This window comes from Volvox carteri (genome assembly GCF_000143455.1).
Source record: "Volvox carteri f. nagariensis unplaced genomic scaffold VOLCAscaffold_8, whole genome shotgun sequence".
Classification (NCBI taxonomy): domain Eukaryota; kingdom Viridiplantae; phylum Chlorophyta; class Chlorophyceae; order Chlamydomonadales; family Volvocaceae; genus Volvox; species Volvox carteri.
The window spans coordinates 1041493-1095699 of NW_003307551.1; the positions used below are offsets into that span (position 1 = coordinate 1041493).

At 57.6% G+C, this 54207-nt stretch overlaps 8 protein-coding genes across 8 annotated transcripts in view; 4 read left to right on the forward strand and 4 right to left on the reverse strand.

Annotated features, from left to right (window-relative positions):
* Window positions 1-1452, forward strand: part of VOLCADRAFT_79909 (uncharacterized protein) — a 1770-nt gene extending 318 nt beyond the window's left edge. Inside the window, exons 2-3 of the mRNA XM_002947841.1 lie at window positions 123-299; window positions 918-1452. Of these exons, the coding sequence (XP_002947887.1) occupies window positions 123-299; window positions 918-1082 (342 nt within the window). The 3' untranslated portion in view covers window positions 1083-1452. The remainder of the gene's footprint in view (window positions 1-122; window positions 300-917) is intronic.
* A 217-nt stretch (window positions 1453-1669) lies between these two features.
* VOLCADRAFT_103668 (uncharacterized protein) lies at window positions 1670-5169 on the forward strand (the record flags this gene model as incomplete). Its single annotated transcript, XM_002947842.1, has 9 exons — window positions 1670-2170; window positions 2245-2309; window positions 2635-2755; window positions 3162-3261; window positions 3507-3738; window positions 4117-4239; window positions 4569-4748; window positions 5073-5103; window positions 5138-5169. Exons 1-9 carry the CDS (start codon window positions 1711-1713, stop codon window positions 5167-5169), a joined length of 1344 nt encoding a protein of 447 aa, XP_002947888.1. The 5' UTR covers window positions 1670-1710.
* A 513-nt stretch (window positions 5170-5682) lies between these two features.
* Window positions 5683-13913, reverse strand: VOLCADRAFT_116593 (uncharacterized protein; the record flags this gene model as incomplete). The annotated part of the gene is made up of 11 exons (XM_002947994.1): window positions 5683-6143; window positions 6614-6916; window positions 7388-7844; window positions 7961-8245; window positions 8864-9072; window positions 10427-11243; window positions 11376-11526; window positions 11971-12130; window positions 12607-12752; window positions 13258-13417; window positions 13886-13913. 11 exons carry the CDS (start codon window positions 13911-13913, stop codon window positions 5683-5685), a joined length of 3177 nt encoding a protein of 1058 aa, XP_002948040.1.
* A 261-nt stretch (window positions 13914-14174) lies between these two features.
* On the forward strand, window positions 14175-18170 carry sac3 (Snf1-like protein kinase; the record flags this gene model as incomplete). Its single annotated transcript, XM_002947843.1, has 10 exons — window positions 14175-14396; window positions 14496-14597; window positions 14671-14745; window positions 14836-14991; window positions 15073-15165; window positions 15758-15859; window positions 16753-16866; window positions 17158-17364; window positions 17709-17824; window positions 18137-18170. Exons 1-10 carry the CDS (start codon window positions 14337-14339, stop codon window positions 18168-18170), a joined length of 1059 nt encoding a protein of 352 aa, XP_002947889.1. The 5' UTR covers window positions 14175-14336.
* Window positions 18171-25035: 6865 nt separating this feature from the next.
* On the reverse strand, window positions 25036-27045 carry VOLCADRAFT_88255 (uncharacterized protein; the record flags this gene model as incomplete). The annotated part of the gene is made up of 4 exons (XM_002947995.1): window positions 25036-25679; window positions 25873-25990; window positions 26329-26702; window positions 26994-27045. The coding sequence occupies 4 exons, from the start codon at window positions 27043-27045 to the stop codon at window positions 25036-25038; spliced, it is 1188 nt and encodes a 395-aa protein (XP_002948041.1).
* A 459-nt stretch (window positions 27046-27504) lies between these two features.
* On the reverse strand, window positions 27505-35431 carry VOLCADRAFT_103670 (uncharacterized protein; the record flags this gene model as incomplete). The annotated part of the gene is made up of 15 exons (XM_002947996.1): window positions 27505-27665; window positions 28002-28100; window positions 28256-28569; window positions 28859-29115; window positions 29373-29507; window positions 29805-29957; window positions 30260-30431; window positions 30751-30935; window positions 31238-31363; window positions 31648-31801; window positions 32663-32817; window positions 33064-33204; window positions 33507-33698; window positions 34722-34973; window positions 35345-35431. The coding sequence occupies 15 exons, from the start codon at window positions 35429-35431 to the stop codon at window positions 27505-27507; spliced, it is 2583 nt and encodes an 860-aa protein (XP_002948042.1).
* Window positions 35432-36057: 626 nt separating this feature from the next.
* Window positions 36058-40877, forward strand: tubH (Eta tubulin; the record flags this gene model as incomplete). Its single annotated transcript, XM_002947844.1, has 9 exons — window positions 36058-36078; window positions 36244-36471; window positions 36952-37059; window positions 37135-37425; window positions 37836-38024; window positions 38651-38819; window positions 39432-39602; window positions 40330-40444; window positions 40769-40877. The coding sequence occupies 9 exons, from the start codon at window positions 36058-36060 to the stop codon at window positions 40875-40877; spliced, it is 1401 nt and encodes a 466-aa protein (XP_002947890.1).
* Window positions 40878-42787: 1910 nt separating this feature from the next.
* Window positions 42788-52448, reverse strand: VOLCADRAFT_88258 (uncharacterized protein; the record flags this gene model as incomplete). Its single annotated transcript, XM_002947997.1, has 13 exons — window positions 42788-43324; window positions 43441-44342; window positions 44646-44865; window positions 45124-45486; window positions 45917-45974; window positions 46614-47782; window positions 48207-48707; window positions 49080-49365; window positions 50229-50340; window positions 50679-50916; window positions 51113-51415; window positions 51686-51754; window positions 52164-52448. The coding sequence occupies 13 exons, from the start codon at window positions 52446-52448 to the stop codon at window positions 42788-42790; spliced, it is 5043 nt and encodes a 1680-aa protein (XP_002948043.1).
* Between the last annotated feature and the right edge of the window lie 1759 nt (window positions 52449-54207).

The window sequence follows — 54207 nt, forward strand, 5'->3', positions numbered from 1 at the left end:
CTTCATTTGCTGGGCGTTACCTAGAGCTTTACCTGAGCGTTACCATCCTCATATTTGCTAAGCAAGGGTGGCTAATGAACGACATGGGGAAACTCGTACCCGAACCCCGGTGGCCTGGACAGTTTCATCGCATCATCCGGGATTTCATGTGCCAAGGTGGAGATCCAACTGGGACAGGGCGAGGTGGCGAGTCTATATATGGCGGGAAGTTTGATGACGAGATAACGCGCGAGTTGAAGCACACGGGAGCCGGCATCTTGTCGATGGCGAACGCAGGCCCAAACACAAATGGGAGTCAGGTATGTCTGTTGTCGAATCGAGTGCGAATAGGGTGCCGGGCATAACCATGGTGTCAACTGCACGGATGCCTATACATCCTCGTGTCCTTGTCACCATGGTATCCAACGCGCGCCCACGCACGGCAAGGCATGGGACGATCAGACATTCCCGCGGGACAGCCATCACGGACCGTTAATGTTCTGACTCGAGATGCTCACCTTGAGAGTTCCTTTGGATCAGCCAGTGGGCGCTGCCACGTCCTTTTCCCTTGTGCATTCCTCGGCCTGTTCCCTTATCCTGCCTGGCGACCTTGGCTGCTGAATGCAGTACCGGTACTCGAGATGCTTGCTTGGTGTAGCCTTTTATATACCCATGATAGACAGGCTAATCTCTGGAATTAGGCACAATGTACGCTTGAGCATTAGCGCTGGGCTGGCCTTGTTATAAGCAGGCTGTTGGCTTGCGCCAGTGTTAACCGTAGTGGTTTGTCGGCTAGGGTGCTAGGATTTCTGTAGCGTCGCACTCGTGAATTCTTGTTGCAAGCCTTTGTACAGCTGCAGGCAATGGCCTTGGCCACCAACAACGCTCGTAACCCCGGCATCGGTCAGGCATTGAAACCCCTGCACGCCGAACTGCAGTTCTTCATCACGTTGGCCCCAACGCCTTGGCTGGACGGGAAGCACACTATCTTCGGCCGCGTCGCGACGGGCATGGGCATTATCAAACGCCTGGGGAACTTACAAACGGACAATATGGACCGCCCTATAACCGAGGTCAAGATTGTTCGCGCCCGGCCAGTCTGATGGCCACGCAGGTTGATGATGATGTCCTCAAGGTGACTCCCTCGTTGACTGCCAGCTCAGGTGGTCGGGGCATTATTATAAGACCATGTTGAGACCCGGTTTCTGATTCCTTGACCGTGTGGCCTAGGCCAGGATTCCTGAGTTCGGCCGTAGATGCATGGGAATTGTGAGGCTATCGCCTGTGGGGCTGTCTTTGGATGGTCACTCTTGGACGAAAACTTCTTTACCTTTGATTTCTTTGGGTGCACGGTGGGAATATTGGGCCACTGCGACCGTTTTCGCAGGGCTGAAGTAGGAAACGGCTTGGAGGTGCTTCAGATGGTTCATTTTGCAGGAGCGAGCACGTCGAACCTTAAAAATTATTTTGCGGCCGCCCCTTGGCATCGTTGCATGGTGGCGTAATTGCTCCCCTTCCAGCGTGCGATTGGTCTGCTGACCATGAGGTTCTAAGAAGTCATCGTCTATCCAGAATTTCAGACAGATCGTTGTACAACCCGCTGCATAACTTCCTCGCTTCCTATTAGTAAGCTATGTGTTTTTAACGCACATGTTTACAGTGATTGCTTTCAGCATTAATCGAGACAGTGTGAAGGCTTTAGGAAAGCCCTGACCGAATTACTGTCACACAATGCAGACAGCATTAGCGCTGCCCTTGCCCCAACTCAGGGGAGTAATTCGAGCTTTGTCTAGCGCTTCACATGTTACACAGATACTGACGAGCTCTGCGACGGAGCGACAGCTATCCTCGCGAGCAGCCTCGACTTCAGGTTATAGCTCTGCAAGGAATTGGGGTTTACTTGCTGTCCCGCTGCTGGGTGTCCTGGCGGCTGGCAGTGCGTGGACTTTATCAAAAGACAATTTCAGGAAAGATGAGTTCTACTTGCTACCTTTGGATGTGCGCCAGCGGATTTTTTTCAAGTATGAAAAGCGTATACGAGACCAAAGTTCTTTAGGAAAAATTTTCGAATACTTCAGCTCTCAGGAGAAAGACGGGCAGGAGTTCCTGACGCCCGTTGACATGCTGTGCGCTGTGGTGCCCACGTATCCCCCCAGCGCGTCGACTCTGGATCGTTTGGGAAATCTAGATGGTGAGTAACCGCGAAATATCTTGTGCATTCTCAGGACGCGTTGCCACGCTTCTTTGGTTTCTCCTGCTGGACAGGGGAGCGGCGAAATGGGACAGCCCGTTCCAGTTGGAGCAAAAGTCAAGCGAGCTTTCTGCAGGAGGTGAGCCTACATTCATGGTATCTTGCTGCAAGGGTTCCTTCCTTCGACTCCGGAAGATGGCGGAGGGAGGGGTAGGCTGCCTGCCTTACACATGGCCTGGCACAGACCGCTATTGAAGCAACGGGTTACAGCCTTCCGAACTGAAAGCAACGGGACCGGCTTGCCAAGTCCACCTTTACGACATTTCTGTCTGCAAATAGCCTTTCAGCTTCAAGGGTCAACGTGCCGCGCCCCATGGGTCCCCACCCTGCCCAGTTGGCACCTCGTCGTTTGATCTTCACAAGCATACCCACCACCTACCACCATTCCCCATTCACGAATCCAGTTCGATGTCGATGGCGATGGCCTCATCTCCTATCCGGAGTTCCTGCTGCTGCTAATCCTGCTCTCGATACCCGGAAAGGACGTCAAAACCATTTTCGACGTGGTTGACTTGGACGGCAACGGTGCGTGGTCGGGGAGGCGGGGTGTTGCTGCGACAGGATTGTCGCGAACAAACATCGTCTACTTGCTGCGCCGTCCATATCCGCGGAGACCACACAACAGCGCAGGCTTCTGCTTGGGTAAACAGTCTTGAGCCATTACTTGTATGGCCGCAGCAGGCTCTTGGCCCGGTGGCCTGGGGGAAAAAACGCACAGTAATAGCTGTCCGCTCCTACGCAAACCAGGTGCCGGGCACAGACAGACAACATGTTACATGCTGCCGTTCCTGGGCCAACGCTCCAGCACCCGAATGCATTGGACCCGCGGATAGCAACGTATGCGTATGGTTGTGTGTGTTGTACGCTCTGAAGGCGCACCTAAGGTTCACACACCCACCGGCGCTCTACTGTATGATTGCACCACATCCAGGGCAAATTGACCGGGACGAGTTCAAGTCGGTAATGGAGCTGCTGGGAAGCATGGCCAATGTGCATACATCCCCGGTGGGCCGCTCCAAGAAGCTATCGCTGTGAGTGCTGAGTCGTCGCGCTGCTCATCCTTGCCGGCTGCCTACATACAGCACGTGCCTCACTGGCAGAGACGGCGTTCCATTCCTCCCTTGGACACGTCCAGAGAAAGCCCCATGTAAACCATGAAAACTATTATAAAGACCGATTCGAGCTCAACCCGAAGGATTCTCACGCGGCGTTCCCCTGGGTTCTGGTGTTCCCTCCCGCTGCTGCTCTACTTCCATTATCCCCCGACGCTGCGCAGTAGTGACAGTGCGAACTCGGGCCTCTTCATGAAGTTCTTCGGCAAGGACGGCGGCAAGAAGCTCCTGCTGCCGGAGTTTCGTGACTTCCTGGACAAGCTGCACGCAGAGTTAGTCACCCTGGAGTTCAAGCACTACGACTACAGCGGCAGTGGGTCCATTCCGGCAGTGGATTTTGGGCGGAGCCTCGTCGCAACGGCCGACATCCGTCGCGTCGACCAGCTGCTTGATAAGGTCAACAGTTGCGCGCAGCAGAGGGGCAGGATGGGGCCTAGGGGTGCCGGTTCGTCCTGCCGACACTGCTGCCCTTCGTTCTGTAGCACACGGCACGGGATCTTCGAGTCCCGCAGGGCACGTGCTTTTGTTGGCCTCCAACCAACTAGCCTTCCCTGCAGAACCATTTTGTAGGATCTGATGGGGTCTGCTGTGGACCATAGCGTTGTGAGCTTGTGACGAATGCGGCTTTGGGGACACGTGCCGTCTGCAGCGCCTTTGGCTTTGACTTTGCAAATGCTGGCATTGTCTTGCAACACTATTGCATTTGGAGATCCGTTGTTGGTTGTAAACGCCCTCCCTGAACGCGCGGCCGCCCAACTCCCGCCCGTTGGCCAGGTTGACGCTATGGGCCCCGAGCTGACCCGGCAGCGCATCAGTCTGGAGGAGTTCCAGACCGTGCACTTCGACATGCGGCGCAATTTACACACTCTGGTGGTGGCGCTGGACTTCTATCGGCAGGTGCGGGCTCGAGGATACGGTGATGGTGGTGGTGGTACTGGTGGTGATAATGTCAAGGGGCTGATGGTATACGCACGCTCAGCATGAATCCAGCCAAGCGTCCGTCTTAACGTCGGCATCTGGGTTGGTCGCGGCAGTTCAGTCTTCCTGCATGGCGGGACTTAGGTGTTCACACGGCGGTGCACGTGTTTCCGGCAAGACTGTTGCTCGCGACGCATGTGATGCGTGATGCATGCGGCCGATAACTTTGCTTGGATGCGGTGGTATGTCCTGCTGTCGGACACCTTCACCCCATGAGGGTTCTGCTGCCGCGTAATTGTACCGCGCAGTTGGGGCGGCCTCTCCTCAAGGACGATTTTACGAAGCTGCTGACCAAGCTGATGGGCGTGTCGTTGAGCAGCCGCGTCATGGAAATCATCTTTGCCGTGTTCGATGATGGGCAAGGCGGGCTGGATGTGCAGGCATTTCTGGAGACCATGCAGCGCCGGGAGGTCATGTATGCACGGCGAGTAAGTAATTGAGGAACGCAAGCTGACACTTATGTGACCAAACGTCCTGGCTGTTGTGTCCATCTTCACTCCGTTTGCTCGCGCCTCCAGTGAAGCCTAGATTAAGCCAATCATACAGATGTGGGGAGCTCTCCACATCTAAGCCTATTACTAATTTTTACAGATATGGCGAGGTCTCCACATCTAACCACGTGCGCGGGGCATCGCTCTAACCCGAGCCCATGGGTCCTGCACAGTTTGCAGCTTGCTGGCGGGGCATGCCAACATCTGCCCAGCGAATGCTTTATCTGCCCTCCTGCCCCTATCACTTTCTCTGTTCTGCAGAGAAATATTGAGCCTGACGGACCAACCCCCGGTGCGCTTTCCAAGCCGCTTTCCGCCGTCTGGAGCTGGGTTTCGCAGGGAGCCCGCTTCGTCGTAAGCAACTTATAGCAGACGACGATGTGTGCGGCATCCTTGCTTACTACTACTGTGCATATGAACCACGCCATCACCATCATGATTTCGTATATATCCCATATGCATATCTACGCGAGGATCATCAGCGGCCTGCAACATCCTCGACATACATTGTTTGGCGGACTGTTTCAAGCAATCTACCACATGCTCCTAAAACTACGTTTCTGGGATGCGCCCATGACGGAGCGCTGTAGCCTGTTTTTTGTACTATTTCTGTAGAAAAAAATTGAAGACGCAATTCTTAGAGCACCACATGGAAAAAGGAGCGACCAATCAACCGTGCAATCCCGCATGCAACAAATGCACGACCTCGGCGTGTCTAGCCGCAACCGATGTAAGCGGTTTTATTCTGACGACTTGGTGACTCATCCAGATACGTCCTTTGAGGACTGTGTGCAATCTGTAAATCTACGCAGCCTTGCAAAAACACGCCTCCTCCACGGCTGCCACGCCGTACGACTCCCGCACACTAATTTCATCGCCTGTTCAGAGCGGCGCCGCCGGGGCCCTCGCCGCCGCCCATCGCGTCCCGCAGCACCGCATTCAGCAGCTGCTGCACCAGCCCCATGCCCCGCATCTCCAGCTCGTCATCACCCGGCCCGCCGACCTGAAGCAGACCAGGTAGGTCCATGGGAGGAGGTGCCAGGCCCATCCCGCCTCCAGCACCTCCAACGCCCAGAGTGATACCGCCCAGCATCATGCCGCGTGCGGGCATCAGTGGCGGCATGGTCGTGCCTGTAGACCCCAGCACCAAGTCGTGGCCATCCGGGCCACGCGTCACAGCCATAGCGGGAGTAGTCGCCCCGACGCCATGGGGCGCGCCGCCGTACAGCGTAAAGGGGCCCTCGAAGGCGGCCATGGCCGCCATGGGGTCATCCGGCCCCAAGCCACCGGCGCCGCGCAGCGGCATTTGGAGGACAGTGGCAAGGCTACCACCTGTCATCAGCAAGGGGCCAACAAGCGATCTTTTTATGGATCTTTTTCTAGGATCAATGAGAACGCCACCGCGCGCAGCCGACGGCCCACAAAGGTCCAAGGTGCTTTCCAACTGACTACACGACGAAAAAACTTGTGGTAGTTTGCTCTATCGGCAATCCCCGCACCACAAAGTTCCCAACCCAGTGTAGGCCTGAACATTGGTTCCAGACAGCTGTGTGTCGGCCCCCCTTTTACCTCCGCCTTGTCCCATCGCCAGCTGCTCAATCATGCTAGGTCGGTTATCCCCTGTTAATTTAGGAGGGAAAGGCGATATGCCCCAATTATGTCAAGATGAGAAGCCCTTTGCGGGATGCTTGAGCGATTCAACCAATGCCATGTTAGGAGCAGTCAGTACCCCAGAACCTGGGGAAGCGCATCCAAAGCCCTTGCAGCGCACCGTGCATTGTGGCACCCGCACGAGAGCTCACCAGTGAAATCGTCGTCGTCGTCGTCGTCCTCGTCATCGTCGTCGTCATCGTCATGATGGCGATGATTATCGCCATCATCATCGCCATCATCGTCATCATCGTCGTCCTCATCCATATCGTCGTCCTCTTCGGCGTCGCCACGCTGCTCGTCGTCTGCGCCATCTACGGCCATGTCCTGCGCATAGGCCATCGTGTCGCCGCCGCGATGCTGTCCGCTTCCTCCAGCCTGGCCGCGCTCCGCAGCGCCTTCATCAGCCCGCTGAGCCTCCCCTGCTTCCGCAATATTCCGTCCGCTGCGGCCGCCTGCCAGGAAGTTCCACGGAGGCTCAGTTCTTGACATCCATTCGTTTTGTAGTTCTCACACTTACAATTCATGTGGTCATTCCTTGCAAGAAAACTACATGACAGGCTGCAGCTCGCCGCAAGGAACGCCCAAAGGAAGCTGCTGTAGGCGCATGCACAACCGCAGGAGCTGGAGAACCCGAAGCTGTAAGTTCTGCTGCCCCGTCGCGACTGTCGCGCGACTAGCATGGAAGCCCCAGTAACTACCAAATTGCACAGCGTAAAGTAAAGAACGGGGGCTGCACTGTGCTTACTGAAACGTGAACAATGAACACAGTGGCGCCCTCATTGCGATACTCAGGGGAGATACCGCTGAGTGCTTAGGACGCATACGGCCTCGAACTCACACCAACGCAAATAAAATGTATGGCCGAATCAGAATGTGAGAAATGCCGATGTATCACGCGTGCGCCCGCCCTCCCCATCTCTCACTTAGCAGCATGTCCACATTGTTGTCGTCGCCTTCTGACATGGCCATCTCCGGGATGTCAACTGACTCGCCCCCCTCTGAGCCGCGGACTCCCCCGACCTGGCCACCACGCGTCTGTATAGTTTCACCGCTTCCCTCCTCCGTTGCCATGACTGCTGTTGCAGCCACCGCAGGTTGTGCGCCCTGATCATCACCCAGCGATACGCCACCCGTTTCAGGGCCAGCCGACTGCTGCGCGCTCGCCACTGCTGCTGCGCCCACGCCTCCCTCTGCCGCGGCCCCAGGCTGCTGCTGGTCGCCGCCCTCGTCTGCTGCACGAAGCAGGTACGCCAGTGCCATGTCCATGTTCCGAAAGCGGCGTAGCGCTGCCGTGGACTGATTGCGGTCAAAGCCCATAGCCACCAACTGCTCCACTAGCTCAGGCTCCGAAGGTGGCCCACGGGGCCCACGGCTGTAAATCTGTAGCGGAGGACAGCGCAGCCGTCATGCGCACTCTGGTTTCGTCCCTACCTTCCGCCATATCATGCCTCGCACCCACACATTCCTGCCTCATTGCTTTGACTCCCCAAACCTACCTGGCGCAGCTGCTCCTCTGTCAGAGGTTCCGCTGCCGCCGGGTCCTCTCCGTGCTGCAGCAGCCAGTTGAGCGCTGCCTCCATCTCATTGCGGTGAAGCAGCAGGGCCTTGCGCACCACGGCCTCGCCAAAGCCCATCTCGCCTAGCTGTGAAGCTGCCTGGGCGTCAGGCTCAGGGATGGCAGAAGGCGGCGGCGCTGCAGGGGGCGGGGCGGGAGCCGCAGCCGCTTGGGCTGCCGGTGGCGTCCCGCCGAAGAGCATCATGCCAGGTGCGAGCATACCCATCTGCACGCCACCGTGAAGGGGGCCCGCCGGCTGCACATTGACGGGAAAACAGCCAAACATCATCACTTAAGTATTGCAACCTACCAGCATAATGTGGAAGGAGTGCAGAGCGCACCCATAGGTGTAATGGGTTAGCTAATTGTGTATCCACCGAGTTTCTGGTCCATGTCGCCCTAAGCTGTCCCTATTCCCCACCTTCGGGATACCGTGGACCCAAATTGCACTGCATCGCTCAAAACCCATCACACTGGAAAGCGTATAGTAAGATGCACCAGCAGGCGTGCAGGTCTCCTGCCTTCCCGGCTATCTAGCAACACGGCCCGGAGGCACCAAATCGCGTAGCTCCTGCTTGCAGGTCAAGCGCCGCCAACGCTCGCCCGAGCGAGATAGCATCGTTATGTTATGCATCCGCAACCGGAGTCCTCGAATCGTACCAATCTGACCTCCATGTAAAGGGTCAGAGTACATTGTACGAATCTGACCTCCATGTAAAGGGTAAAAGTACAAGTCTTTTGAGACCGTCTAGTGTCCAGCAGCTGGATGGACGTGAGCGACGGCTGGACATGGCCAAAAAGACTGGATGCGTTCTTGGAGAGAAAGACGAGCTCGAACTCCTACCTGCATGTACCGCCGGCCTCCGCCGACGGGAGCCTCTGCAGGCTGCTGTTGCGGCTGCCCGGCAGCCGCTGCTCCTCCGTCCCCCGCGCCATCGGCCTGTCGCGGCTGACCAGCGCGGACCTCCATGGCCGCTGGCCTTCCCCGCAACGTCTGAATGAGCTGGAGCAGCTGCTGGTCGACATCCATGGGCACGCCACCGTAGTGACGGACTGTGGGATTCAAGGCGGAGCAGCATGCGAGCGCGGTAAACATTTCGATGGCGTACCTATGACGTTATTAGTACCCTGAGCCTGTGCTGAGGAGGATAAGGGAATAGCAATATGAATGCACAAAACTCATGTGCACAGATGTGCATCTTGGGGGCCCTGCGTTGGCCGTAGAACGATGAAGGCGATGGTGATTGTGAGAAGCCTCCAGCAACCAGGTGGTTTCGCAGGTTTCAAGCTGCGCCCGATCCAGCGCGAGAATACTCCTCAACACTAACTGACCCGTTATATTTCACAATTTCAGGCGTTGGCCCTAATTCTTGCAGTCCAAACAGGACTGCACCAAGCAGGCTGCCTTACACGGCCGTGACGGTTCCTCCGTAATGGTGTTTTCAATACCACGGCGTCTCGCTTCTGCTATGATGGCACTTCGAATTGTAGATGCCGTGGGTACCGGCGTTGTGTCCACAGGTCTTGCAGATGTGCTTGCTTGAGGCCGATGTAGCAGCAGCACCAAGTGGTCCCCTGAGCACAGTCCAGCATTCTTCAGACTGCCCGATGTAAGGATATTGCCCTTGAATACCTGGCGTTATAGAAGAAAAAATTTCGTTCTCTTCGCTGAAGGTGCCTTGGAGAAAACCAACCCCTCAAAAACTCTATCGCGACAGGCATAAGGAACGCACCAAGCGTTGCTTAGATGCAGTTGGAACAGGGATGTGCTCTCGCAAACCCCGCTCATGAAGCAGATTCTTTAGTTCCGAGATTTCACAGTTGCCATCTACGCCGTTGAAGATAAGCGTTTTGTAAAGGGTTCGAACAACAAGGTCCATTGGGGGCTTTGGAGGCTACTCTGCCGCGGACAACCCTTATGTTAAAATTCAACTTTGGATATGACAGGGTTACCAAAGAGCTTTGATCAAATTTACAATTATGACGCTGTCAAGTAGAAAACCGAAGACAAGCTTTCTTATGCATCACAAGAATGATCCAGGAGTACGGTAACGTACGGCATTGTCCTCAACAGTTTGTCCCATGCATATGCGCATTGGTTAGTCCGCATCCTCATCATCGCTGCCATATGCTGCGCCGAGGAGGGATAGACCATCAGTATTAGGATTTCCATCGCCATCTGCCCCTGGCTGTATCCCATTGACTCCTCTGCTTGTCCCTTTCGCCGTCTCATCAACCTCCGCCGCTCCTTCCTCTTCCGCGTTGCCTTGTCCATATACTTGTTCCACCGAGCTCCCCGCCTGCCCATGTTCCTCTGTCGTTCCGTCCCTCCCGAATGATCCCAAATGCGCTCCATACCCCGTGGGCGAGGTACTTTCAGTCGCCAGCTCCCCAGCCCCGGCCTCACCCGCAGCTCCAGCTACCCCCTGCTGATATCCGTACCAGCCATGATAATAATCATAACCCTGCCAGGAATACCCAGTCCCCTGCTCCTGGTACTGCTGTTGTGCCACGAATTCCTGCTCTTGCTGCCCTGACTGCTCCTGTTCTGTGTGATGCCCGTAGCTGTTGGCATAGGCCGAGTAGTGGGCCCGGTATGCTGACCAGTAGACCTCCTCATTACGAGCGCGGCGCATGCGTTCTCGCAGCTCGGGGTTGTTGCGCATTTGTTCGCGGAGCTCAGGGTCACACCATGCGCGCTCCCATTCAGGCGCCTCACCGACTGCCCCTGCACCAGCCCCTTCTGCGGCTGCGGAGGCAGCTGCGGCCCCGTGGAAGTCCCCAGCAGCCCCGCCCGATGCTGTGACCATCGCGTCGTTGTAATCCCAAGGTTCTGGTACCGCCCGATGAGCTGACGCCATAGCCGCGTCTGCGGCCTCCTTTGCCCGCGGCGCCCCCTCTGAGCCTGAAAGCCCTCCGGCTTCCTTCCGCTGCACGATGAGCCGCTGCTGCTCCTCGTAAATGTCGGTGGAAACGTACGGGGTGTCATCGTCTCCTCCATTCCCGCCACCAGCCGCTGCTGTGTCCTCCTGTTGCTGGCGGAGGAGCTTGAGTTCGCGCTGCTGGCGCTCGCGTTCCTCAAACTGCGCGTCGGTGCTCGGGTAGGCGCCGATGGAGGTTCCACGCTGCAGTGCGGACTGCAGCTGGAGCTCCATGACACGTGCATGCTTCTGATCGGGCGGCAGCGCGTCGAAGGACGACATAACTGCAAGACCAAACGCCTCCTGCGGTCCGAAGAGGCGGGGTACCCTCGTGGGCGGAGCGGGGCAAAGCCGACCGGAGGGAAATGACAGGGCCCAGAAAAGGGCCAGCCATCCACACGAAACGCGCAACGCGAAAGTCTACGCAATACCCACCTCGCACGCACGCTTCTGCGCCAGCACCGCCACGGGGTTCGGATCCTCGTTGGCCCAGCGCGCGGTGACAACCTCACCTAGCGTTGATCCCACTAGGCTCTGCTTGTGCATGGCCTCCTTGGCGAACTCCGCACTGCTGCGCCAGTCGTACCTGCCATACGCGTATGAGCCGCACACAACCCACCCACACCCATGCAACCCAACCACAAGGCTCGACAACTGGTCAGTCAGGCTCGGGTTGACCTCGTGGCTAATTGGGTGGTGGGGCCCCTCTTGTAAGCATACCTACCTACCTACCTACCTACCTACCTACCTAAGTGCAAGATACCTCGTTTTCGTACTTTATGATAGACGTTGAAGACCAGGCGGAAGGGTTTTAATTTTAGTCACCCCATTTGGTGTCATGCAGATGCGTACGACGTGAGTTTGACGCTTTGTTAATACGTTGTAATTTCCATGGCTACAGAAATGATCTAGATATATACCCATCCGCCCACCCACGTATCTGGGGTTGAACGGGCCCCGAGAAATAAGGGACCCGAGGGGACCTGACCCATTGCTGCCCCAGAGGGATGGACCCCGCCCGCGAACTCACCGGACGAAGGCAATGGTCTTGTTGTGTACAATGTAAATGTTATTAACCGGACCGAACATGCTGAAGTTCGCGTCCAGTAGCTGCCGTAATTTGGGCAGCTCGTACGCCCCGGCACCCTCGTAGTTGATGTACAACGTGCGGTTGTCACGGTCAAGTGTGCCTGCACGAGTGGTCAGCAGTAGTAGCAACATCAGTAGCAGCAGCAACAACAGTCACATGCCAGCGGGAGAATCTTACAGGGCTTAGAGGATCTCAGGAAAGAGGGAGAAAAGGGAGGAAACGACGTGGTTTCACAATTCGCAGCCAACCCAGCTGCTACTGAAGGCTTGCAACCTTGTGCACTAAGAATCGCGGCGGGGCGGGATAACATGGACTGCACGTGAGGGGCCGCAGAGCCCCTGCGGGGTGGAGAGTTCCGCTGCCCATTCGGCTGCTACCTGCCCTAATCTTCGTACGCGAACGAGGGCGACGTCGCCACAGTTGCCGCCCTCTAGGCCTACCCTTGGCCACCCTCCCTAACCACGTCGACGTCTGACCGCCCGAAGCCACCCGTCTGGCAGTGCCGTCACCGCTGGAGTGCCTGTGCCGCCAGATCCGAGTCCTCTCCCCAGACACCTGGTTCCATCCGAGCTTCACCTGCACCGCTGCGGTAGCCCTCGCTCTCTGCCCGTTTCTCCCGACCAAAGATGTCCGCGGATAGGTCCCTCACGGCGTACGCCTCGTCCTCGGCTGTCGGCAGTCGGTGAAGATAGGTACAGGCTGAGCCCTGACTACAGCAGCCCCTGCGCGGGCCGGGAGGTGCTCAGGTGGGCGATGGAGTGCGGGAACTGCAACGGCTCGTGTTGCAGCCTTATGGCTGAAGCAAGCGGGAGCCTGACCTTGAGCAGGCATCATGTGCAAGACCACCTCTCCCTACTCTTTGACTCAACTCGGTAGCTACCAGCAAACTTTTGGAACAACCCTGTCATGCAAGAGTGATATCGTGTCCGGAATGAGCTAGTTGAATTAGTTAGTTCTACAATGGGGAGAAGAGCACACAATGCGTCTCGCAGGCAGCAAGCCTCTACCTTTTGCCGGCTGGCTGGCCGTTCCTTTGCGCCACAAGCCAAACCGTCCACTTGTGGAGCTGCACGGACTAGGCTATTGTAACACCCGCCGCCCTTCTCAAGCAATTCCTCTGTTCTCCCCCCCCCCAACGACTGCCTTAGCCCATTCTCAAGACCCGCCTCGCACCATCAACCTCCGCCCTCCGCCTAGCAACCCCTGCCCCTGGCACTTTCCCCTCACTTCGCGAAGTACAAGCAGAACACATGCTGCTTTGCGTCGCTGCCTCGTGTGCGTCCAACGTCCAGTTCCAATACACAGCGGTACTTGGATGTTTCCTTTACACGCTGCCCGCCAGGCCCCCCACGCTTGCCATCACGGCCGGGCGCGCCGACCGAAGGCCCTATGCGGCGCCCAGACCAGAGGTTCCGCTCCCCCAGGCCCCCACGTGCCTGAATTTCCCTTTGTAGTGTGGCATCATCGACCTGGGATATGGAGATGGGGTTGTCGGGGGGTGAGGTGTAAGGAAGGGTCTCCCGTCCCCAGGAGACGAGGGACGGGTAGGTCCGATTGCCATTGACACAGTACAGCTATGGCATTTTCTTTGCAGTATAGAGTTTTTCTTAATGGGGAATAGGGCGGGGATGTGATTGGGGCTTGGATGGCATGGCACCCGCAAGCTCTGAACGAATGCGATCCCGTAGCTCCGGGTGCGTGGATTAAGCTGATAAACACAAATGTTGCCTGGCTTGTGCAGTGACCACAGTGGGGTTAAGGTTGTAAGGGAGAGCCCTCAGGCGGGCGATGGGGTCAAACATGGCAGGCCTACGAGCAAACAAGCTGCGACCCCGACTCAGCAGTTGTCGCTCACCTGCTTCCGCGCCGGCCTTGTTAGCCATTCCGCACGGTTAGGATAGTGGGGATCACGCGGTTTCATTTGCTCGTCACTCCAAATTATGTTGAATTAGGATAACCCTAAGTACGTGTAAGGCTCAACGTTTCAGTACTGTACGAATTTGCCAAATAACCTCGCAAATCGAGCAACGTCGCGTAGCGATGGAGGCGAATTTGGGCCCCGGTACGGCAACGTCCACTTTCCTTCTGTTACTGCATCCAACCACTTTACGCACCGTGCGCCTCCAACACCCACCAAGCGGGAAAGTCACTATTACTATCGAATTGGGCCGTTTCTTTGACCTGTAAATTGTGACGGCATATGACCAAAACTGCCTATTCGAAACGGAGGAGTCCACCCAAATTGTTGCGTCTGAGCCCAGAGCTCTGTCTTTAGGTTGCCCCGAAAGGGGCCTTAGGTGTCAGCAATGCAGAAAGGGCAACCAGGACGGCCTGAGCCCCTCGCTGGGCATCCACGCTATGAGAAGGTGCCTGCTTTTGGAGACAATGTGGCGGCGCGATTTCTAGCTCTCTTCATGAAGGAATGCAACGGTTGTCCATGTGGTCTTTTGGGTGTGTCTGTGCAGATCAAGGACCTAAACAGCGGCACGTTTGGCTTCGTCCAGCTTGCTCGCGATAAAACCACAGGGGAAACATGGGCTGTAAAGTTTATCGAGCGGGGTGATAAGGTAAGGACTTCTGGGCGAGGGTCGTTCCGGGGCTTGACCATTGGCTTACGCATGGCCATCTTGCCTTCTGCAGATAACCAAGTATGTTGAGCGCGAAATCATCAACCACCGATGCCTTCTGCATCCCCACATCGTGCAGTTCCGAGAGGTATGCTTAAGGACAGTTGCGGAAGTAACTGTGAACTACAAAGTGTGTTTCGATAACGCCTGCCTTACCCGCTGGTTACGCCCATCAAAGGTTTTTCTTACCCCGACGCATTTGTGCATCGTCATGGAGTACGCACCCGGCGGGGATATGTTTGAATACGTAGTCAAGAAGAACGGCTTGAGAGAAGACGAGGCCCGCTGGTTCTTCCAGCAGCTCATTGTGGGGCTGGACTACTGCCACCGCATGGTACGTCAGCTGCGAAGTATTCACGATTAGTTGGCCGCCTTATGCTTAACGGTATGCCGGGACCTGCTTGGCCACTCGCAGGGCGTGGTGAACCGCGACATTAAGCTGGAGAACACCCTCCTGGATTCCAGCCCGCGGCCGCTTGTCAAACTCTGCGACTTTGGGTATTCGAAGGTCCGGGGTGTTCTGGAGGTTCTAGACAGGATTCAGCATGTCGTCCATGTCTTACGGCCCGACGGTCGATGCAGTTTTTGCAGTACATGCCAAGCATCTTGCTGCATGGTATTGGAACAAACCCACGCATGGGGCTGGCTAAAGATGGAGTCCTTAAGCGTGATGCTTTTTACTTCTTCACACGCAGACGTGCTAGGGGGTGTCACATGCCTTTTCCAACCCCGCTAGCACGTGTGACAACCAGTGCAAGCGACTTAACGTGTTACTACGTCTCAGTCAGGCTACCGTTTTCCGTCCCATCCCTATGGTCCTGACTCTTGCCAGTCTTTCCCCCGTCGCAGCACGAAACCTTGCACTCTGCACCTATCTCCAAGGTTGGCACCGCATACTACACCGCCCCTGAAGTTTTCCTCAGCGAGAACGAGTATGACGGCAAGGTAAATGCTTGCCCCCAACCTTGTCGGTAACCTCAATGCCCTGTTGCCCCCGCCGCTCGTCCCTCCGCCCATGGTGCCGTCGTCCCCGCCCGGCTGTGCCCCGCCCCGCCTGCACCGACTGCGTGCCTGCACGGCTGCGTGCTTTGGACCTCCAGCACGAAAAGTTCCAGTCCGCACCCGGGTCGCGTGTGGGTACCCCGGCGTACCTGGCTCCCGAGGTTATCCTTACCACCAAGGGCAAGACTTATGACGGAAAGGTACTGTGCGAACTGGTTGACGACAGCTGGCAAAAAAGTGCCGCGTAGAGGCTGCGGAACCGGGAGTGCAAGGGCTGGCATTCGGGGAAACCCGCCCACGTTCTGGGCATTGGTTGCAGGCCATCCGTGACTAGCCATAGCATGCGTGTTGCCCTTTGCTATGACGCAATGGCCGGAGTGTTCCTGCGCCGCTCCATAAGAGCTGCATCATACCTGGGAAGTTGATTGCCACCGTGAAGGCAGGCGCGGGAAGGATGGCGAACCCGGTTGGCGAACCCGGTTTGGCGGATTGCTGCCTTCTAAGCAGTGGCCATGGCGGGCTCACGCCACCGCCCGCTGCATATGGTGCCTTGCTTAGGTGGTTGAAGCCCGGTCGTTCGCATGCTGAGGACGAGCGCGGCTTAGTCGAAATCGGCACGATGCGACACGGCACCGGGATGGTGCCACATACCAACGGGAGCCAGACACACTCTGTGTGCAGCTGACGGAATTTGATTGGCTCCCTGCAATCCCAGGAGGAGAGCCCTTGCGCCCACCTAGGGCTTACAAGCACAGTGTACAAGCGCAGTGGTTATAGCTTCCGCAGCAGCGAGGGAGCGGGCATGGCGGGTGTATTGCCGGTGTGAAGTGAGGGCGGTCAAGTTATCAATTAGACCGGCACGCGGCGGGGCAGCGACAGCCGTGCAGGCGCTTTTCGGTTTCCATTGGTTGTTTGTGTTTCCAATTCTGAATGATTGTTCCGTATGTCGTTCCAACGTGCGTCGTGGTCGTAATTCTTTCGCTGGCCTACATTACTGCAACGGTGCATGGCCTTGTAACGCAAGTGCATTAGGCAGCTGACCGCGCTGTATGACCCGTTTTACCCGCCTCCCCGTGCTCGGCCCACCTACCAGATCGCTGACATTTGGTCCTGCGGTGTGATGCTGTACGTGATGCTGGTCGGTGCCTACCCGTTTGAACGCCCGGAGGATAAGCACGATAACCAGAAGCTGCAGAAGATGATCCAGGTGCGTGGGTGGAGGGCAGACGCGATGCCGCGGAATCATGTAACCGACGCTCTGCGTCGATGTAACGGTGCTTGATGTTGTAGCGTGCCATGGGGGCTGCATTCATGACCCCTGATGCCTAGGCCCAAGTGCTAAGGCCTCACTCTTGAGGTAAGCTTCGCTGGCATTTTGGAGGCCCTTGGCTTTATCCCCCAAGGACACGACGTGAATGGTACCTGCTTTGGCGCCGTCCGTGCTCTGGTTATGACACTGCACCTTGCCCCGCTGGGCTTCGCGCTGTTCGCCCTCCAGCGCATCTTGCAAGTGGACTACCACATCCCGCCCAGCGTTCGCGCTTCTGAGGACTGCCGGGACCTGCTTTCGAAGATTCTGGTGGCCGACCCGTTAAAGCGCATCACGATCGACGGGATCTACAATCACCGTTGGTACCAGAAGGGTCTGCCTCCAGGCGTGCGTGAGATGAACGAGCGCGCGCAGCCGCCGCCCGAGGGTCTTCAGGTGGGGTACCATTGGGGTTGAAGGCTTTGGCACTTGCGGATTGATCCTAGGTGCATAGAAGTTGTTGAATCTTAAATGTGCAAAGGTTATGGCGAGGAGTTAGGGTTGGCAACAGCATCTGGGACAAGTGGGCATGCCGAGTGTATCACTGCTCAGACCATTCGATGGTCCAGGATCTAGCGGAACGGAATTACCTACTGTAACGGTTGTGGAATGGGTAGCTTTGATGCCACTGGAAGAAGACCATGTATTTGGGTTTTACCAGAGGACACGGGTTAGTGTGTTGGAAACCGTCTCTGGGGATGAATGTTTTGGCTGCCCCTGGGTGGTCTACTTGCACACAGAGCGTGGAGGAGATCAAGCGGTTGGTAGAGGAGGCCCGGCACGTGGGCGTCGGCGCTCCTGGCTACGTGAACCCCGTGGAGACGGACGAGTACATTGACGACGCCATGGACAACATGTGAGAGGAATTGGGTCGGAGTTGCGCGCCCAGTTGACGCGCTCGAAAAGTGTCCCACGTCCTCCGAGCAACATGTGCATTACCTGTTTAGCAACCGGGTCTGCTCTTAGGACGGTGCACGGTTAATTCATGATTCGGTTGACATAATCATCGTCGTCATGCCAATGGTCTGTTTCCTTGAACGCATGGCGCCGCTGGCGCCAAAGACGGCTTCGCGCCGGAAGCGCGTCTGCGTTTGAGATACCGTCGCACACCCTCGCTGAGCCAATGTGTCCTCGCCCGCTTTCATTCTGACCTGGTCTTAACACGCAGGTACGACGAGGGCAGTCTAGACTACAACGATTGACACCAACCGTACTGCAGTGGTCGATTTCTGTATGGGCTCGCCCGCTTGCCTCCGATGGAGCTTTATTTTTGCTGCTTGCCGACCTCGCAGCACTAGAACAACGGCACATGAAAATCGACTTTTATCCTAGGCATACGCACGCTCACGTTTGATGTCTTTGTTTTGGAGGGGAGCCTGGCCCAGAGCCCTGCAGTGCACGCAGGCTGGTTCGTTGGTCTTCTGCGATTTCATACGGCAGGGCGGGCAGGTAGGGCTGTCGGAGCATTGTTAGTCGGCAGCACTGGAAGCGGACAGGAGGCGACATAGTAGTGCGGTGCTTTGTTACCGCAGTTTTTTGGCTGATGCTGTTTGCCGCTACACATTGCGGTTGAGCTGTTCCAGCTGGAGGGCCGTAGTGACCGAGTTGAGTGCAGAGGTCCGGTCCTGCGCTGACGCTGAGGTTGGGTGTCACTAATACCTAGTTAGGCAATATCGGGTTGGCGGGCGAGCTGGGGATGGGGGGTTTGAAAGCACATGCGAAAGCAGTGTTGAGCTTGGGGCCGCAGGGGCCCATACGGCGTACGTTGCTCATAGCAGCTGACTGGTTAGGACTACATTTTGTGCAAAATATCTATGACCATTCTCACATGTTGCAAGTTGAATTTGCGTTCTTGCTGCCGGTGGCTTTCCGTCTATCTAGAGCATCAGGTCAGGATTGAAAAAACCTGAGTTGATTATCCCTAAACAAATGAGACCAGGTCACCGTCGAGCTTCCTTGCAGGGTTCCCATCAGAAGTCCTGTGCTAGCCTGGTAGGCCAACAATGGATGCTAGAGAGAGGGGCTGCAGTGACTGGCGGCAGCGTTGCGTGTGAGGTGGAGTGGGTTTGGGATCAGGCTGCGTTGTGTTACTCTGCTGGGCAATAGCCAAGGCTGGCTCATATCGGATGCGCCTCTGCATTTCTGTTAATTTTGTGCATAGATGTCATATGTACTGCGTCCCAAACCCGCTCGAAATTTGTTAATGCGCGGAGCGTTCTTGAACTGAGAAGGCTGATCACAAGGCTGCGGCAGGCGGACGTGGCTTGGAGGTCATGTTGAGGTGTCACAGGTGTACAGGGGCTTCGGATGTAATCTGACTGCATCCCAATTTCCATGGTGTAAGGCCTCCGAAAAAATCCTGCATCCATGTCATCATTGAGCACACTTTAGCCTAGTTCCGAAAGGACCTTGATTGGCAGATGTGATCCCGTGAACCTATTGCAAAATGCGCTAAGCTGGGGAAAGGTGGTGGCAAGATGCTAGGACTGCCAGGTAACGGTCAACGGCGCCAACGGTAACCACCTGGTATCCTGGTCGTTGAATGAGGGAGTAGAATTGAGCAGTTGAGCACGCCACCGCAGGACACAGCAAGGGCACTACATCAGCTAGCAGTGTAACCGTGCAGCGCTGCCTACGGAAATTATAAGTCCCTTCCAGGGAAGCAGCTCACGCGGGAATCGCCGAACTAGCTAAGATCACGACCCAAATGTTCCCCACCGTTGCAGACTACCAACGTGCCCCCGAACAGTTTCGATTAATTCCACTTGCGAGAAGATGAGTTCCATTAGGGAGAAGATGCTAGCGTCGCGTTTATGGAAAATACGGGAGGTTCGTATTGGAGTCGCATAAGCAGCACCCGAATTTCGAGCCCCTGCACAAAGCCGTGTCCTTGTACCAACCACGTAACACGAACCTCCTTTACCTCTCTTTTCAAACAGGTGCCAAGGCGCGTTATCTCTGCGATCGCGGAGTACTTAACTCGCAACTACGCCCAGTTAGGCGCTGGGTACAGCCGAAGCCAGCGAGCCGCCAAGCTGGTTGCGGACGCGCATTCGTGGCTGGAGATATTCATGGATACCCGAGGCCATGTGAAGGTGCGAGGCCAGGGCTTACTAATGCCCGGCCCCACCTCAGGGTGCAGGGTCCTCGCCGGTCGCAGCTGCCGCCCCTTTTGCAGCGCTTGCTTGGCGCCACTCACGGCGCCCTCTTTGCTGCGAGCCCTCTTAGTTACATTCCTGTCCACAGCCAAGTGTATTTACCGATTTCCCCCTAGGCCTGCCGCCAAGTTTGACCAGCGAAGCCGCCAGCCGCCGGCAGCCTTGATCGGCATTTCAATTTCCACTCCGCTGAGCGAATCTGCAAAAATTCTGCGCAAGAGTTTGGCAGTCGTCATGCAGTCATGCATGTGAAGGAGAGGCGCGTATCTACGGGCTGTGAGCCGCCCCAGGTCGCAATCCGGCACCATAAACACCCAACCCATCACAATCCACCTCGTCCGTGCAAAACACGATCACTCGCTCCCACAGAGCCCTGCAACCTCGTAAAACGCACAGGCGAGCCTACCCGGACCCCAACAAAGTGTCACCTTCATAGGCACTTAGCCATCCCACCTCCGAGTCCCCTCTCCCACCTGGATGTCGGCATTTGTTGTTCCCGTGACCCTTGTACGTGTTTCCGCCCTGTCCCCTCCAGGAGGCGCCTCGTGAGTCCCTGTTGGGCCCTTGGCTGACCCTAGCCAGCCGCACCGGGTGCCAAGTGCAATGGCGGCGTGTGGATTGACGCAGCGGCGCCTCCCCGCTGGGGCAGCTGGAGGCCCTGCTGGTGCTGACCCACGTGTCCAACCTGCTGGGTGAGGCGGTGAGGTGTCAAGGCGGGCTTGGCGGCACTAGTGATAAGGGAGGAGTTTGGGAAAAGGAGACCGGAGACCCGCAGCGCTGAAGAATGGCGGGGCTTACGGGAGGTTGGAAATGTGAGCTCTGGACCGGGATGTTTCTACGTATGCATGTCCGTGAGCATGCTGTCCGCTGCAACCTCCAGGGGAAGTCCTGGATCTGGCAGCGGTAATCGAGGTAGTACGACACAGGGCCCCCGAGGCGCAGGTGTTTGTGGATGGCATTGCGTATTTGACGCACAGCACCGGTACGAGAGTTGTACATGACTGTGCGGGTGGCTGGAAGCTAGCCCACGAGAGGTGGTGATAGAGGGGATATGCAAAGAGCAAGAAGTCATTTGCCGCAGTGGGGAAGAGGAAGGAATGGGCTCAGGATTTAGGAGGTTGCGGGCCTAGGAGGTCCACACAACTGTTTAGCAGTGGGCTGCTTCAAAGGAAGGGGCTCTGTGTTTCAGCACCTGGCCCCGAAGTCCACCTCTGTCTTGAGGGGAAAGGAGGGGAGGGGAAAGGAGGGGAGGGGAGGGGAGGTTAAGGGGGGGAGGGAGGGGAAAGGAGAGGAGGGGAGGGGAGGGGCCCTGGAGGCCCTCTGGGCCCGTAGGCGGCCCTCCTGAGGGAGCCCGGGGCCGTTAGGGCCCGGGGGCCCGGGGGGTCCTTGTGGAGCCCATGGGGGGCCTAGCTGCCCTAGGTGCGCCAGGGCTGCGGCCATCAGGGGAAATACCTCATGTAAGTGTACGGCGTTTCGGTGTCCATTGCTGGGTCCTTCATCGAATGATTGATGTACTGTGCACGACTGCTCTACTGTGTCGTACCGTCGAGGCATAGTTGCACGGCTTGACACGGTACTTGACGCATCATACGCCGATTTGCCCAAACACGCGTGCAAATACACACACACACGGCCTTCCTGCTTGTTTTTCGTTATTTTCCCGCATCAACCGCAGGGTGGCTGCAATTTAAAGAGATACCCGCGGTTGTCGTGCTGCTACTGCTGCTGCTACTGCCGGAGGTGAGTACCTTCAAGAGCTGAGAGCATTACTAGGACATGTGTACGGTAGGCATCTTGGAAACTTGTGTACGGCATGGGCCCGGCGGTGCTGCAAAAGGAATGCTCCCCGTACGGTTGTGGGTGCGGCGGAGGTGAAGCCAGTGCGGCATCGGCCGCTCCGGTCATCTTGAACCGGTGGCGGTGGTGGTGGTGGTGGATGTGCTGTGCATGGAATGGGTGGTGGTGGTATTTTCGACCCGGCCCCTGAGGGCTATTGGCTGTGGGTTCGAGACCCACAAGGATCGAGGGGTAATGATCCACTGCTTTAGCTTTGCGCAGTATTGTCAATGCAAGCATCATCGCGCGTTGGAGCGCCTGTAACGAGTTTTCAGCTAAAACTACGTTTTTTTGGATTTTCGCTGAGCATATAAGGCCCAGAGGCTCCACCGTCGCTTATAATGTCTTGCAGATGCGCCCGATGCGCCGGTGCACAGCTCAGCTCAGTCAGGTCCCTGACCTCGCGTAATCTGCTCGTGAGACAATTGTTTAGGCTTCAAAGCCGTTTACAAGCAACGGGCTTTCCACAAATGGCGCCATTGCCGTGAAAAACCTGCCTTGGCTGCTTCACATTATTAGCTTGGTTTGACAACGCTTTATGGTGCCCTTGGAGGCCTACCTTAATTCTCGCAGGGCCATGGACGTATCCAGTTGGGACGTGGACTGGTAGGTGTGAGGTGCCTCAGGGTGTATGGCCCGCATGTGGGGTGATGTACGGCAAGCAGCGGGCGTACGGGTCCCAAACAGACTACCTGCTTAGGGTTTAAACCCTTAACCCTAAGTTACTAAAACCCTTACACTAACCCTGGAACCCTAGGACTACCTGCAGCAGCTGCTTGGATCCCGGGTGCACAACAGCAGCAGGGCCAACATCAACAGCAGCAGCAACAGGCGGACAAGTCAGGGAACCCAGGCGACCACCCCGGCAATTAACACACCCACCCGGCGGGTTCTTGAGGAGTGCAGTCCCGCCATCAACGCCGGCGGTGTCGTGCGCGGCGGAGTCCACGACAGCAGGGCACAAGTGGAGGCGGCCTTCACGATGATGACCGCCATGGAACAGCCGATGCAGGAGCAGCTACTGTCGTACTTGTCATCTCACGCTGCTGGTGTGGGTTCACCGAACACGGACCTTGCCGTACGCGTGCCAATCATCAGCTTCGTACACCGGGTTAAGAGCTCCCAGCGCGGAAATGGCCGGGGAGCTGCAGTGCAGGTGAGTCGACCGGAACCCGGGCCCTCGGATTGCGGATCAAAGTTCTTCTGGATTGTACTTGGGTAAACTCAATGTTGGCAGTTCAAACCTCTCTCATGGAGGAGGGGCATCCTTCAGAAAACTTGTATAAAGGTGGTGTGCACCCAGTTCATTAACTCCTGGGGGGCCTGACGTGTCCTGGTTGAGGCTGCTGTCCGCCAAGTATCCGACCATGCACGTTACATCCTACCTGGTGCTCAGTCGCATGGCCGCAATTTCAGGCGTCTGGCTTTGCGGTACGGTACATATGTACGCACGGCAGCTGGTAGAAGCTCTAATGGAGGAAGGGGGACTGCTCGCAGCAGAGGAAGTCGCGCAACGACAGGCCGACGGCGATGCTGCCGCAACTGGCGTTTCAGTGGCGCCGGCACTGGCGAGGAAAAAGAGAATGCAGCCGGCAGCAGCAGTAGCAGCAGCAGCAGCAGCAAACGGCGGGCCGTTTGATATACAGAGGGCGGTCAACAAGGGCGTAGTCCGCTTGTCCCTGCTCCATTACAATGCGCCAGAGGAGGTTTCGCGACTGATTGCCGCCCTGAGGGCTCCTGTGCGGCTGCGAGACTGCGGAATAAGGAGAGCAGCTAGCTGGCTAGGGCTCGGCCGGGTAGTGGCGGTGGGTTTCTGCCCTACACTCCTGGAGACTGCCAGGTGGTGCTTGGGGAGAGCCTGGTGCAGGGGGGAAAAGAGGTATTGTGAGAGCCGCAACGGACGCCGTGTCCAGAAGTTCACCTAGTTAAGGGAGGTGATTGCCACGTCTTCAGCGGGCTTTCTTATCGCCACGGCCGTCTTTGTGAGGAGCGGTCACCTCGCAGTTGGAAGCGAGGAATATAGGACTGTATGGAGGGGAAGGGGACGGGAAGTTTTGAAGCCCTCCGAAAATTAAGCCATAGACCGTAACCGTAAGGTATGGGTTGCCCTCGCAGCGTTATCAACGCCAAACGCGTCGCTGTCGCTTAAATCGTCCTTCCATTCTCTCCCAATCTTAATTCCGCGCCTGCTAATTGTTAATTATCCAATTAACGACAAACACGACACTTGTTCCCTACGCAGCAATCTTGCAAGGATGGTGTTAAAGGTCAGTACCCGGATGGGGACCTCTGGGGAGGTGGTAACCTTGAGCAGCAAGATTTGCTGACGTCCGCCCACGGCCACTTGGCCCCAACCCAGCCCTCAACCCGTTTTTTCAACGGTTTACCTCTGAGAGTTCTCACTAGCGAGCAAAAATCATGTACCAAGTTCACGGACTCCTCGCCTGCGCACCAGACAGCAACTAGACGCCCCAAAACGCTCAACAGTAACCCTGCCTAATGCAGAACAAGTCAATATGCGTCTATGTTGGAAAGCGACAGACACTCATAGCCTCTTAAAATCAGCAAAGTGTCGAAACCCCTCTCTTTGTTAGACACAGCAAAGCGCCAGACCCCGGTATATGAGTGTCGGTCCCTTTCCAACAGTCTGCAATCCTCTTGTCCGCGCGCTTAAACATAGAATTTAATATTCTCACATGTTCCGCTCTTCTTACTCATCACGTTGGTCCTTATATGCGCGCGATGGGGCCGCTGCTAGTAAGCACCGCAGGCTCCCACCAATCCCTAACAACGCTGGCTACTCTAACTAGACATCCGCTCACGGTGCAATAATCGCCTGCTGGTCCTGCTCACCCTCTGCGCTCACTTGGCCCTCGTCAGTGTAGTCGTCACTTCGCTGCAGTTCCTTTCCCTCGACAGCCCTGCCCAAGGCCAACGTCTCGCACACTTGCCAACGCTTCTCCCGCGACTCACCGTGTGACTCACCACGCCCGCTTAAATATCACATGCCATGGCTCGACTTTGCGACGACGCTCACTCACCCATTTACCCACCATCACCCTGCAGCCCCAGTCTAGGCCGCGGCCGCAGCAGTCTGATCGTCGGACGGGCACGTCAGCGGCGCGACGTGGCGCACATAGCGCCCGTTGAGTGCTAGCGCCAACAGGTCCTGTTCCTCTATGAACCACACCTCCCCAAACTGCGCCCGCAGACCGCACAGCGTCGCGCTCAGCGCATCGACCGCAGCTACAACTGCCTCGCTCCGAAGCTCCGTCACGTTGTACGACCCGCCGCTGCTACTGGAAGTCGTTTCCAGACCTTCCGCCGCAAAAAGCCGCCGGCCGCTGCCACTGCCACCGCCGCCCCCACCGCCGCTGTCACCTCCAGAACCAGCGCCAGAGTCGCCGATGGAGGTAAGCGATCGAAGCTCCCGACCGCTTCCCACGATGCTGGCAACCTCGAGGTGCTGCGTGGAGCTCGTGGTGGTGGTGGTGGTGGTGGTGTCGGTAATGACGGCGGTGATGGAACCCGGAGACGCCGACGCAAACCTGGGTGGGGGCTTGAGTAGTCGTGCCACAGTGGTATGCAGCATGGCGGGCTCCTTGACCATCTGGGCCTCCCGCGGGGGCGCGTTGGGCAGAGCGGCACCCAGCGCGGCGCGTAGCAACGCGGGCTCGCCGCCCTCCGGCAGCACCTGCCAGCACGCCACCACCACACCTGCGTGAGCGGACAAACACCGGCCAGTTAGTGCAGTGCAGCACCCACAGCTGCCGCTGCTGCTGCAGCAGGAGCGGCGCGGGAGGTGTGCTTGGATGTGAATGCCGCGCATGGTCGCATACCCTGCATGATTTGATCCGATACGGCCGCTGTTAAGGAAAGAGTAAAAACATGTCCGGCCACTGATTCCCACCTGTGCTTGTGATCACCACCCGATCCAGTACTGCATTGATGGGGCAGGTGGACCCGCACACCGCCCGAATACTGCGCTCTTCCTCTGCGACCACTTCAGCGCTGGCGTGGATGGGTTTCTGATACGGAGGTCGAGCAGACGGCGGGGTGGGAGAATCAGGCGTGGTGCATTTTGGGGAGTTGGGTCGGGGGCTGTACGTGCCTTCTGCCGTGCGTGTGTTTGGTTGACGAGCCATAATCGGATAAGACTAAAGGGCGGATTTTGCGGAGCGCAGCCGGGACATGCACTATTGCCTCCCTGCATCAAGCCCCGTGCACCAGCACGCAATAAGCGGCCAGCAAAAGCAGCAGCAGCAGCAGCAGCAGCAGCATGCAGTAAGGGGCGAGTAAAGCAGAACTCGAGCACGTTGCTAACGGAACCCGCCCATCCCCCCCAAAACCCCCACCCACCACCCACCACGTGGGAGGAGGCGTGGTAGAGGGTCGCATGATACAGCGCATCGTCCTGGAGCCAGATGCTACCCTCCGGCAGCACCGGCAGCAGAAACTGCCGCACAGCATCACGGATCTTGCCCGCCGCAACATTGTCCCGCAGCGGCAGGATCATGGCCCGCACCGGCACCTCCAGGGGGTGCAAGATGGGCGTGATGAGGATGCGGTTGGACCGGGAGTCTGGTGTGACTTTGAACAGGTCAGCCTGAGTGAGGCCTTGCGTGATGACGCCCCCCAATTCCAGACCCTTGCGCCTGGAACCCGCGCCCATGGCCTCGTACACACGCCGGCGGTCCATGGAGTACTTGCTGACGGAGAGGCGCATGGACCCCGTCTCACCTGCGGTCGGTGGTGGAATGAGGGACAATGGGTTGCGTGTGTGTGCAGAGAGGCAGGATGGAGAGGATGGCCACGGAACCTGCAAGCCAAGTGCACACCTAATGTCGGCTCGGCAAGGAAATGAGACGGAATTTATGCAAAGCTGCCCTCAGCTGCCGCTGAGGGGGACCGAAGACTGAGAAGGTTCGTGCCAAAACCTAGAACCCCCCACAGCAGCACTTGTGCCCTACACGATCTCCCCCGGGCCCCAAGTGCGGTAATAGATTATCCCCGGCCAAGTTTTCGACTTACCAAAGTCCATCCCCAATGCTGCCAGTCGCTCGCTGCAAGTGTGCAGGTCCATAACGCTGTCTGGCAACTTGGCATGGTGAGAGTGTCGCTTGATTGCACCACGCAAGCCCCTCGCAACTGATGGGATTTTGCTATGAGTCAGTATTTTTGCCGCTGACCTTCACAAAAATCCTCAATGGTTTTAAAGATGCCTTACCAAAGTACATCAATGGCACTGCCAGCACCATTGCCAAAGCAAGTCCATAATCCTGAAGTCCTTGCAGTAATCGTTTCTCCGCTAAAGGAGCGCGACGGCGACCAACAACTGCTCCATCGGTGTTTCCAACGACGTCTACCGAGTGGTGGTGGGTGCGATGCATTTCTTTAATATATTACTTATGTCCGCATTCTTCCAGATATCCTGAAAACATAGATTAATTGGGAAAGGAGCTGGACCGTAGCGCAACTCGACGCTAAGTTTGAGATTGTTAAAGCAGAATCACACCAACTGAGCTAAGTTTAATCATAGATATCAGCTGTACACCGAATTTGCGCACAGCACGGAAAACTTCCTGCAGAGCTGCTGTTTTATCTGTTGCTTCCGTTGCTCCGGAGCCAGGATAACTAACACGAATGCAACTACCACGGCATCTGCAACTCTGCACTCCGCAAAGACATTAAGGCAGAAGCCGCCTGGACAGGAGTCATTTAACAACAGAAAGACTCGAGGTTCCTTCCCAGGTTAGTGTCAATACCCGTTGCAAACCCACGGCACCGCCGAAGGATGCTGAAGCGGACGCCGTCACGTCGGCCCCAACAGCGTGACCACACAATCGGCATACTTTTTACCAATTGAAACTATTGTAAAATTATAACGACACCACGAAAACACGTCCGCCTGCCGGTCCAGTAGTGTCCAGACTTACGTCCTCCGTACGCCTCACGTACGCTGTTTCTTCATCCGCTCCCCTCCTCCTTCCGCCCCTCCCCCCCCTTCCTTCCCTCTCAGAGCCAAACCCGCTAGCGAACCGAATACGGCAGCCGGTACAGCCTTCTGCGCCACGTCCATATCAGCCGCAGCGCCACCATCGTCGTCGTCCGCGTCGAGGTCGATCTCCTCAGGGTTGGCTGCACCAAGCACACAGTTAAGACAACTTTAATTGCAGCAGAGCACAGCTAATTTCCGTGTAGCAAACGTTCCAGCGCAGGTCAGATCAACTGCGCTACTTCATAACAACCATAATTCCCAGCAGCTATTGACACACACCACAGGCGAAACGCACCTGCAGCTGGCGCCTTGCGTTGGGGCTGAGCTCCGTCCGCAGCGGTGCCATCCTTTTCGCCACCCTGTTGGATGACCCCGGCAGACACGAAGCCCGAAAGGGCCGTCCGTCCCGACGACCCAGCGCCCCCTGCGGCTGCGCCCAGTCCCATCGCCGCCACTGCTTCCGCCTCGAGCTCTGCCATGGCGTCGACACCCTCACGGGCCCGCTTGGCGCCTGCCCCAACACCCGCCTCCGCCTCGGCTCGAGATGTGATGCGCGCGGCATCTACAATTGAGTTGATCTGCATATGGCTGAAGCTCACCTTGACGGACCTGTTCATCAAAAACATGGACAAGAAAAACATCTTAGTGGGTTGGCCACATGAAAACGGCTAGCGTGGCCCCTTGCTTACCTGAGCTGCTAATTGTACATATGAAAAGCAAAGAAGGCCGACAGTACGATTTGCAGCGAAAAGGCAGGAATGCAATGTGCTGATGTTCCGGCAATGCCTTAGCGGGTCATCACAATAATCTCCGCCACAGGTGCCCGCGTTGCATGCCGCTTCGATAGCGAGCGCCGTCGGGAGCTCAGACATGCCAGAAGCCTCGCCTCCGCTCTTACCTGAGTATCCGCATCATTTCCTTGAACGTGTCTTCGTTGCCATGCCGCACCTCGAATGCGCGCCACGCCGCCCAGTAGTCGGCCGCGCGGTCGGGGTGGCTGACGGCTGAGCCGTGCACGTAGATGGCACGCGCGCGATCGATCTCACCCAGCTTGGTCTCCAGCGCGGCGTAGCGCATGCAAAGCTCGCGAACGTCATCGTCGGAAAGGTCGTTAGGCGGCTCGGCCTCAATGGCCGACTCGTAAATCTCACGCACCTACGGCAGGGAACGCACAAGGGATATACCAGCGACATATTTCGCTACAGGCACCTCGCGGGCACACCTGCTCTAGTCCTGCTGCATCCTCTCTCCGCTGTCTGACCCGGAACAGAGAAAGTACCAGGGCAGGAGTAGTTGCGGCCAGGTAGCGGAATGAGCGTGTGGATTTTACGTTGTCAGGCACAACGACAATCACAAGGAAGCGGGGCCAAGCTTGCCTTGGCGATGCCGAAAAAGTCCGAAGCGCGGCTGACGTAGATGTCGATAATGGCCTTGCGCTGGTCCTTGGGCACCGCCTGCAGCGCCCGCGCGTAGATGTCCATGGCGTGCCGGGCCAGGCCGTGTGTCTCCTCCAGCTTGGCGTAGTCCAAGTAAAGCGACTTGCAGTCCTGCAGCACGGGTCAGGACCACAAGTGTTTAGGATTATTAGCTCGTTACCCGTAGGTTACAGCGCACCGCGGAACTACAGTTCTTGCCCACACCCTTTTTGCAGGTCATATAGCTCACAAATGGAAGTGGTTACGCACGCTGGGTAGGATAGTGCGCGCGGGGCAGCCAAAACATAGAATGCGTGCATGTCGCCATGGCGGTCAAAACAACTGTCGCCAACCGTCAGCTCACGGCTGTTGGCACCATAGTTATTTCAAGTCCCATGTGCACCCAAGTCCCATGGGGCCTCCTCTTACCTGGGCCGGCGCGTCCTTAATGGCCTGCTCGTAAAGGTCCCGAGCACGCTCTAGCTTCTTGCCGCCGTAACGATCCACGAAAGCCGCCAGATAGGCTGACCAGATGTCCTTGACGTGTGGGTACTTGAACAATGCAATGCCCCGTTCATATACCTGTGGATGGAATGCAGTCCATGCAGACATTTCTCTACAACAGGATGAAGGCTGTGACGCCTATAGAACGTGGCCAGCGCCTCAACCAGCAGCGCAGCATTTGCCTTGCGCTCACGTGCAGGCAAAGCTTTGCCGCCGCCTGAATCCCGCGATGCGTATCTCCCTGAAGCTTCGCCTGTCCTATCGTCGCGTGTGGCGTCTTGCAAATGGACCGCGCCTGTGCACCACTCGAGCCTAACGTACGTCCCACTTCCTGCACTTATGCCAGCCTCGCCCCTGCACACCGTCCTGCCATCCCCCACCTTGAAGGCGTCCTCAAAGGCCTTTTGCTCCGTGAGAAACAACGCGTAGTTAAGGATGACCTGCGGCGTGGCAATGCGCAGCTCCAGGATGCGGTCATAGGCCTCGCATGTGGACTCGCGTGTCCCCAGGCTCTCCTCCAGATCCGTGTGCATCAGGTGCAGCTTTAGATTCCTGTGCACACATGTCGCCCCACGGCATGGGAACAGTAGGGCAATGGAGCAACAGACAAGGGCAACCAAGCGCCGGCGTTAGCTATAGGTGCGGACACGAGGACATCCTGCGCAAAGGGTGAGGAGTATATGCATACATGTGCGGTTCAAAGGGCTGACGCGTCGCCTCCAAACCGCATCCGGCTCGGCACCTTCGCGCATGCGCCTCTTAATTTGAATTGCCGCCGTCAAGTCGGCGCCAAAATGGATTTAAAGACGAACCAATGGCGCTGCTCCCAGGACGCTCCTCCCCATCGCCAAGCCTGTAAGCTCAACCTCACCTGTAAACGCGGTCCTGCACAGGTAGCGCACGTTCCTCCTCCTGCGTCATGCGAGCTGGTCGCGGCGGTGGCGTGAGCACCCGCTTGACCAGGTCCAGGGCACGCTTAAAGTTGCTGTGCCGAAGCTCCATTTCCACCCACTCGCACCACACCTGCGCCAGATCGTCCACGTACTTGTAGCGCGCCTGCGACCAACGGGTGGCATAGCGCAGAAAGGGCCATCGGGTGCAGCTAGTAACGCAGGCAAAGGGAAGGTGTGGCCAACTGGCGGTTGCGCAATGCTCGTCATCACTCCGACAAGGCAATTGACATGAATGGCCCAGCTAGGCATCCAGGAGAGTCTTGCTTCCTTCTGCGATTAGCATCCAGAGCCGGACCGGCACTCGACCATTAAAACAGGATTCCTCGGTTCTATATGCATGGCCCCGGCAAGGTCTACATGACTTGCAATGCTCCTAGCCATTGTTTTCGGGGGTACACACCGCACCTCAGTCGCTTTCTGGAAGATGATTCTGGCGTTGGGCACATCACCATGACGCTCGTAAAATTTGGCGAAAGCGCACCACAGGGAATGCGGCTTCCCAGTCGCCTTGTCCGGGTCAACGGTGCGAACCTGGCGGCAACAGCGACAACAGCAGATCAGCATGTACCCGACAGGAAAAACCACAGCCACTCCCTGATCACGCCACGCGTAGCGGAACCCGAGGCAAGGAGTCTTCCTAAGATCGCGCCAAGACGCCAATGCCCAAAATGAAGTGGAAACCACTTTGTTATGCCATACATTAACACATCAGCAGAAAACCGCCCCGTGCGAATCAGCAGAAGGGGACAACAAGCTTGCACTGCTACATGCCCTCGTCTCACATCCTGTGTCCCCCATGCCCACGCCTTGCATACCGCTTCCGTGTACGTGAGGATCTGCTTCGTTGGCTTCCCCTCGAACAGTTTCACTCGTTTGTGCCACTCCGCCACGTTGTGAGGGTTCTGCCGGAGGATGACGGAGGACAGCAGCTCCGGGCGGCGATTCATGAGGTGCTCCAACCGAGCCAGGCTGCGAACACAGACGCCGGTGTAAGAACAGGCCCAACAACAGATACATGCGTCGGACCATCCACCCAGTCCTTTCATAAAGCGCCAATTGTGCAGACGCGTGCATTACATACCCGATAAGCCCACGCACTACAAGGCGGCGAGGCAGAAAGGCGGCACCGGGCGAATACTATGCCAGACGGAAAGCAAGATGCATCGTCTCATGATATGCAGTGGACAAAGCTGCAATCCCTCAAGGCCGGTGGAGGCTGATTGCATCCGTACGCGGCGCCCTAGGAGAACCATGTCGAGAAACGACATTGTCGAAGGAAATCGATATCGCTTCCCAATTTGAAACGTCTGCTGCATCCCATGCACTGATGCGTGCAGCGCAATCCTGGAAGGCTGTGGGATATGTATGTAGCACACACGGGTACATCGGGTACGCCAGGGAGCGTAGCAAATGCGGCGGCATTTCGTTGCTCTGCGGTTTTGCACGTGGCGGCTCAGCGGGCATGCTCAGCGCCCAGGAAATTTGTCGTCAGACTTTGGTGTCCGATATCGCTTTTCATTTGGTAATCATAGCCGTGCTGCATTCGCAGTCCCGTGCCGTGCCGTGCATTGCCGGCGGGGTTACGGTGCGAACAAAAGTACACTGTATGAGGCAATGGCCACGGCGTTCCCTTGCCCAGGGGAGTCGAACGGGTTTAGGCGCAGAGCGGCTCAGCGGGCATGCTCAGCGCCCAGGAAATTTGTCGTCAGACTTTGATGTCCGATATCGCTTTTCATTTGGATAATCATAGCCGCCTGCTGGCCCTACAGCGCTCTACAGCGGCTGCACTGCAGAGTTCAATTTGCCAGGCAGCAGCCGACCCGGCCTTACCGCAAGTCTACGTCGTTGCCATCATCCTTCAGCAGAAAGTCCGCCCCGTCGTCATCGTCAACAGCCATGCCGTCCTCATCATCTTCTGCCAGCTGCTCCATGCTGGCTGACAGGAGGCTCTCCTCAAACTGCAGGTCCAGGGGCTCAGTCAAAGGCTGCGCTATGTACGGCCGTCACAACCATGCAGGGGTCCCTATGCCGTGGGAGCTGCACGAGGCAGTCGGAAATGCGCGGAGCTGCACCAACTAGGGGACGTTGCAACACCAACAAGTCCACCTGTTGCACTGACAGGGGCTTACATTACCCGGCTTCCATGAAAAATGCAACGAAGCGCCACACTAGCTTGGTTCCAAACCCGTGAACAGCACTGGCCAGCTCCCAAGCGCATCCGCCGGGCTCACCTGTGTATACGCGTCGTAGATGAGGGAGAAGTCGTGGACGGTCAGCACCGAGCAGAGGCCCTCTTCGTAGACGTCCCGCGCCTTCTCGAACATGCTGCGCCGAATGTAAAAGTCCGCCAGCGACGTCCACAGCCGACCCACCTGCGAACACCCAAGGAGAGATGCCGGGTTCCTAACTTCGCAGCAAAGCGAGAGAGGCGCCAGCCGTTAGCGACGTACGAGAAAGCACGCAGTCGCAATAGTCGTTGCATGCTAACGCGCTTCCGACGCGCCAGTTCGCCATCCCTGAGTTCAATTGATATCAATATTGGACCCATGGGAATCTCGACCTTGCCCTGATCACAGACCTTCGCAAGCCGCAAAATACACAAGTATGCATGGAGATAGGGGGATGCCACACCGCAACCCGTTCCCCCAAGTCCCATCGCAACGCACAACCTTACCTCGTCCGTGAAGCGGCGAATGCCGCCGCGCAGGATGGCGTCCACCCGCATCCCCGAAACGTCCTTGGGGTGCTTTGTGATGATGTCGCATAGCTCTAGCCATAGAGCATGCTTGCTCTTGCCCTCCAATGACCGGAACGTATCGTCGTTCAGCAGCTCCGCCAGTTTCTGGGCAGCCTCCTCCCAGCGTCCCTAAACATGCCGCCAGCCAGGAGGACCAACGTAGGCAACGGAAGATGGGTAAAGGAGGGTTCGGCCTAAACAGTACGGTGTATCGAGACGCTAAGCTGCATGTGTCCGTGATGTGTCATCTCATATGGATTAGCAGGTTAGGGGGTTAGCAGGCTATAAATTAACATGCTTGTGAAATCTGCTGGCCACCCCGTATGCATCCAATAGCCGTGAGGCTTGGCAACTGCGTTACTACGTCCCCGAAGAACCCGGCGACCGCTCAGTTTTTGGCACTCTATTTTCACCTCCGTCGACGGACAATTGGTTCGCCGTTTCTTGATGCATCATTTCCTGAAAGCCTGAGACAGCATGCCACTGATGCTACCACATAAACGGACCCCATGGCCCCCATGGCCCCATGGCCCCCATGGCCCCATGGACCCCATGGCCTTGTGTAAAGCAGACAAGCACCTTGGGGAGATGTGGGAACCTTTCTTCTTAGTTGGGATTCACAAGCAGCAAAATGCCTTAAGACTCCTGCCCACATGTGCGCTTGTGTAATGCATGACTTGCCTTAGCTTTAAGATACGCTATGTACTCCTCTGCGTGGGTGGGCTCCAGCTTCAGATATCGCCGGTACAGCCGCACGGCGGTTTCGACAGGGATACCAGACGAATGGATGAATTTCTGCGAGGGAGAACGAGTCACAAAGGAGCCCACGAGTCAGCTCAGGTCTGTGACCGCAGTGTTGGACGCACTACAATTACAGTGAATTCCCCGACGCCTAGCCTTACTCGTCGTGTAATTGACCCCGGCATCCTGGATCCTGGGGGGCAGATACACTCCAAGGCGCTCCGTACCCTCCAAGCAGGCATATGCTGGTGGCCCGGCTCGCTACCTCTGTACCAGCATGTCCCTTCCCGTGACTCGGGCACATCACGTATGGGTTAATAAGGCATTGCTGTGAGCCATGCTGATGGCTTGTGTTCCGCCATTTTTGGGGTGGTGGCAACCTGCACAAGGCCAGTTCCCCCACCGACTCACCAGGTACAACTGCCAGACGCGGTCATGCTGCGTAATGGGGAGCGAGGCAAGGGCCCGGTCAAATGTCCGCCGAGTTCGCGTCACAAGCCGTTGCTCCATTAATAGCTGCAAGTACTGAAGCCAAATCCGTGGCATTTTGTGCATAGTGACAAGGGCCCGTTCATACGTGTTGTTGAGGGCCTCGAAGGCCACATCGTCCGGTCGCAAGCCGCGGACAGCCAGCTGCCGCGCCGAAAGGTACGCATGCCATAGCTGCACATGGGGAAAAGCATCGTGCGATTAGGAAAGCCAGGCGCTGCTCGGAGGTCCGGACAGTTGTCGCGTCCCGTGGAGGTGTGTCGTTGAACACACGGCCGCCATAGGGGTCCATTTCATCCGGGCAGACCTACTGCAACACGGCACGGTCCCTAGGTATCCCCACCCAGGCCGCAATAGAGCATCACGTGGCATCTCGGCCTTACTGGTACCTTACGACCCCCGCGAGAGCCTACCCTCCCCTTGTATGTAAAGGGGGTTAAAACCAAGGATAGCTGGCAATCTGATCCTCGGGTTCCCCAAACTGTTCATAGCATGGCACAGAAGCGTTCTACTACATAGGAACAATAGTGTGCTGCGCAGCCCACATTGGCCGGAACATTGAGATCTCTGCTTTCGCACTGCGGCGCCCCACACCTTGTAGCTACCAGGAAGAGCTCGCAATGCCCTCTCATATAGAAGGTATCTTCGCTTTGGGCTGGCTTCCGTTCTGGCTTGTATGTACCGAATCCACATTTTCAAGTTGTAGGGATTACGAGCAAGCTCCTCTTCATACAAGAGATCCTCTTGTTGAGGCAGGAGGTCCTCCATCGCCCTCAGCTGCGCGCCTGAAGCCACGACGGCCATCCTGGACGTGTGCGGCGGCCGAAGCCGCCCCTTCCGTTACGCGGCTATGAGGACCGGCGGAATACTTAAGCGTGCCCGTGGGGCTCGAGATGAAGCACCAAAACCTACTTCTATTCGAGTGAAATTCTAGTTAGCGCTTATGCAGAGACAAGACTTTGTTTACAATACGAACTGTACACATTGTAACATGTTAGCGGCTCTTATGAAACGAAACAGCAGAAGAACTTGCGGTAACCCTTTTCCTTTCAACCAACATCGTTATGATTTCGTTAACCATAACCTTGTGCTCCAAGCGTTTCAGGAGAAATTGATATGATTTTTGAGCTTGCGGTCAGATAAGTCTTATTTTATGGCAATCCACATAAGAAGGCCGCTCAATGTCGATGAATGAGCTCGCAATGGCGAGGTTGCCACGTAGCTCCAACATGGAAACATAGTTGTTGACTTAAGGGCGATGCCAATAATAACTCTGCAAGTAAGAGGAAGGGGCATCGGTATGGAGCTGTAGAACAAGTTCGACGGCACTCGGCACTTGTCCACGTCCCCGTTCCCCGCTCCATAGCAACCAAGCCCCATAGCCCCCAGCCCACCCAATATAGCCCAATTCCCTCCACAATCCTCCTCTAATCCCTGCCCTTAGGTCGGCCAATGCGGCAACCAGGTCGGTCAGGTGCTGTTCGAGCGGCTTGCGGCCCAGTCGGCGGCTACTGCCGACCGCGCTGCTGATACAGAGATGTTCCGCTGGGGTCCCGACGGCCGCCGCCGCGCACGCTGCCTGCTCGTGGACACTGAGCCCAAGGTGGTCAACGCGGTGCTCGCTGCAGATCGCGAGGGGCTCTTCAGCAGGCAGCAGTGCTACATGGGCCAGGTGAGGCGTCAGGGCGGCACAAGAGCGGGCAATAGGCTTTGGGGGGAAGCCCGCCCTCTGTGTGGGGACCCGCAACCTGGGCGCCGCTGCGAACACCGCCTCGTACAGCGCACGGTGCGCACCCCACGGCCCGATGAATGCGGGTGCAAGCTATGGCCAGCAGGCACGAGGGATGACGTCTAGGGACTCCTGAAAACGTCCAGGCGGGTCTGGAGAATCCCAAGGAGCCTGTGGGTCCGGGGTGGGCTCAACCGCAAGGCCACGAATGCTCCTGACGGGAATGTTCCTATTGATGAGGAGAGATCAAGGTATCAAGCGAGGGAGGGAGGCAAAGAGGGATAGTGCTGCATATGGAAGCGCAGGCACCGGATGAGAGGCTCCTGCATAGCTGTGTGGATTTCCGTGTTCCGTTAACGTAGCCTCCTCCCATGCGCCTCCCTACCTGCACGGCTCCCTTGCCGCCCTGCTGCCATGCCGCAGTCTGGTCGCGGAAACAACTGGGCCTTCGGTTACAACCAGCTCAACGTCGGCAGCCAGACCAGCGGCTACAGCACCGCCACCGCCGCCGCCAGGCCCGTTTCCCAGCCGGTCCGCCCGGCCTCCGGTCCCACCGCTCTGGGCCCCGCCTGGGTATCCTCCACCGCCACGGAAGACCCCTCCCAGCTCGAGTTTCGGATCCTGGATCAGCTGTACGACGGCATACGGCGCGAGGCAGAGGAGGCCGACGGCTGCCCCAACTTCCTGTTGATCCACTCCTTGGCGGGCGGCTCGGGGTCGGGCATGGGCAGCCGGGTGCTGGAGCACCTGCGTGCGCAGTTCCCCCTGAGCTACATTGCGGCTGCGTCCGTGGCGCCCCGTGCCGCCGGTGACACACCCGTGCAGAGCCTCAACTCCGTGATGGCGCTGTCGTTCCTGCAGGCCTACGCGGACATGGTGCTGCTGTTCAGCAACCAGGTGGGGACGCATAGGTAGGTAGGCAGGTAGGTAGGTAGGTAAGTAGGTAGGTAGGTAGGCAGGTAGGCAGGTGTGGTGAGAGAAATGGGGAAATATCGCCTTTTTTTATCTCGCATGTATACGCGCCTGATGAAGTGCGCCGCAGGATTAAGAAAGGCAGGCAGGCAGGTAGGTAGGTGGGTGCCCATAGGACAGGCCGGGCGAGGACACAGCGGGGCCGGGATGGGAGGGGATGGGCTGCAGCTCTGCAACGACTGTGAGATCAGCCGGGCAGCTTTTCACCCGACTCGCAAGGCTGACCTCTCCTCTATAATTTACCAATTCTACCTTGTTGGGTCGTAGCTCGGTCCGGTCTTTGCTTCCCTACACTTCCCCCCCCCCATGACTGTCCCTTCCCTCCTGCCTTGCAGGACCTGATGGATGCGTGTCAGCGGGCCTCCGTAGCGGCACTACTGCCCGGGGGCGCCCCGGGGGGCCCTGGAGGCGCGGGCAGTGGACTGTCCGACATCAACCGGCTGGTGGCACACAACCTGACCGGGCTCCTATGGCCCCTCCACGGCTCGGACGCGCTGGGCGGCGTGGGCCGCATACGGGACGCGGTGGGGAGATGCGGATTGGGAACCACAACCCAATCCCGGTTGGGTGATGGGATGGAGCGGGATATGTTAGCATGGGCCGGATCAGTTAGAAGCTGGCAAGGCACACCGAGCAGTGGAAGGACGGGTTTCCTCCGTCAGTGATCCCTTCCGGAACCCCGATTGCTGCGAGCTGATACGTGCGGAACGGAAGCAGGAACAGGAATAGCTCTGAACTTTGGGACCCAATATGTGCACGGCTAGCCCCTTCTGGGCGCTTGCTACCCCGCAGAGGCCCCGCATCCCCGCATGACCGGCATGCCTGGTCAGGGCCTCGTTTGTATCGTCCTACCTGCCATTCCCATTTCCCGGTTTAGTAGTGGGGCCTGTGGCTGTCGCAGCATGTTTGTGCAACGCTCTACATGCGCGTCATACCTGACGGTATCGCTATCAAGATCTGGAAATGAAGGATTGTTCAGCTGGCACTCGCCTGGCCAGCACACAGCACGGACCGGTCCGCGGCTTACACCTCACTGCAACGCGGTATCGCGGGACGGTAGCCGGGAGGCCAGGGGGGGCTGGGCCTAGAGAGGACTCGAATGGCAAGACCGGGCCAGCCGCTCACCCGCTCGCCCCTCCCTCACGCGCAGGTATCCACAGTGGCCGCCGACCCCTGCACCAAGCTGCTGGAGACGTGGACGGTGCACAGCCACCCCAACGCAGCGGTCAGCGGCATGTGGGCGGACTCGTTGCGGTCGCTGGGTTCCATCATGCCGCGGGCGGACCCGCTGCGCAGCAACGCACCCATCACTACCTCGGGTGGGTGCGGCCACTAGCACTGGGGGATGGGGTGAGGTGCGGGGTAGGGAGGGTTTCGGGAGGTGGGGAAGGGGTAGGTAAGCGCAGCTAGGCCGTTGGAAGCCGTTGGGAGGTAGGGAGGAGCTGGCAGAGAAAGGTGTGGTGCGGGTGGAACCAGGAGGTGGTTGTAAAAGGTGGATTGGGAGGCTAGGGAGTCATGTCAGGTGGGTGAGCTGTTGGCCCCCGGGTAAATCATGCGCACGTGTGGTTGCGCGCAGAGGTCTCAGTGCGCGTCTCACGACATTCATGCACTCTGGCTGGATATGTACGGCAACCACGGTATGTACGGTAGTCTACTCTGTCGTAGCTGTCTGGCGGGATGCCATTCGCCCTGCCTGTCTGCCTGTCTGCCTGTCTGCCTGCCTGCCTGCCTGCCTGCCTGTCTGTGCGTAAAGCACACCACCACCGCAGCCGGCTACCATCCGCGACGATGGATCCTGCCGCTTGACGTGGATGTAGACCCTCAGCCTGCCTTCCCGCTGCCGGCGGCCCTTCGCGCGGAGTGCGTGCCTGCACTTTAAAAACTTCTCCACATACTGCCCAGTCCTGGGTCACATGCTCCCCACCTATCAGGCGCAATGCTGCTGGCGCGTGGCTACCCGGCCGCAGCGGTGCCGCCCAGCAGCACCGGAGGCAGCGCCCATTCCGCCTTGCTGGGCGCGTACGTCAAGTCTCTGGGCCCACACGGTGCTGCGCCTGCGTTACTCCCGGAGGTTAATCTGGTGCTGCGTTGTGGACAGCCAGGTATCGCACGGGGGATGTGTAAAATCGGGAAAGCTGCGCCCTCGGCATCCTCGTCCCCGTCGTCATTATCAACAGCTGGAGCGACATCCGCGAATAAGGCTTCAAGTGGGTGGCCTGCTTGGGGCTGAAGCCGCGTTGGTTGCGAGGGGATGAGGACGCGATGGATAAGGTGGAGAATAGGATGTGGGGTTGCATTACGTGGGTTCAAGGGAGTAGGAAACACTGGCTTCCCAAAGCAGCGAAGAATGAGGGGAGTAGCTGGGGGGCCCCGGGACCAAGAGCTGGAGCGGCGGCGGAGAGTCCGGAGGGCGAATGCTGGCTAGAGATGTGCGGCATCTCCAGCGAGTCCTAAGCCCAGATAATTTGAGCTTGTTGCCGAAACCCCAAGCAGGTAGTTGCTGTTGTCCCTCCGCTGGCTGGTTTAGGGTTTAGGAGGACGTATCAAGCCTGGATGAACTTGGCCTCGGGCCCACGGCTCGGGGCTAAGTGCGCGGTCCTGGCAAGGAGCAGGTATTGCATTGCCCCAAGCAAGTCCATGCGCTCTCCGCATTCATGCAAAACCGCCACTCACGTCCCATACGAGTGCGTCCCTAGGCGTCCCGTATTCCTTCCCTTCGCCCCCTTCCTGGCGTACTCACCACCGCATTCACCACCATCATTCCGTGCTTGAATGGCGGGGCCGGCGGCGGGCCCGCTCACACATCACACCGCCACTCGCCGCGTGCAGGTGCGACGAGCCCCAGTCTGACGATACTCAGCAACCGCTCCAACGTCATCGGACTGCTGGAGTGCACCGTACAGCGGGCGCTGGCGCTGTGCGACGCCAAGGCCTACTTGCACTGGTGCGCTCTCACCGGGGTGGTTGCAGGTTTGTTATTAGAGTTGTAGGGGGGCCACGGGGCCATCGATGTAAGTAAAGCCGGGCAGCCGGGGGCCTCTCTATTTCTTGTGTTCGCGGCTGCATATGACCTAAAGGGGTCCATTATATAACCAATCGGTGAGGAGGCCTCGTGTGGATGCGTACATTTCCACAAAGTCCCTCACAGCCCCTCGGCGTTGCACTCTCCCCGCGCCCACCGTCCATTCCCTCATAGCCCCACATAGTCCCTCACAACCCCTCGTGGCTGGCTGGCGGCCGTCTTCTCGTTGCATTATTCCGCACACAGGTACGCGCGCCATGGCTGCAGTGTGGAGGCTGTTCGGGAGGCGGCTCACAGGTTGATGGATGTGGCGGGCTGCTACCGGCAGGTGCACAGGCTGCCGTATGATACCTAGCGAACGAGAGGCCGAACTGAAAGATGGACGGATGGATGCTGATGCATGTGCGCATGAACGCGTCGGGTCGTGCCGACAGCTTGTGTATTCCACCAAAGGGAATGCACAGACAGGCAGATTTGCCGAGCAAGGCCCAAGATCAATGATAATGGATGGTTGTTCGAATCAGCTGTACAGCGGATCTGAAAGGGTCGTCAGTACATGACCGTCCTCCACGCCATACGAGCTGAAGCCGAGCGGCTCGGATCTGATTAGCGACCAGGTAGGAGTACGCGTGTGTGTATCACTGCAGCGGGGCGCTACTGGGGGAGTGGAGACGCCAGGGATGCCTGCGCGCACCGAGAGCGACTTACGAACGAAAACGCAACGAGGGCTACCCCAATTCGAGCAATGTGGTCGTCTTGCCCGACCATCCCGAGCTCTTCGAGCCAATGTGTAGTGCAAAAACTGGTCAGCCGTACCGCCTTGCAGCCTGGCCCGTGTTGATCAGCCGAGGCTCCCTTGACGTCGTACCGGTCACTAGTGGGTAGTGAACTCCGCGAGCCGATAGGCCGACAACTTATGGATGGTTGTGGGTTGGGTTGGGAAAGCGGGGAAGCCGAGGGAGGGAAGGCGATAAGTGTAGACCACTTCCCCCTGAAGTGCCTGGGGCGGGAAGATGACGGTACCAGAGACGGAACTATGTGTGTGTGAGCATGAATGTGCGAGAGTGTGTGTATGAGAGTGTGTCCACATCCATCTGCATACGCTTTACAAGGTCTGTATGTCTGTCATACTAGTTAATATGTGTTGTTGCGTTTACCCTCCAAAGGTGTAACGGGCCCATGCAGAGCCATGGGGGGACCCCAGGGACCAGCGCTGGCCCTACGTCCGGGGCATATTCACGTTCAGGCCCCAGGATGAATGCTCAGGTTGATGAATGAATACCTGAATCTTTAACAAATCCGCCATCCCACCGAAGAGAATTACGTTAAAGGGTGCATTGAACACGCACCCAGACATTATGTGCACATACAATGTGTCAGGTTGAAGCATGACACACTGCTCGCATACGTTGCCAGGGTGCCTTGAACACGACGGCTGCCCCAGCGGATTAACCACATGCCTCTCATCAAAAGAAAGACATCTGCAGCGTACTCCAGTGCTGATGTCGCTGCCAACGGGTAACTGCTATATACCCGTTGGCAGTAGATAGCATACATACATACATACACATACAGCATACATGCATATAAGCAAAGGCACGCAAGCAGTGCGCATTAGTGCAAACCAACTAAATGGCAAAGCCGTCCTTGCGCAAGTCAGCACAAGGCCAGAACTTTAGCGCACAGTGCGCACCCCTCTCCCATTCTTCTTTCCTAATCCTTTCCTTCCCGTAGTCAATGAAGTTGCGAGCTTATTGAGGAGTGCTACTTGCAATGCCGGTCTCTACAGAAACATTTTCCCAACAATCGTTATTGTAGAGCTCGCTTTCATTCACTGGGTCCCCCCTAGTTGTTGGAAAATGGTACACGACGGCGCAAGACTAGGCACACGATCATTTCTACGACAGCTAGACAAAGCGACGCAGCGGATTATTAGCCTACAAGAACAGTTCATTGCGACACCTGTCTTGTTTGTTGCTTGGGGGTTGGAACCCCTGCCGGGCAGCAGCATTTCTACACATGTTAATCCAACTAACGTAGCTCCACCTTCAACGTCTCCGGGCTCGTTCATTATGACAGCTTGACAGCTCACCCTTCCAAGCGAGTTTCGTAGAGCTTTTTGAACGCCTTTATTTCACCGTTACTTCTCCAGAATTCCTACCCTACCCATGCCAGTCCACGTCGAAGTAGTTAGCTCATACACTGCCGGAGTAGGCGCCCGCAAACAGCGCCCATTCGATCAATCACCTCACCCTCGCTGCTTATCTAGCCCTGTGTAGTGGCCGCCGGCGCCTTTCTGCTGGCAATCCAATACAGTTGCACCGATTTTGGGTGGGCAGCCCAGGCGCCATAGAACGTCGTCTGGCTGGTGATGGTGCTCCAAGCAGCGTCAGGGTTCAGCACTGCCCGCGCCATGGCCGGAAACTGCAGCCAGGCCGGGCTCAGCTGGCTGACTAGCTGGCTGACAGCCACGGGGTAGGACTCAGCCACCCAGTTGGCGCGGAGCAGCACCTCAGAGATGGGTGTGAAAGGAATGTACTGAATACCGTGGATTTGGGCAGGGTTGTTGCCAAACCATGTTGCATAATCTACCTTGCCATTCCACAAGATGCCCACCACCTTGTTGTCGCGGAAGGGGGATGGGTAGACAGGGGAGGAGGAGGGAATCTGCCAGTAGTGCTGCGCGCCGGATACTTCAATGGCCGTCAGCAGCTGGCCCCAGCGAGTCAGATCGGGGTCGCCCAGGACTCGCCCCAGCAGCGATACAGCATAGTACGAGTTTACGGCCTCAGAGGTTGACTCCTGTAAGCAATTAGGCCCACCCGGCGGGACAACAACGGGGGTTTTAGGGTTTTAGGGTTTTAGCAATTGGGCCCACCCGGCGGGACAGCAACGGCCCGCGAGGCATGAGGCCCTACCTGGTTCTTGGAGTCTCCAAATGCCAGTATGCCGCTCGCCCAGCTGTGACCGCCCCACCAGTCCATCATGCGAGCAAGTGGGAAACACGGGTCGTCTCGTCGTGGGTTGGCGTAGTCCCGCACCAAAGCCAGCAGCGACTCCCGCTTGCTTGTCAGCCAGCTAGGGTTGCCTTTGCCTAGCGCCGCGGCCGCATACAGCAGATAGCCGTAGTGATAGTGGTGGTCGTTGTACTCGCTGTTGCCAAAGTAAAGGCTCTTGTGCTCGGTGGCGTCACGGTATGTGATCAGGCCACCCCAAGTGGTGTCGTACACCAACGATGCCTCCGCCGCCGGGTTCGTGGTGATCCGCGCATTGACGTGGGTTGTCAGCAGCGACCGCAGCGATGACGCGGCATTGCGCAAGGCACTGGCGTCCGCCAGCGGCGTCGAGCTGTAGGCCGCCAGCTCATCAGCGATGACAGCCATGCGGCCCAGCGCCGCTAGATCACTGCTGCCAAAGTACGGGTCAGCGGCGGGTGCTCTTCCCTGCCAGCTCGCTGCATCGGCCTTGAGGGCTGCGATGACGCCGCTGAGCATGGTTGCGTTTGAAATGCCGCTTGGCGCATTCCAGCCAATGTCAGACAAATTGTAGCCCAGGTACCAGTCGCTGCCGAGCACGGGTGTCAGCGGGCCGCGCAGGTCGTCCATCGTGACGCTGCCGGCAGCAGAAACGGGCTGAGCTGAGGGGTAGAGCAGTTGTGTGCGGTGGTGCGGCATGGCCAGCATGAGTAGCTGGCCCTGGTTGGTACCGGACATGGAGGCGGTGGTGAAGGTCATGCGCAGGATACCCCTCTCCCCCGGGCCGCCGCTTTCGGTGGCGCTCTGGTAACCGAAACTGGCGGTGGCGCCGGTGGGATAGATGTCTGCAAGAAGGCACGGGGTGGGTGGCCGGGTGGCAGCGTTAAAGCACACGCTTTACTTTCTAAATTTATATTTAGGGGGAAAAAGGGTTCGGGACTCTAAAATAAGGAAGGAAGGAAAAAGGAGAGACTACGGGAGAGAAGACGCCAGCAGTCCTCAAGAGCGTCCTGCTCAACTATCGCCTGTTTCACGGCGATGATTTTCCCTCGACCAGGGTAACTTGCTTCTTATCAGGGCTGGGGGGAGGAAATCTTCAGGGCGGGTTCCGGAAGGCACGGAGAGCCCGACTGAATGCGGCCACCCACCCGCGTTCGCATCGTACAGTCGCTCCGCGTCGCCGGCGCTAGTAGCCGCCATCAGCGGCAGGCGGGAGCTGTACAGTACTGCGATCCGCATGACCCCGGTGAAAGGCGCTGACAGGCGAAGTGACGTTGCGTTGATGGATGCAGTCACCGAGCTGCTGAAATAGTACTTGAAGCGCAGGCCCGCGTTGTTCGCAACCTGGCAGAAGGATATACAAATCAGCTATCAGCAGAAGCCACCGGAGACAAGACAAGAAGTGCTCAACTTCTCTCGTCTCAAACTCAAAACTTGCGTCAACCCATTTCGGCATTTCAGCTGCCCACGCACAATCACGGTTTAAGGGCGACGGGACTAGGAGGATAGCGAGGACCGCAGTGTCCGTTCATGTCGTGCTCTGTTGTAACCACCAGGCGTCTTGACGTGTACCTACCTACCTACCTACCTACCTGCGGGGAAAGACAGATCCAACCCAGCACTCACCTTGAAGGTCCTGCCCGTGAAGGTGCCCAGACCCTCCACCAGCGGCGCATTGGCAAACTGCTCCACAAGCGGAGTCAGGCTGTTGTAGCGGATTGTAAGGAAGGGACAGCCCTGCAACATGGTGGCCCGCATGCTGCCTGGCCCGCCGCCGCTGACACCCCCCTGGCGCAGCCACTCGAACGTGACGCCCATCTCGTTGCCGTCCGCCACACTGCGCCCAGCCAGCCCCTCAGCCACCGAGATCCCCAGGTACAGGTCGTAGGCCGGCACGATGGCATTGGCCGCGATGCCCCACTGCACGCCGGGCGGCACCACCACCATGCGGTCGGACAGCGCCTTGAGGCGCCAAGGGTGCATCGCCACCTGGGCGCGAACAGTACGGAGGAGGCGCCGCCAGGAAACCGGGTGGCCGCGCAACGTGGAGCCGGCAGGAAGCTAGTTAGTTAGGAGGTTAGCTGGGTTAGTTTGGCCTTGTTGTTGAGTATCGAACGTGGAGCCGGCAGGAAGCTAGTTAGTTAGTTAGGACATTAGTTGGGTTAGTTTGGCCTTGGTTGAGCATGCATGCGTCCGCATTGGAGGAGGGCCGTATGGTTCCTGGGGACGCAGGGAATGAGCCCCTAGGTCCCTTTCATTCACCGCCGATGTGAAAGCCTGAACACCTCTTCAGTGGCGCAATGAGGTACGGTAGCACACAGACCTCGTGTGGTACATACACACCGTACTGCATGCGGCACACAGGGCTCAGTTGTTTCAAAGCATACGCACACAAACACACACACACACACGCACGCACCGGCTCCTCTCCCATCCTGAGGGAGTATTGCGACACATGCGTCCACGTGGACCACCAGCTGTTGGTGGGGAAGGGGAAGAAGCGGCCGGGGAGAGAGGGAACCCGGTCCAGACGTACTTCCGTCGTACCCATCCTGTAGGGGTAGCAGCACATAGGAGCGGCGGCAGCGGAGCACCCAGAGACGATAGACATGGGTTGGAGGACAAGGTGTTCGTTTCACTCGGTGAGCTGACAGGGGGATCAATGGCTGCAGCTCAGGCAGCGGGGACGAAACCCAGTCAGCAGTCCCCAAGAGCCCCAGGAGCTCCTAGAGATAAGCGGCGCTTTAGTGGCGAAAGGCGACCAGGTGGTGGGCGGCCAGGATTATCTATAGCGCAGAGTGTGCGTGCGTATGTGTGTGCGCATGTGTGTTTGCGTGCGGTTGCATTGGTCCCTCCCCAGCCACCCGCAATCTGCCGGTGGCACATCTAAAGCTGGAATACTGGAGTTCTGTGTACTGCTGTGCGTTGCGAGTGCAGTTAGGCCAGTGCACTGTCGGCCGGCCTGCCACCTGTTTTCCAAACATGTTACTGCTCCGGCAGCCCCCTAAATTTTGCAAATCAGCACAGGCAGTTGAATTAAACCCCTACGACAGCAAACTGATGTAACCTGCACGGGCCCCTCTTGGGGGTTTAGGGGTATGTCGCTCGACACCTACATGTACGTGTGGTAGGTGTTGGTGAAGTTGGTCAAGCCTGGTGGCGCGGCAATGCCAACCGCGGGATTCAGGGCTCTGTAAGCAATGTACGTTGACACGGGCGGAGGCGACGGCGGTGATGACGGCGGTGGTCGCGGCGATGTTGCCACCGGCGGCGGTGGCGATGCCGGCACTGGCGATGGTGGCCGGGGAGGCGGGGGCGGCGGTGGCCGGGAAGGCGGGGACGGCGGTCGCGATGCCGGCGTGGGCGGCGGGGGCCGGAAAGGCGGCGTGGGCGGCGGGGGCCGGAAAGGCGGCGTGGGCGGGGGCGATGCTGGTGGGCGCGGTGGAGGGGATGGCGGGGGAGACGGCGGTGGCCGGAAAGGCGGCGGGGGCGACAGCTGCGGTGGCGGGGACGGCAGCGGTGGCGGTGGTGGGGACGGCAGCGGCGGCGGTGGTGGGGACGGCAGCGGTGGCGGTGGTGGGGACGGCAGCGGTGGCGGTGGTGGTGGCGGGCGAGGGCTGGGCGGTAATGGACTCGGAGATAGGGGCGGCGGGGAGTTAGTGGGCGATGATCCTGACTCACGGGTCGCAATCCAGTACAGAATAGACGTCTTGCTGTGTCGCAATCCCTGACTGTCGGTCGCATCCACGGCATACGGTGGGCCGTTGGGCACTGCGTTCATCGCCACGTCCCAGGCACCAGCCCGGTCGCCGGCGGCTCCTCGCGCCATGGCACGAAATGCCTCCCAGGCCACCGTATTGGACGGACTGAGGGTGGCGTTGGCGACGGCCGCGTAGGCCTCAGCCATCCAGCCCTGCTGCTGTAGGAAGTCCGAAGCGCCCGGGAGGAAGGGCGCCCACTGCAGCCCGTACAAAACTAGCGGCTCCGGAAAAACGAGGCCGACCTCGGTCATGAAGGCAATGCGCGCCTGGTACACTTTACCCGGCACGCGCTTGCCGTCGTTGCCGTACCCATTGTACAGACGATCAATGCCGCCAGCGTCAGCGGCGACGAAGGTGCCCAAAGGGTAGGCGTCAGATCCGGCGGCGGGGATTTGCCAATACGTGCGCACAGAGCCAGCTTCTATGGCCGCCAGCACCTGGCCCCAGCGCTGAAGACTCGGGTCGCCTGTGGCTGCACCGAACAAGGCGATGCTGTAGTACGCGGTCACTGCGGTTCCAGAGCACTGCGCGGCGGGTTGGGAGAGGGGGCATGGCTCAACCGGGCTTCACAAGGCAGAATAGAGCGAGTGCTCGACGTTACGGCATCTTACGACAGGGCGCAGCTTGCGGGGGCGGGAGAGCAGATGAGTAAACGTAGTAAGAGCAAAGGAGGGTTGGCCAGGGGCTGTTAAGGTTACGGAACAGCGACAGCAGGCTGCTTATGCATGCTCCACATGAGGAAAAGGCTCTGAAGTTACGGCTGCAGCGGCTGGATCCAGATCCAAGATCTAGAAGCAGGTCGGACAAGGCGCAACGCAAGTAGCAGAAGGATTGTGTGCCGCAATGCGGTCGCAGTTTGGCTGTTCCGCGCACGTGAACGAATGCACAACACAGCGCTGGACGTCGCAAGCTGTAAGGCAAGTAGGCCACCGCAGCCAGGTACCGTACCTCTTGCCACTTTCCCCACGTCCAAACAGCACCGTCGATCTGAGCGTTAGCCAGGCCCGTCGCCCAAGCGTGGCCTGCCCACCAGTCCATGTAGCGTGCGAAGGGGAAGTATGGGTCACTCCTGTCGCTGCGGGGGTTGGCCACATCGCGCACCAGAGCCAGCACCGCATCGCGATTGGCAGCAGCCCAGACCGGATCCCCTTTGGCGACCACCGCGGCAGCGTAGATGAAGGGCCCATAGTGCGCCAGGTGGTGCCAGTAGACATTGTTCTTGTCCTCCTCGTTGCGGCCCGCAGCGGGGTTCACGGTATTTATCCAAATGGGGTATGCTGAAACGATACCGCCCCACTTAGCGTCGTACACAAGGCCCATGCTATTGGGGTTGGACGGCGCTAGCCAGACAGCCAGGTGGCTTGCAATGCGCTGCCGCAATGCCCAGGCGGCGTTGACCAGACGACTGTCGTACGGCACCAACTCAGCAGCGATTTCTGCGATGCGGCCCTGCGAGCAGGAAGCAGGGCGGTGCAAGGGGAACGGATAAGGCCCTTCCCCAGCCTTCTAGGCAGGGTTTTCGTATCCCTACCCCCCAACACGGCTCGCGTGTACCCTAATGTCCCAACTGAACGTCATCACAACCTCCTCGAAAAGCACGCGCAACAGACACTATTTGCAAAACTTGCGTCGGGAGGAATGTCGCAACTCTGGTAAAAATGCGTATTACAGGACTTCGAAGGACACTCAGGACGTGCGGATTGTGTGTCCATGCTTACATGCAAATATTATATCAGCCAGGGTATGCACAGCGAGAGCACAGCCAGCGGGTAAACACGGCCAGGCACGCAGGGCGTGCACGCATTTCCTCTGTGCACGCACCATATCGGCAAGAGCCTGAGAGACCTTGAACACCTGAGCACCATACAGGTTGCTGTTGATGTCGGTCTGCAGCAGCTGGTCGATGATGGGCGCAACGTAGGCTGGATCCTTGATGCCGCCAGGGGCAGACCATGTTATGTCGGGCATGGGGTAGGCCAAAGTCCAGGTGCTGCCCTCCACCGCAATCAGGTTGCCGCGAATGCCCTTGCAGGTTAGCTGCCCGGTGTCACTGGTTGCGGGGGGCTGAGGGCTTTCCAGGTAGCGGCGATGGTGGGGCATCGAGTACCTGTGCAAGGTGGAGAGGATAGCGGCCGCAGGATGCCGCAGCGAGGGCATAGGATTTGACATAGCCTAGGAGCCCAGCATACCTTGCTCTCCCACAAGCACATACTCCAACACAGACGTACGCACATACATACGCACTCACATACGCACAAGGACACGAAGGACTAGCTGAAAGGGAAAACAACACGACATCCCCCAATGCGTCACAGCCACAACTAAATGATAATGACTAACTGAGCACTACCTGGCAGGTCGCGACCTACTAAACGGACACGACCTCGCGGGATATGACCGAACAGGACATGATTGAGTAGGACATGAACGAGCAGGGCATGAACGAGCAGGGCATGAACGAGCAGGGCATGATGAACGGGGTATGAATGAACATCAGGACACGACTAACAAGGACATCAAGGGAGGACATGAACACGACCACACAGTACAACAGCGGGACGCCAATGATGAATGGGACACAATCCAGTGGTTACGACCGGACAGGGCACAATCAAATGGGACAGCGATAAGAGACAAACCGACGGTAAAAAGGACGCGACTAGTGTCCAACAACGGCAAGGGCTACTCAGCGCCTAGGGATGGGACGTGATAGCACAGAAATCGTGGAAGCAGGGAAAATAACCGACTTCAAACGCCAACCAGGTTTAGTTCAGACAGCTAGGCATGCAGGTGGTGCCGAGGCCTGGCGTTGGATTGGGCAGGTGCATCCAAAGAAGGAAACTTGCGCCGCTGGCTCAGATAGCCTTCAGCAGCCTTGCTACAGCACGCTGCAACTCCCAATCTGCCACATCCCAATAACCCGCCCGCAGCCCCTCCGTCCCCACAATCCCTTCCCAAAGCTATACCCACATGAGCAGTCCGGTGGCCGCGGGACCCCACATCGTACTTGTGTTGAACAAGTGCTGCAGAATGGCCCGGGGCTGGGCCACCCCGGTTTCCACACCCAGCTGCACCTGGCCACCTGCATCCATGCCAGAAGCCATTTGGAACCCAGGAGGAGCCACCGGACAGGCAGGCATACATGAACAACGTGGGTGTGCGTACAGTACGTTGGGCGGCTAGGTGCAAAGTGAAGCTTTAGGGATTGAGATGATGGACACGGCGATAATGCAACAGGCGGTGCCCGGTGCCTGTTATTGGCAAGGCCATTTGAAGTCAAGCGTGCAGGATCAACACGCTGGAAGCTTCTTTTGCGTTCACTTGACGAGACCAGAACTGCCATGCTACACAGCAAAGACATCGGCGCGAAAATGCCAAAGCCCGAAAACGTTATTGAGTACATGCGTGCGCTTACATTACCTGTGGCGTAAACGTTTGCATACTTGTCGAGCTGCGCCTCGAATGCAGCACTGCTGCCGTCCAAGGAGGCGCGGGTCCAGCCGTACGGTATGGCGAAGCGCGGCAGCAGCATGGCCACGCGCCACCTGCCCGAAAACACGGGGCCGGTGGCGCTGAAGTCCGTGAGCGTGGCGGTGATGGAGAGTGCCTGGGCGCTGGTGCTGTAGATCAGCCAGGTGAGCCCGCTGCCACAGGGCAGCTGGGAAGGGAAACGGGTACAACCGGGTAAATGCAAAGCAAGGGAGTGATGTCGACGAAGAGATGAAAAGAAGCACGTGACGTCAGACACGCCGAGGCCTGCATCTTCCTGGGGCTGCCACTGCCACCACCTACCACCGCCTCTGACTGCATCATTTCCGCATCCACTGCACAGGCCTTGGCTGGGTACTACATACCTTGAACTTGTTGTAGCTGTCCCCCGTGATGCTGGAGGGGGCTGGGCCCAGCCAGGGGTCGGTAGACGTCCGGAAAACTGGTGCAGAGGAGAGGAACTCCACTGTGACGTATGGGGAGCCTTGCAACAGCGTCGCACGCATGGCCACGGCGGCACCGCTGGCAGGGCGCCAGCGGAAAGTGACGGACAGCTCATCAAACGACTCCACCTCAACTACAGTAAGGCCACTGCCAGTGGTGATGATCACGTAGCGCTTGTATTCGTTCTTAATGCATCTTGAACCGGAACATTCCGGATCCCACGTCTATAGACAGCAGCAAGGGGCAGCAAGGGAAAAGCCTTGTCACCGGGGTACAATTCCCCTCTCCTTGCGATTGTGACTGTACAGTACAGTGTAACGGCAGCCGCATGGTGGCGACGTGGGTCGCTCCTTGCATTGGGACACTTTAGAACGAAATGCCCAACAGTGTGGAGTCGTTGCGACCCAAAACACGCACGTTCACATGCAATACCTGAACCCCCGCCATCCCGCGCCCTCCCCCGCGGTGAGAGGCGCTGCGCGCCGTTACCTCACCATGTCGTGCGGGGCCGCCATGCTCAAGCCCGATGACGTCACTTTTACAAGGTAGGGCTGCATATCAATCTGTTGAGGCGCACACAGTCATAGGGGCTGGTAAGCACGCGTGTCCTCATGCGGCAGATCTGAAGCACCGTGTGAGAGTACGTTTTGAGGATTTGGGGGGTTCACACGGCCTTCACTTGGCTCGAAACCAGGTTAGGCGGGTGGGGTAACAAGCAAACTGTGGGCCGTGGGCGGCTGTGCGGCCGCGATGCTCGAGTCCTAGTGGCCCAACGTTGACTCATCGAGATTGCGGACTTTTCGCACGCTAACAGAATGCATGCGCATTCACAACACTTAGCCTATTTATGTTGAACGGAGGGCAACACCCGAGGTAACCCTGTTGGATAACCATAGGGCCGTGGACTCTGTAGGTACACCTGCGGGACCAGCACGTGCTATAGATGCGGCCGCAATCAGACAAATAACTCACGGCGGTGGTGTCGCCGTCGTAGCCGTTCGCCTGGACCCAACTGGCCCACCATGCATTGGTGGGCGGGGCCGGCTGGCCCACTGGAAACATCCGGCTCACGTTCTCAACAGCAGGGTTGACCTTGAACGTTTGTGGGGGGGCTCCATTTGGGGAAAAGGTTGTATTTAGGGGCAGAAAGCTGAGGGAAGTCGCTAAACTGCTGAAGGCTAGCACAGCAAGCACTGACACAAGCACGTTCTGTGCCGTCTGACGTTCCCAAATTGCTGCGTTGGAGCGAACCTGCATCGTGCTAACTAGGACTGCACTCGATGAGCTCGTGGCGAGTTGTTCCGAAGCTAAGGTGCAAATTGTGTAGGATTTTGGCCGGATGCGGCGGCACACGCATGCGATAAACGCTCAGCTTTTCAACTGTCGACATATACTATATAGCCCGCTCAAGGCATTTCACTCCAGAATTTATACGTGAATCTTGGTATACAAACACTTTACAGCTACCTTACGGAAAGGACCTGCCTGACGGGTTCGAGTTGGCTTCTTAACCTCAGGAACCACTTTACGACGCAATGTTATTTACTCAGTACTTATTATTCTGGGTTATGCCGTCACTCGCCATCTCACTTTTTATCTACGATGTGTGTTCGCGGTACGGGTTCGCGAGAGCATTAGTCTTGCCAGGAGCGCCTATGAAGGTGGCTTTAAATATTATTAACCATTTGCAAAGCTTTAAAATCACTTGAAATTGTTCGCTTCACGTTTGTATTAGTCAGGTCTACCTTCCGGAGCGGGAAAAGAGGACCGTACAGCGTTTTACAGTAATAGGTTGAGGAAAGAACGTATACGTAATTTACTTCCATATACGCCTGTTAATTTGTGAGACTTAAGCGACGGTGTGACACTTCAGATGGTTTTGTACGATGAACAAGCTCTACCCATACTGATCCTGATGTGTGTGTGGCCGTTGGCAGTGAATCGACTGCATGGTCAAGAAGCTAGGTCGCGTCGGGTTTGCGGTGACCGCCGGGCACTGTAGGACGAACGTCGTGTACTGCTAGAATGCCCTGTGTATGCGGATATCCTGCAGGCCACCTTTGGAAGAGGGGAGCTGATCCAGTTGGCTGTATATAGGCGATTGTGGGCATTGAGAACCAACGCTGGCTAGCCCACGCACTGGACGGCATTCTAAGACGCATGATTAAGATTTTATTTTTTGATACTTATTTCTCGTTTTACCTTGCAGGTGTCTTGTTTTTGTTCATTTCAATTTTCAGCTCGTCGGCTATCGAGCCTCTTGCCACGGCCTCGTTTGGGCCGCACAAGCTCGTGAAGCTTGTATAATATAAAGATATCGCCCATTGAATTGGGTTTGTAAATTTATCACGCCAAGCGATGTAGTTTTAGCTGTTCGTTCTGTATTGGTTCTTCGTCCACAAAGCACTTGCGGGGAGGTAGCGGCTGGAAAAAACCAGGTAGGAAAACGGATATAACGAGCTATATGGTAGATGCGAAACAGTCTCCGCGTGTGCGGCTTTTGCTGGTCATCTGATTCGCGTTTCTCGACCGGAAACTTCTCAGCAAGTCTTGACAGTTAGGAAAGCGTCCAGACTGTTGCACGTGCGACATGGGCGGGAAAAGCGCGTGCATATCAGTAGTGCCACCGCACTACGCGACTAGAGTAAACATGCAATCCTACGTGACACATGCATAAACGTAACTTGAAGTGAACATGGCCTAAGACTAAGACGCTCTTAACGCACACATATCCGCCGCCGCCCTGAATCGTAGACACCCAACAAGAACATAAGGGCCGTGGTCACAGGCATCCACGCACGCATTGGAATTCACCGTCCATCCTTCGTTCCGGCCTCTCGTTCGCTAAATGTTGTACGGCAGCCTGTGCACCTGCCGGTTGCAGCCCGCCACATCCATCAACCTGTGAGCCGCCTCCCGAACAGCCTCCACACTGCAGCCATGGCGCGCGTACCTGTGTGCGGAATAATGCAACGAGAAGAAAGCCGCCAGCCAGCTACGAGGGGCTGTGAGGGAC